The sequence below is a fragment of the Manihot esculenta genome, chromosome 4 (genome assembly GCF_001659605.2).
Source record: "Manihot esculenta cultivar AM560-2 chromosome 4, M.esculenta_v8, whole genome shotgun sequence".
In the NCBI taxonomy this organism is placed as follows: domain Eukaryota; kingdom Viridiplantae; phylum Streptophyta; class Magnoliopsida; order Malpighiales; family Euphorbiaceae; genus Manihot; species Manihot esculenta.
In genome coordinates this window covers 31538498-31599445 of record NC_035164.2, presented here as the reverse complement: position 1 = coordinate 31599445, position 60948 = coordinate 31538498, and the positions used below count along the sequence as shown (strand labels likewise).

The window sequence follows — 60948 nt, the reverse complement described above, 5'->3', positions numbered from 1 at the left end:
TCTAGTTGTGGGCTCTGTAACTTTTATGGTTACGTGATCTACTCTTGTGCCTTTAGGTATTCTTAATAAATTAAAGCTTTCAATAAATTTCAAAAAAAAAACTAAAAGAGAAACTTTAATTCATTTTGAAAATAAAAAAATTTAAATGAATTTTTATAAAATTATGTATAAATTTATTTTTTAAAAAAATAAAAATTTTATAAATTAAAAAAATTACAATTTAATTTATTATAAAAAATTTAATGAATAAGTATTTTGTAGGTTTTGTGGAATTTCATATTGATTGGTAATTTTGTGAAATTTCATAGTGCAACGTTGGTAAATCACCCTAAATAATAATAACAATAATGCAGTTGCTGGGCTAACAACAAAAGGAACAGGGAAGGGTGCAGAGTGAAAGAGGAACATAATCATAGGGAATTAGCTATGGAGGTGCTTGTGAAAGTGATAGTCAATTCCTCCTTCTACTGAGCAAAACCTCTTTAGATGATCTCGTTTTATGCCAATTTCTTTTCTTTACAAAACCCACCTTATTCCTTCCATTCGATACCATTCTTCTGCGCTCAACCAAATGATGTCCATGGCTATCTCCGCTCCGCACTTATCTCCCCCCACCCACATTTCCTCCATGGAAAACCCACCTGTCTCCCTCTTCCAAAGTTGCAAATCCATGGACCAACTCAAGCAAATCCATTCGCAAACTATCAAAACTGGCATCATATGCAACCCCATTATACAAAGTAAGATCATTGCCTCTTGCTGTACTCAAGAATTCGGGGATATGGATTATGCACGACGACTGTTTGATGCAATTCCTCAACCAACAGTCTTCCATTGGAATACAATGTTCAGAGGATATTCCCGGATTGCTTGTCCTAAACTAGGGGTTTCTATGTACTTACAAATGCTAAGTAGGGATTTTATGCCTGATTCTTACACTTTTCCATTTTTGATGAAAGGTTTTACGCGTGATATTGCACGCCAGTGTGGGAAAGAGCTGCATTGTCACGTAGTCAAATATGGTCTTCATTCCAACGTGTTTGTTCAAAATACGTTGATAAATATGTACTCTTTATGCGGTTTAATTGATATGGCTTGTGGAATTTTCGATATGAGTTGTAAGAGTAATGTGGTCATGTGGAATGCAATGATTTCTGGTTACAACCGAATAAAGCAATATGATAAAGCTAAGAGGCTTTTCTTTGAGATGGAGAAGAAAGAAATATTGCCATCTTCGGTTACTCTTGTTTCAGTATTATCAGCTTGCTCTAAGTTGAAGGATTTAGAATGTGGCAAACGGGTTCATAAGTATGTTTTAGACCACATTGTTGAGTCTAATTTGATCGTGGAAAATGCTTTAATTGACATGTATGTGGCATGTGGTGAAATGAAGGTTGCACTTGGGACTTTTGAGAGTATGAAGAAGAAGGATGTGATTTCTTGGACGGCTATTGTTGCTGGATTTGTGAATATAGGAGAACTTGATATAGCCAGAAAGTACTTTGATCAGATGCCTGAAAGAGACCATGTCTCATGGACTGCCATGATAGATGGTTACCTTCAAGGTAATTGCTTCAAAGAGGCTTTGGTTCTCTTCCGTCAAATGCAAATTTGGAATGTAAAACCAGATGAGTTCACCATGGTTAGCATACTTACAGCTTGTTCACAACTTGGGGCACTGGAGCTAGGAGAATGGGTAAAGGCTTACATTGACAAAAACAAGGTCAAGGATGACATCTATGTGGGGAATGCTTTGATAGACATGTACTTCAAATGTGGGAATGTTAGAAAAGCACAAACCTTGTTTAATGGCATGCCTCTGCGGGACAAATTTACATGGACAGCCATGATTGTTGGTCTTGCCATTAATGGATATGGGGAAGGCGCCCTTGATATGTTTGCCCAAATGCTGAAAGCTTCAGTAACTCCAGATGAAATAACTTACATTGGTGTTCTCTGTGCTTGTACTCACACTGGCATGGTAGATGAAGGAAGAAAATTTTTTGCTAGCATGACCATCCAACATGGAATTGAGCCAATCGTGGCTCACTATGGATGTTTAGTTGATCTCCTTGGCCGGGCTGGGCATCTACAAGAAGCTTATGAAGTAATAAAGAATATGCCCATGAAACCAAATTCAATTGTTTGGGGATCCCTTCTCAGCGCCTGTAGAATTCATAAAGATGCAGAAATGGCTGAAATGGCAGCTAAACAGATCCTTGAGTTAGAGCCAGCTAATGGAGCAGTTTATGTTATTCTATGTAATATATATGCAGCTTGCAATAAATGGGATAATTTGCGTGAATTGAGAAAAGAAATGATGGATAGAGGCATCAAGAAAATCCCTGGTTGCAGTTTGATAGAAATGAATGGTGTCGTCCATGAATTTGTTGCTGGGGACCAATCTCATCCTCAAACTAAGGACATATATCTGAAATTAGATGAAATAAGGAGTGACCTGAAATTTTCTGGGTATTCCCCTGATACTTCTGAGGTGTTTCTTGATATAGGGGAAGAAGATAAAGAGAGTGCACTTTACCAGCATAGTGAGAAGCTAGCTATAGCATTTGGGCTCATCAATTCAGGAAATGGATCCACAATCAGAATTGTGAAGAACCTTAGAATGTGTGTAGATTGTCATCGTATGGCAAAGTTGGTCTCAATGGTGTATGAAAGAGAGGTGATCGTCAGGGATCGAACTCGTTTCCATCATTTCAGGCACGGTTCATGTTCATGCAAAGACTATTGGTGAGAGTTGAATAAGTGGTGAATTGTAAATTTCTTAATCTAATTGTTCTTTATATTTGCCAAAACATGCAAGGAAGAGTTAGTGCCATACCTTGGGTGATTGTAGCCCTTAGATTGATAAATGTTTTAAGCTGCATAACATTTCTAACAATATTGTGTCTGACAGAAAGCCTTTACGAGTTTGTTTAGACACCATCATTCAAGGCTTTTGGGTACTAATTTGCATCTTAGTACTGCTTATCATCCTCGATCAGACGGTAAAACAGAGACAGAGAGATAGAATAGATGTTCGAATAATACCTGTGTATGACTTCAGTAACCTGACAAATGGTGCAAACGTTTGAGCTTAGCAGCGTGGTGGTATGATCCTAATTACCTTAGAAATATTAAAAAGTCCCTCTTTCGGGCTTTATATGGTTACACTCCATGGGGACAACTTTCATATAAGTAGCTAAGGTGGACGTTTTTTTGGTGGAGGACATAATGGGTGGATGTTTGAGAGAGCTATGATAGAAGAGAGCAAGGGTGACAAGATCATTTATGCTTAGCAACAGCCCAAATTGATGGAAGAATGATAAATGTAATGATGATGCTTAGTAACAGCCCAAATTCATGCTTAGTATGAATTTTTTTTCCCTTTTCTTTACAAGGTATATCTAATCTTCGTTGATTTTTATGATTTTATAAGTTTTTAGGTGTTTATTAAATTATGATTTTAATTTGAAAATTCAGTAAATTAATTTCAAATAATAAGGGGGTACTAAGAGATGCAAATATGTATTTAGCTATTTAAGATTCCTCTGTACATGTTTCCAATGATGCATTGTGATGTTATAAGCTTTAATGCGCAAAAAAATATACACATAGAACCAACAAAATGATTCACAAACTTATAGATTCACATAACTAGCCAATAGCCATCAAGGCCCCTAACCATTTACATAACTAATCTTCTACAAGGTGAAGCCTGTTTAATATCTCACCCAAACCTTGCAGAGTAACCTTGTAGCGATCCTGTGATTTCCTCCCTTCCTCTACAACTCTCACAATACATTTGTACAAATGGTCATACCTGTGAACTGGGTTATTAGTATCGATACCGCCAGAGCTGTGATCGACGGCATAGGATCTCTTCACATCTTTTCTCCATCTTGTAAGAATGTACTGAGGTGGAATCTCCTCCAAGCCGTTTTGGTTAAGGACACTTAAAGCATGCCTACATAAATATCCCTTAAAGTTGAACAAACCACAAACACAGAGAACATCCATTTCAGATGCATTATACATAACCTCAAAGTCTCTTGTCTCCTGCCTGTTGCCGTCAACTTCAACTTGTTCTTTGACTATGTATGTGATCAATGGCCCGTCAATAGTTACCTGTCTTGTGCTAAAACAAGCGTACATGCCCTCCACCTCCTTTCCAAACCTCTTTAATGTTTCATTTGTGTACAACTTTGAAAGTTGCAGCTCAAAATAACACCTAGATTTTAGCACTAAACTTGAATTCCTTGAATCCATATCAGCTAAGGCTTCAAGCTGAAGATTCATCTGTAGAGCTTGATCATACTTGGCCAAAAAATCTTTTAGAGGAGTATGCTTATCCAGATACCCTTCAAAAATTGAAGGCACCATCTCATTTTGCTGGAATGGCAACAAGCCTGCCAAAAATGTCTCCTTCACATAAGCAGGAACCCACCTTTTCCTATCTTCATATAAAGCTTGGATCCATTTATGATCCCTGATTCCATGATGTTGAACTTTCTCCTCCCAAGCGGCTTCAAATTCCTCAGGCCTCAGAAAATAGTAAACTATTCTAGTCAATGCTTCTTTAATTGCTTCATATTCAAGCAAACCTCCCAGATTCTCTGGAAATTTTTGCATGATACACGCCAAATGAAGGCAATGTGAAGCTCTAGGAAAAACATCAGCAACAGCAGTTTGCAAATTTCTGCACTGGTCAGTGATGACAGCTTGCGGAGGACGTCCTAACATACATGTAATCCAGGCTCTCAACAACCATATATATGATTCAGAAGTCTCACCTGCAAGCAAACCACAGCCCAGTAGTGTGGAATGCCCGTGGTGGTTTACTCCAATAAATGAAACCAGTGGCACTTCAAATTTGTCTCTCAAGCATGTAGTATCAATTGCAACAACGTCACCAAAATAACCATATGTAGCCCTTGACCTCGCATCAGCCCAGAATAAATTCCTCATACACCCTTTCTCATTGAGATCCACCACATAAAAGAAGTTGGGATCCATCAACTGCAAGCGACAAAATAAATCTTGAACTCCTCGTGCATCTCCTTCTCTAAGCTTCAACTGATTGGAATGGACAAAGTTTCTAAATCCACCTTCATCATCTACTACTCCATTTCCCTCAGAATCTATTATCACAGTGCGATACATCTTAATTTTCTGCACTTCATCAGGACTATCCAATTGCAACGTTCTTTTTGTTCCAGCACCTATGAGTTTATGTGATTTGTAGAATTTTCCACTTGCTGGGCTAATTAAGTGATTGTGCTCAAGCTCAACTTCAATAATTCTCCACCTTCTGTTTTCCATCAACCTGAATTTTATCATTGCTGGACAACCAGTTCTTGTTTCAGGTCTTGGCCGATTTGCTTCACTTTTCTTCTTGAAACCTGCACTACTGCAGCTAAGCTTTCCTCTGTATCTCTCTTTACTCTTTCTATACCACGTATTACTTACTCTAACCCCAAATCCCTGTTCTTTGGCAAAACAATTATAAAAGTAATACACATCCTCATAGGACTCAAATTCCATTCCAACAGCAGGAGGGATAGGATTTTCTCCCTGGATTGCACCTGTTTGACCAACATATTCCGCAATTCCACAATCTCCTTCAATCTCAAACTCATCAGCATCATCATCACCTATGGGCTCAGTGTTGAGAGACACTTCATCCATCTACAAAGCATGGGATTGAACAATTATAAATGGTATTAATGAAATTAGATATTCTAAAAAAGGGGGAAAAAAAACAAGAAATATAAAAATCATGAAAATGAGGAATGCAAGAAATGATTCATGATACCACACGACTACAATAGGAAATTTGCAAAGTAACAGTAATGAGAGTTGCTTCCAAGCAACTATCTTTAGAGGAATCCATGCTGCAAAAACTTTAACATTAGATGTACCACTTTGTTTTCCTTTCTTTTCTTTTTTTTCTCCAATCAAAGTCAAGAATGTCTCCTCTTCACACTGTTGAACCCACGACCTTGTCGGAAGGAAATGAAGTACATCTGAGCTACAATGTCTGAAAATCTATCTTCAGCGGAGAAAGGCAACTGTTTGACAACATATTAGCTGAACCCATCTATAAATTAAGTCCGATAACAGAGCACACAATGCGCTACGGCGACAGAGACTGGATACAATCTTACAAGGCTAGAATTTGGATGAGCTAAGTAGAAATGGGAGTTTGGTCTTCTCCATACTACGCTGCAAGAGCAATAAAATAGAAACATCCAATGGGATACAGACCTTTTCCAATTAAACCACAACCCATAATTTCAAACCTCGTGATTGAGATTCATACCGCATAATTAAGCACGGATAAGAAGAAGAAATCACAGTGAAATAAAAGAATCAGCAACAGTGAGGTAAGGATATACAAGTTTCCAATAGAAATAAGTGATTCACCTGGAAAATTATTAATATTAGGTAGAATCGATTGATTAAAGAAGCTGCTAATTTCCTTCCCAGAAAGCCAGAGAGTGAATCGGAGCTACCAATTCCATCAGACTTGAGAGCATGCTACTCTCGGCTCTCGGTGGACATTTTCTTGAAATTGTAATAAGCTCCACTAAGTCTTAGTTATTCTATATTGACCCATTTACCCCTACTGTCATATTTGGGTAATTTTCACCCCGTAAATATTCTATTATTTCACTTACTTCTCTTTTCTACTCTCTCATCTTTCTCCTCTACAATCCTCATATTTCTTTTTTATTTAATTATAAAGTAGTATTTTTCATTAAGATGGATATGTATTTTTATAAATTATAAATTTGATAAAATTGATATAAATGAAAATATATTAATAAAAAAATATTTTTATTTTATAATTTTATCTATTTAATTGAATAAAATAATTTATTAGTGAATGTGAGAAATTACGGTAAATTTTCATATAAATAAATTATTGAAAAGTAATTATAAATTTTTATCATGTTATTTTATTAATTGCAATTAGTTAATAAATTTATGATTACATAAAAATTAAAATTTGTTTATAAATTAATAAAATGAATTAAATTTTAGATATATAGTTGAAAATTTTTTTAATTATTTTTATGTAAGAAATATAAGATATTATTAATATTTGTAAAATATTTTTATTATTTATAATAATGTGATAAATAATAGGAAAATTTACAAATAAATTAGTTCAATTTTAGAAACTTTGGAAAGGCAAAAAATTTATATAGTGATAAATTTAAAAAATTTAGATATATAATTTTGTATGAATTTTTTCGTTGCTTTTATTTATAAAATATAATATATTATTAATTGTTATAATCTATTTTTATTATTTATAATTATATTCAAATATAATGATGATTGTAAAATTTTTATCAATATTAGTAAATTTTTAAATTTTTGTAAAAATGTGATAAATAATAGAATAATTTACAAATAAATACCTTAAATTTTAAAAATATAGATAGAAAAAAATTGTATAGCGATAAATTTAAAAAATTTGTATATACAATTTTATATGAATTTTTTTTGTCTATATTTAAAAAGTATAACAAATTAATTGTTATAAGGTATTTTTATTATTTATAATTATTTCAAATATAATTAGCATTGTAAAATGCTTGTCAAAAATTTTAAATGTGTTTGGTTGATAAATATCCTATTTTTAATTTTTTGAAAAGTTCAATTTTAAAGAAATTACTTTTTAAAAAGTGTAATTTAAACGTGTTTAATTGATAAATTAAATTTCAGAAAATAAAAGTATACTAATAAAAAATAACCTTACTATAAATTTATGTAAAGTATTTAAAATATAATACTCAATTTAATAGAGAAAATTACATTGTTAAATACTCAATTTTTGAGACTCACATGATAATTAATAAAAAATTAAAATTTTTTATGATAATAATAATAATAATTGTTACAAAACATATACATATACATATTTATATTTAATTTAATTAATTTATTTCTTAATTTAAATATATATATAACCTATACAAAATTATATAACAAAATTTTTTATACATTTTATCTATCAACAAATATAACCTTCAATATTTTATTAATTTTTATTTAAATATTTAACTATGAAAAGGGTAAAATGAAAATTATAAAAAATAACTTAAAATTACTACAAGAGAAATTTACGTAAAGTAAACTAACTTTCTGAGAAGTTATATACACAGAGCAACCAAACAAGATCACATATCAATACTTTCCATAAACTTAAACTTCTCTTACCAAATTACTCCCAACCAAACAAGATCACATATCATACTTTTCAGAAACTTGAACTCAACTTCCCTTACCAAATTACTCTTAACCAAACGAATTCTAAGTGCATATGGTGTTATGCATCTTAATATTTAGGAAATCAATCTTAATGTTACATATGGATATTATACATGTGAAATTTTTAATTCAGAATTTAGTATTAATTTAAAGAAAAAAAAACTAAAAATATATTATATTATAAAATATGCATTTAATTAACAGACTATCAATTCAATAACAAATGCATGCTACTAAATGTTAAACAATTCTAGTGATTTCACTTAATATTTTATACTGACATAAATTTTCCAAGTAGTTCACACATTTGTAATCTAACAATTTTCTTTGTTAACAACCGTAAATTTCATTTTGGCTTAAAAAAAGGGGATAAAAGATACAGCAATTATATTTACAATAAATCAGGCTCCTTTACACGGTAATATCTAATTTTGCTTTTCTTCTACCTCGTGAACTCTGTTCAGTGATTCTTCAAATGCTTGCAGTGCAACACCATAATGGTCAAGAGAAATCACCCCCTCCTCCACAACTTGCAGAGCACTTTTATGCAACTGATTAAACCACTGAACTCTATCAGTAGCATCAACTCTATTAGACCCATGATCTGGAATATATAAGCGCTTGTAATCTTTCTTCCACCGCGACAGTATATACTTGGAAGGTATCTCCTCTACTCCATTGAAGTTGAGCACACACAAGGCATGGCGGCATAAATAACCGTAGAAGTTGAAGCAGCTGCAAATGCATCGAACCTCTCCAGCACTTCTATTATACAGGACTTCATAATCTCTAATTTCCCTCCTATTTCCTTCACACATAACACGCTCCTTAACCAAAAATATTATTATTGGTCCATCAACATGTATCTGTGTTGTGCTAAAACAAGAATACATTTCTTCTACCTCAAATTGAAACTTCTTAAATATCTCCCTAGTGTACAGTTTTGATAGCTGCAACTCAAAAGAACATCTGGTCTTTAACATGGGGCCAGAGCTTCTAGACTCAATATCTGCATTAGTTTCTTCTTTATGCTTTTTTTGTAAGGCTAGTTCATACTTGTCAAGAAATTCCTTCAAAGGAGTTTGTTTGTGCACGTATCTATCAAAAAATGGGTTCAATGCCTCACCTGGGAGGGCAGCAGACATTCCAGCAAAGAATGTGTCTTTTAAATAAACAGGAGCCCATCGAACTCGATCTTCATACAGTGATCGAAGCCATTCATGATCAACAACTCCAAATCGCTGGACCATAAATCCCCAAGCTGCTTCAAATTCAATCACTTTCAAAGTCTCATAAACTGCTTTAATCAAGGCTTTTCTGATTGCGTCATAGTTGAGCAATCCTCCCAATTTTTCTGGAACTCTTCTCATGATGTGTGACAAACCAAAACAATGATGAGATCTTGGAAATGCTTCTGCAATTGCACCCTGCAAAACCTTACACCTGTCCGTAATAATTGTTTGAGGAGCACACCCTGATAGACATGTAAGCCATGTTTTGAACAACCAAATGTAAGACTCTGTTGTCTCACCTGCAAGTAAGCCACATCCCAGTAAAACAGAATGACCGTGGTGATTTATTCCAACAAATGCCACAAGTGGTATCTCATATTTGCTGGACAAATATGTGTTGTCAAAGTAAATGACATCATTGAAGTAGCCACATGCAGCCCTTGACCTAGCATCAATCCAGAACACATTTCTCAAATGCCCTTCATCATTAAGATCCATCAAATAAAAGAAGTTTGGATTAGTCAACTGCATACGACAAAGGTAGTTATAAATAGCCTGTGCATCACCCTTCTTAAGATTCAGTTGATTCGGAAGTTCATTCCTGATTTCTCTTGCATTTGGGCTTGAGTTCCCAGTACCCCCTGCATCTATTACAAGTGCTCGGTACAACTTAATGGTTCGCACTTCTGCATCTGAACTTGGCTGTGACTTCCTTTTGTTTCCAGTTCCCATCTTTTTAATTGATTTGTATATCTTAGCACCTAAAAGGTGGTTGTGTTCAAGTGTAACCTCCAGCACTCTCCACCTTTTGGAGTCCACCAACCTCATCCTTATCATTGCAGGACAACCAGTTCGTGTTTCCTTTCTTAAACGATTTACATCTTTAATTCTTTTGAAACCCTGGCTACTGCAGCAAAGCACTGCACCATACTTCTCTCTACTGTTCCGCTTGAACCAAGAATTCTTAACTCTAACACGAAAACCCACCTCCTTAGCATAGCAATTATAATAATTATAAGCATCATCATAAGACTCAAACTCCATTCCAACGGCAGGCGGAACAAATTCTTTCCTTTCTTCAGGCATGCCATTTTCACCATGCAACTCAGATATCTCACCATCCTTTACTTTCTGATGCTCAATCAACTCATTATCAGGTACCTGTTCAATGCCACGGGGGGCTTCTGCCATCTGTCAAACAAAATAAATCTTGCTATAAGATAAATAAGCTATACATCAACCATAATATCAAAGAAACAAAGAGGTGAAAACATTTAAATATAAACAAAATCCTGAAATACTATGCCACATCTAGCACAGCTGCTACAAGCACCTAACTGCCACCTACAATGAAGTACCTTTGTTTTAGTAGTATAAAAAGACTATTGTTGAACAATATACTTCCCCTTGATGAATATCATGATCATCATTACTACCAACTATAATCTTAATTCCATAACCATTATTGACTATCTATGGTTATTGAAATGAAAAGCTCAATAGAATGATGACGAGCCCCAAAAAAATGGTAGAAAGGAGTGGATAATTCATGTGCCATCTGCAAAGAAAATATAATATTACCTGTCTCTGAAACTCCTCAGCTCCCAATCCTGAGGGCCATGGAGATTTAAATCTTTAAAGAATCTCCCAAACTGGATCGCCTAAAATAGCAGTAATCAGCTCACTTCCATTCAACATAGAAAACGTTAACTAACAAGGAGAATGAGAGAGACAAGATATAAGTGAGGGAGTACCTCATAATGATTTAAAAAAAAAAAACAATAATAGCAATATGAACGATCCCACAAAAACCAAAAGGCTTCTGATGCATCTAAGATTTCACACTATTTTACAGAGTTTGCTAATAACCAACCCCAACAAACTTCAATGTAACAGAAAGCTGGACATCAAAGACCGTTAAATCACTTAACGCCTATCTTGTTTTGCTTATTTTGATCAGCAAAAAACACAGGGTCGCTCATTTCCAGGGATCAATTGGCGCAACACAAAGTCACCTCCCTCAGTTGAATGCCACTTATGAACCTATGATTCACAAGTGAATTGGAGAGGTAAACGCCTCACCTACTGCCCAGGAAGTGGCCAATTGCAAGGGTCATTGCCCCCTTCCTAAACTAAATTATTAATATTAAACAGAACATAACCTAATAACTAAAAATTAATAACTGAACTGTAACCTTGAAAATTGAAGAATGCTAAAATGGAGGATCTAAACCAAACCTAGCAACACGAGGACCAAAACCAAAATAAAAGACAACAAATCGATCAATCAGAGAGTCGTAAAAGCCCCAAAATCGAGAGAAAACTAGCAAATTACCAACAAACAAGCAAAGTTGTTCCATTTTCTCCATAGATAAACCGGAAATGATAAAAATTATCGATAACAAAATGTACCTGGATTAATAGTTCTTGGTGGACTAAATCAAACAAGCGACCAAGGAATCGCTGGCTAAAACAATCCAGAATTATACCTTTTTTGTTAATTTCCCAAAAATTACAAAAGGAAATTAGAATTTCTGCAAAGACAAAGGTAATGGGCTTGAGCTTAAAAGTTTCGAGCTTGCTGTTCAAATTTTGAGCTTCGAAATCAAAACCCTAATTGGACCTAAAAGTCAGGGCTAAGGCTATGAGACTCGGAGGAGATCTCCAGGCCTTATGGTGGGATTAGTATTCTGTACGAATTTTTTTCTGTATTTTTTTGAAAAAAGTAATTTATTTTTTTATTATTAGACTGTAATTTAAAAATAATATAATATTGTTAATAAAAGTTGTACAACATGGGCCTTGTTTTTATTGTTTTTTTTTTAATTAAAAAAGTTTTCGGCACACTATTTTTTTAAGTGTTTCTAAAATGTGTAAAATATTTATCCATATAATACAGGAGGCTATGTGGGAAAAATAAAAAGGGCAAAAACGTAAAACTGAATAAAAAGAGAGAACTGTATGGAATTGAGGTCCATCAAGGCTTATGCAGCTGACGACGAACCATGAGCCTTGGTTTGTGGGGAGCGTACATCGTTTGCCCGCCAAACTATTATTCGACTTGCACCGTTGAATTTATAGGGCACGCTGATTTTTTTTTTATTTAACCGCAGAAAAAGCACCCCAATGTTAAGAATAGAACGTGCACAACTCTTCCTTCCTCTAGCAACTAAATCGTGGAAAATAATTTATATTTAAAAAATATTTTTGTATAAAATAGTTTCATATAAAATATTTTTTAATAAAATAATTTATTTTTATTATTTAATTTTATTTATATAAAAAAATCTTAAAAACATCTTTAAATCTTAAAAAATTAACTTTTTTTTAGCATAGATATATTTTATTCGCTTACCTTGTTATTAGAGAAAAAAAATTTTAGCATGGATAAAACACATACATACATGTAACTAAAAATTTATACTAAAAAAGTAAAAATGAGTCTAAAAATCTACACTAAAAAAGTAAAAATAGTCATCGCTGGAAGAAATTTTCTATTTTCAAATTATGTCGTACCACTCCTACACAATCGAGAAACACGTCACCAAATAAATCATTGCCAATAGAGATGGCAGTAATGGACCCTACAACTACTCATCAAGCCATTTGAGACTAAATCTACTAGTCATCTTCTATCATTCTTTACATTAACATAGAGTATAGAATTTGTGACGTCTCTTTATATAACCAAAAAAATACAAATACATATAAAAATAAAAATATAACATACAAATAACAGCCTTATAATCTCTCAAGCAATAAGCCCAAGTAAAAATATATAACCACCAAAGAGCTACATTTACAATTAACCTAGCAATGGGTGGGGAAAAATCTATATCAGTTCAAAAGAGAGTTTTTAATTAGTTACTATACTAAAACATAAGAAATATTATTAGCTCAATGACTTGTTTAAACTTAATCTTTCTTTTATCCATTAAAAAATAATATTAAGTAATAATATTATGGTAAAATTTAAATGTTTATAATATATAAAAAAATATGATATAAGATTGTGACATGTGTATACGTGAATCAAAAATTTATTTATTTAGTTGGACCAGGTATTAAGAAGTTCAATCTATTTAATATAAAAAATCAGACCACCAACACTCTTGAGTTTATCTAAGTGCAGAACGGACAGACCGATCGACTTTCTAAAAAATTGAAGAGTACGAACAAACCGATATCTTCAAAAGTCTTTACTACAATAAGACTTTAAATGCCAATATGGCTGACTTTAGTAATCGGAATGAGTTCATTTCTATGTAGGTCGGATGAGTTCAACATGACCCGATGAAGTTAGAATAAAAATGTTGATTTCCTGTAAGCTGGTCACCTCTTAGTTCAGCACAAGAATCATAAGTGTGCATGTAGAGGGTACGAACTAGTTGATTTCATATTTATTACCTTATAATTATCATTAATGTACTGTCTGATATATCTGTATAAAAGTATATCTGTTCCATAGAGGTATTTATTTAAAAGTATTTATGCATCAGACTAATTTAAAAAAAAAAAATTTCTCTCGAAAGAGGAATCTATCTCTCTCTTTGACGGTCACACTGAGAGAATCCAAAACCACCGTTTTCTTATTTTCTCTGCTCTATTTTACTTCCTTTTAACTCCATGAAGTTTTTAAATCTGACTTGAACGTAGAAGGATCTCTACCGAAAACTTTTCCAGTGATCTCCCGACAATTTTTTTCATCTTACAAATCCCACTATTTTAAGTCAAATATAAAGAGATTTAACACCTCACCGAATCTCACGATTATCAAATGTGATTTTACTTTCTCTTAGATAATTCAATGCAGGATTAAAGTAATTATTTGAGATTTTTCTTTTTTACATACAAATATTGATATAAAAGTAATAGTATAAATTAAGATTACAATGGATTTTAAAAATATTTAATAAATAAGTTAAAGTTAAAACTGAGTATAATAGCATATTTAATTTAATAATTAATATAAAATTAAAATAAATTAATAAATAACGTGAGATGATCAAAAGAGAGAAAAACAAATAGCATGTTGTCTCCTAGTTGGGATGGCATGCGGCATCACTCCCTCGATCTGAGGATTAAGTCTCCATAATTCCCTTTTTCTTCGATAAATAAAATATAACAAAATAATAAAATAATAGGACACATCATATAAAATTATAAAAGCAGTTAATTTTTAATAAAATAAGAATAAAAGTAGTTATTAATTATCACTAACTTATTAGATTTTAAAAAATTTAATAATACAACAATTATATTTACAAGGCTGTATTATAGTTAATAAGTAAAATCTAATCTATATATATTTTTTTATATGTGTATATATATTTAATAAGTAAAATTATCATTTTAAAGCTACGTTTACTTCACGAAATGTTTTTAGTGAAATATTTTTTTTATATATTTTTTACGTTTATATCATTTAAAAATAATAAATAAAAAATATTTAAAAAATTAAATAATTTTTAAGACATTACTGAACCTTTTATATATAAATTTATTGACTCATCAAACTTTTTTATATCTAATTTTATCAATGTTGTTTGTTTTTTAATATTGCAACTAAATATTGGAAAATAATTTATTTTTCAAATAAATGGAGCATAAGTGTTTTTTATATTGTACACCCATCACTAGAGACGGATTCGATAATCTATTTGTAGTGAATATGATTTAAATGTTCAAGACATTACAGAAACAAGTAGCCAACAAGCCCGTCTAGCTCAGTTGGTAGAGCGCAAGGCTCTTAACCTTGTGGTCGTGGGTTCGAGCCCCACGGTGGGCGTCTGTTTTTTGTTTTTATAATATTCTTTATTAATTTTTTTCCTTTTTTTTCTTTTTTCCTGAGTCTTTCTCTTTTTTAATTTGTTTTCCTTTTTTTTTTTCGTCTTAAATGTTTTATGTTATATTCTTTTTTAATTTTTTTCTTTTTTCCTGAATCTTTCTCTTTTTTAATTTAAGGGCTGTTTTTATATTCTTTTTTAATTTTTTTCTTTTTTCCTGAGTGAACTCTTTTTTCATTTAAGGGCTTTTTAAAATTTTTTTTTAGTCTTTATGTTATATTCTTTTTTTAATTTTTTTCTTTTTTTCCCGAGTCTTTCTCTTTTTTAATTTAAGGCTTTTTTTTTCCTTTTTTTTTAGTCTTTCTCTTTTTTAATTTAAGGGATGGGAGAGTTTATTGTAATTTTAATGATAATAGAAATTGATTCATTATTTATTTACTTTGATTGAGGAGTACACATGAGTGAAAATTAAACCTTTTTGTAAATATGAACAGTTTGAATGATTTCATTAGGCATTCATCAAACCCAACTAAAATAAAATAATTTAATTATGAAAGTAATCCTTAGTTCTGCAGCCAAAGCTGCAAGTAAAAGAAATTGAAAGCTGCAAGTCCAGAGACAAACCAATATGGGATCACATAAGGAGGTGCAGATTCATCATGGACAACCTGAAAGATTTTGTTTGCAGACAAATATTATCCTTTGGTTTCTGTAGGAAAATGCCAAAGGAAAAGACAGATTTTTTTTTTTTTTTTAAAAGAGAGATATTAAATTAAAAGAAAAATAAATAATGGATCTTCTTCTGCTATACATGCATTGCAACAATCTGTAGTTCAACCTAATTTATTAATTTTTTCATAATATTTTATGATTTTTTTTAAAGAAGAGGCAGATAAAGAATTATTAAAATAAAGAGTACATAAACTAGAAGCTATAAATTTTATTATTAGTGTGAGAAATTATGGCAAAATTCGCAGCTGCAAATCTACAAAACCAGAAGAAAATATATAAATAAAGCATCATTGCTACATTGTAATTATATTATGAACTAATGAATTTCTAGATTAAAAACAGAAGTTTATCAGAATCCATAATTTCAAAATAAATATAAAAAAATGTTAATTATAACCCATAATTAACATGCGCATTTTCCGAGAAAATCTCTATTTTCTCTTAAACAGAGTTTAAAAAGCAAAATGTGCCTGAAATTGAAAGGAAAAAAGAAATATAAATCAGTATATAATTCAAGAGCTAAAACATGCAAGACTATGAACGAGAGAAGGAAAAAGATAGAGAGAGAGAGGGAGAGAGAGAGAACATCAAAGTCCTAAGTTGCCATGTTCTCCCACAGCTTTCTTGAACTTCTAAGAATGCCATGCACACAACAAGAAATAAGAAGCCAGCTAGAACAAGAAGAAGAAGAAGAAGTTCAAGAAAGCTGTGGAAAAGCATGACAGGACCTTTCCCCAATTTTCTGCTCTCTATTCTCACTCATGGGACACAACATAATTAAGCTCTCAAAGAGGGAAAGAAAGAGATATATAGAAGGAGAAAGGAAGAGAAGACAATGAGAATTAATTAGGACCACCCCTTGTGTGTGGAATGAGAGCAGGACCACTCATATAAAAAACCATGGGATTGATGTTGATAAGGATTGCCATTATGTTTGAGACTGAATTTTTGGAGGTAATATATTGTTTTTTGTTTAATAATTAATTTTTTTAGACTATGTTTGTGAATGAATTTTTAGAGACAAAATATAGTTTTTTTTTAAATAATCAAGATTATTTGAGAATATTGTTACCTAGAGTATTTATATATAATTAATTAAATATACAAAATATTTCTTTTATGGTAACATTTATAATTCTAGTTTCGGTTTAAAAATTCTCTATTTTGATTTTCCCTGCCTTGAATAAAGGTATTTCATTAACCATGCGCAAGCAAGAATCCGATGACAAAAGATTGGATAGATTGGGAGAGGAGACAAAGGAAAGGCCAAGTTTCAATTCCATCTAGAATGTTACCAAAGATTGCTATAATGTTCATAAATATATAGCTATCTATTTTTTATTAGTAAAAAATCTATTTTTTTCATATGTGAAGATTGTATTAAAATTTAAAAAAAATGACGATATAATTATCAAACTAATAATACCTAACAATCGACGTGGGATTCGACATACTCTTCACCGGATTTAACATGCTTTCATGTCCAGAATATTACTGATGTATGACATATTTATGAGAGATCTAATTGATACTATATTAAATTTGGATCAGATCTAACTCACACTATAAATTGCTAAGGGATTGGCTAGTTAAAAAGAGAAGTGTCTATAACTCATATAAGGGGCACGTTAATCCTACAATCGATGTAGAATTTAACGAATCAAATAATAACAAGTTTCAAAATCATAAAATCTAAGTTTCAAAATCATAAAATCTAAGGGGCCGAGAAGCACACACTCTAAACATTTTAAAACTATATACAAGCTTTATAATTTATGGCACGCCCTATATATATATATATATATATGAATATATTTCTTTAAAAATAAATTAACTTTTCATTTTGACTATAAAAATATTATATTAACTTTTTTAATGTACTCTAAATGAAAATGAAAAAAAAATTCAATATATAAAATTTTGTACCTACCATGTCGTGTGGTCATTAAAACTTGTTCCACGTTAAAGTACGTGTGGTAGGGGGGAACGTACTTGTAAAGAGCCACCGTCGGCCATGGGTGGTACTTGGAAATTATTTTTATATAATAATTTTCAAGATAATTATGTAAAAATAAATTTACAAAATAAATTTAATTAATAAATTAAATATTCATGTTAACATTGAAATATTTATTTATATTACATAAGTTTCATTTGAATATTTAATTTAATAATTAGTATATTATTTTTGCATGAATTTATATTATAATAATCATATTTTCTATAAAATAAATTACTTTAATAGTGAGAAAGAAACATAAATTTTTTATAAAGAGATTAAAAATTAAAATTAAAATATTAAATATAAAATCACGTAAAATTTAATTAATATATTTAAAATTAATGAAAAAAAATTATATTTTTAATTTTATTATAATTATATTTTATATTTTTAAATTAAAATTAATCTTTTAAAATTATTTTAATTATATTTATCGTTATTTATATTTTTTTAATAAAATTATTATATTATTTATTATGTCAATGTAATATAACTGTATCATATTAGTAAAATTTAAAATTAATTATTAAAAAAAATTTATATTTTATTTTGATTATAATTTCATTTTATATTTTTATTTTTTAATTAAAATTTATTTTTTTAATATTTGATAAAATATACTTAATAATTAATTAAAAATTTATAAAATTATTATATTATTCTTTTTACTATTAAAAATATTTAAAAATTATTATTATTATTATTTAATTTTATTTTAATTTTTATCAATAATTTTATAATAATAATATTTTTTAAAACTTATTTTAATTAAAATTATTATTAGCCAATTTTTTTTGAATCCGTTTAATATACACATTAAACTATTAAAAAATAATTTAAAATAATATTTAATATAATTCAATTTAAAAATATTAAAAATAATAAAATAATTTTTTAAAATATTTTTTAGAATTATTCTTTTAACTTTTAAATATAATATTAATTTATCATTTTTTTAAATTATACTAATATCTAAAAATATTTTAAAAATTAAAAGAAATAAATAATTATCAAAAAAATCTTACACTTTTAATTTTATTATGATTTACTTTAAATTTTTAAAATATTATTAATTTTATTTTAAAATTTATTAATGTAATATATTTTTGTAATATGAGTAATGTGATAATTTTGTTAATTTTTATTCATATAAATAATGATAAAATATAATTAAAATAATTTTAAAAAATTAAATTTTAATTAATAAAAAATAAAAAATATAATTATAATAAAATTAAAAATACAAAACTTTTTTTACCATTAATTCATACATTTATTATCAAATTGAAACTAAATATAACAATTTATTACCTATTCTATTTTTGTTAGTTATTAATTATTATTGATTTATTAAATTTTATTAAAATAATAATAAAAAAAAACTAATGAAAAGGAAAAGTAGGAACTAATTTCGGCCTGTGGGCCCGTGGTGTGCATGCCCCCGAAGACGGATAACGTAACGCCGACTCAATTCTAAATTTACAATAATTCATGGGTAGTTTGGTCATTTCAGCTAACCACGAGCACAATAAGAAGAGGTCTCCACCCCCAATGTATCTTCGCATAACCATTCAAAGCTCAGATCTCGACCTGATCCTAATCTCTTCCTCTCTTTCAAGGTAATTCTCTCTCTTTTAGCTTCTGACGTTCTGCCGATTTCGGTATTGAATTTGACTATTATTTATCATTGTCTAGATTTCTTATTGATATTGTGGTTAGCTGAGAACTTTTGATTCTGTAGTGGTTTGTGTTGTTCGTTGATTTTGATTTTTTGTAATTAATCATCCGAGTTGTGATTTTAGATCCTATTTGTTATATTATTCCTTTGTTCTTTTAGATCTGTGGATATTGGAAAGTGGTTTTCGATGCCGTAGGTTTTTTTACGTTGTTCGTTGATTTTTGTGTAATTGAGTTCTGATTTTAGATCCTATTTGCTGTATCTTTTAGATCTATGGATATTGCAAAAGGACTAAAATTTTAAAGATCATATATTTATATATGTATGTATGTATATGAGCTTTAGATTTATGCTTGTTTTTTACTTCATTGATTTGGTATGATGTGATCAAGCATATGGCCTATTCTCTATGGGTATGTTCTCTGTTTTATTTAGAATATCTCTAATATGAATAGATTGATCCTTGGTAATGGGTTGTTCAGAATCATAACCGATTTGGTAAACCTTTTTCCTTTGTTTTGTTTTGTTTTGTAGAAATTCAGTTTTTTTGGTTGATCTGCCAAAATTTAATAAGTAAATGTTTTTTAAGTCACTCTGTTTGGCTGTCAATGCTTTTAAACTGACGTTAATTTGATTTCTTTCTGGCTAACAGATGCAGATCTTCGTGAAAACCCTAACCGGAAAGACAATCACCCTGGAGGTGGAAAGCTCAGACACCATTGACAATGTTAAAGCTAAAATCCAGGACAAAGAGGGAATTCCACCTGACCAGCAGAGGTTGATCTTTGCTGGTAAGCAGCTTGAGGATGGCCGCACACTTGCAGACTACAATATCCAGAAAGAGTCCACCCTCCACCTGGTGCTCCGCCTTCGAGGTGGCATGCAGATATTTGTTAAGACCCTTACAGGGAAGACAATCACCTTGGAGGTTGAAAGTTCGGACACCATTGACAATGTCAAGGCCAAGATTCAGGACAAAGAAGGGATTCCTCCAGACCAGCAGAGGTTGATTTTTGCTGGTAAGCAGCTTGAGGATGGCCGCACTCTTGCAGACTACAACATCCAGAAGGAGTCCACCCTCCACCTGGTGCTCCGCCTTCGTGGTGGAATGCAGATTTTTGTGAAGACTCTTACAGGGAAGACCATTACTTTGGAGGTAGAGAGTTCGGACACGATTGACAATGTCAAGGCCAAAATTCAGGACAAGGAAGGGATCCCTCCAGATCAGCAGAGGTTGATCTTTGCTGGTAAGCAGCTTGAGGATGGCCGCACACTTGCAGACTACAATATCCAGAAAGAGTCCACCCTCCACTTGGTGCTCCGCCTTCGTGGTGGCATGCAGATATTTGTTAAGACCCTTACAGGGAAGACAATCACCTTGGAGGTTGAAAGTTCGGACACCATTGACAATGTCAAGGCCAAAATTCAGGACAAAGAAGGGATTCCTCCAGACCAGCAGAGGTTGATTTTTGCTGGTAAGCAGCTTGAGGATGGCCGCACTCTTGCAGACTACAACATCCAGAAGGAGTCCACCCTTCACCTGGTGCTCCGCCTCCGTGGTGGAATGCAGATATTTGTGAAGACTCTTACAGGGAAGACCATCACCTTGGAGGTTGAAAGTTCTGATACTATTGACAATGTCAAGGCCAAGATCCAGGACAAGGAGGGTATCCCACCAGATCAGCAGAGGTTGATTTTTGCAGGAAAGCAGCTTGAGGATGGCCGCACTCTTGCAGACTACAACATTCAGAAGGAGTCCACCCTTCACCTGGTGCTCCGCCTTCGTGGTGGAATGCAGATTTTTGTGAAGACTCTTACAGGGAAGACAATCACCTTGGAGGTTGAGAGCTCAGACACTATTGACAATGTCAAGGCCAAGATTCAGGACAAGGAAGGGATCCCTCCAGATCAGCAGAGGTTGATCTTTGCTGGTAAGCAGCTTGAGGATGGCCGCACACTTGCAGACTACAATATCCAGAAAGAGTCCACCCTCCACCTGGTGCTCCGCCTTCGTGGTGGCATGCAGATATTTGTTAAGACCCTTACAGGGAAGACAATCACCTTGGAGGTTGAAAGTTCGGACACCATTGACAATGTCAAGGCCAAGATTCAGGACAAAGAAGGGATTCCTCCAGACCAGCAGAGGTTGATTTTTGCTGGTAAGCAGCTTGAGGATGGCCGCACTCTTGCAGACTACAACATCCAGAAGGAGTCCACCCTTCACCTGGTGCTCCGCCTTCGTGGTGGAATGCAGATTTTTGTGAAGACTCTTACTGGGAAGACCATTACTTTGGAGGTAGAGAGTTCGGATACTATTGACAACGTGAAGGCTAAAATCCAGGACAAGGAAGGAATTCCACCAGATCAGCAGAGATTGATTTTCGCTGGAAAGCAGCTTGAGGATGGAAGGACCCTTGCTGATTACAATATCCAGAAGGAGTCTACCTTGCACCTTGTCCTCCGCCTTCGCGGTGGTTTCTGAGTTTTGGTTGTGTCTAGTATGTTCTTAATAGCTACTAGTAATGCCTTGCCTTAATGGCTTTAAATAAGTTTTTAAACCTCCAAGACTTGTTATTTTGGAATGGTTGCGAGTACTTTACTAAAGCTTTTGAAATGGCCGCTATAAGGTCATTGGTACTTTTACTTCAAGGGTTAATAAAGTTGGCTTGACTTGCCAATATAATATTCTGGAATTACGATTCATGCTTTGTGCTAATTGGGATGTAGAGAATTATGTTATGTTAAATTCTTCCCGTCTTCCGAGTATGTTCTTTGTCGTGTGTGAAAGCCAGTTATGTTGGTCACTGCAATTTTAACGACCAGAGTGTTAGCGAAAATGGGAAATTAGCATGTCGGCTGAGATTCGTTAGGCAAAAATTTAGTTGTTGTACGCTCTGCCTGTGGCTCACATGGGACTTCTGTTTTCAATTTCTACAACTTGCTGTTGGCGTTACCCTCCAGTTTTCAATATGGATCAAGGAACGCGTCATACAAGATTCCAGGATCGAATCCAGCCAATAAGAGAGCGCGTGGAGCCACGAAACCCATACTGAACCCAAATGCCTCCACTACAAAAGACATCCACAAAAAAGAGACATCTGAAAGGAGTGGTGTAGGCTGTTCAGTTAAAATATTATAACTCTCTTCACAGAAACAAACGCGCAAGCAGACCAAATGGCATGGGCTCTGCTCTCCCCTCTCCCACCTTCTCTAACAGCTTATGCCGCCAAAATGAAGAACACAAACTACAGAAGAAGAGCAACTACAATTATACTAAACACCACAAACAGTGAAGGCGGCAAAAACAAAGGTAAAGATGATGCCCCAGCATTTAATCCTTTTGGTTTTGTCACAGATAATCCTTCCAGCCGTAGTGCCATCCAGCTCCCTGAGAGCCCTGCGGAGGACGGCAATGTTGGCCAAATGCTTTATGTAAGTTTGTTTTGTTCTTGCATTCAGACAAACATTTGCTGTAGTTCTATTGCAGTATATTAAATGATTCTCTTTGGTTCTAGAGGATCGAGGACAAGGGAAAGGAATATGGTTCATATGTAAAATCCGGGAAGTTTACGTGGTTTGTTAGAGAAACTGGTAGAACTTATCTCCGTGGCAACATTAATCAGTTCATCCTTCTGGTAAATATTGACGTACTTTGTTTAACAAGTACCTTTTTTCTTGGGGATGCAGGATCACCTGAGAGCCAAAAGGGAACAATTGTCTTTCTACATGGTGCTCCTACTCAATCTTATAGCTATCGAGTTGTCATGTCACAGGTTGGTTTACCCGGTTTCCGATTCTGCTTTCTATTTTTTTCTCTTGGGTTTAATTTTGAATGTTATGATCTAATATTCTAACTAAAGTCTTATGTCATTCCTTACGGCAAATCAAGTTGTATGCTTTGTACAACTTCTTGCATCACAACTTTAGATTACCATATACCTGCTTCCGAGCTTCAACTTTCAGCTCATTATGTAAAATTTCTTATTTATTAAACTTATTAAAAAAATGTTTAAAGCTTATTTAATTGTTCATCATCATTCATCCATGCACTTTAAGGAATGTTCTGTCCTTAGTAATATATGATCAATACTGATCTTATTAAGATTTTCATTCTATTACCTTGAGAATCAGTTGGCAAGAAAGATCTACGAAAATGAATGTCTTTCAATATCAATAATATGTAGAACAGACCAATCAGGGGCCCTTTTGATCATCTTATGCAAATTGTAACTTCACCTGCTCTATCCGTCTTCTAAAAATCAATTCTGCTATTATTTGTGATTATTTTATATCTTTTTGCCTGTTTCTTGCATAGATGTCAGATTATGGGTTCCACTGCTTTGCACCTGACTGGATAGGGTTTGGTTTCAGTGACAAGCCACAGCCAGGATATGGTTTTGATTATACAGGTTTTAATTTGGTGTTAATATCATTTTAATGAAAATTAACATTTTATTTCGCAGTGTGTCTCACATCTCCCAATTTCTACTGCGCAGAGAAGGAGTTCCACGAGGCACTTGATGCATTACTTGAAGTTCTGGACATTAAATCTCCATTCTTTCTTGTTGTTCAGGTTCAGAAGAAGCTTCTGAATACAAGCTATTCATTTTCAGTTGTGGCAAAATATTATGCTGGGCATCTATACATTTATAAAACATCCTGAATCTGCATATACTGGTTCAGTAATTTTATCAATTCTTTAAAAGCATTATTCAACTAAAGGTATGCACCTAATTTGCATTTCTTACATTCTTCCCAAAAGGGTTTTCTTGTAGGTTCATATGGATTGACATGGGCCCTGAAAAACAAGAGCAAGATATCAAGGATTGCAATTTTGAATAGTCCACTGACAGTTTCATCTCCCGTCCCTCGGCTATTTCAACAGCTAAGGTTCTGTGATTATTCTGTTGATAAAACTGCTCATAATATGTTGCATTGTGAGGATCATATCTTGCAAGCCTTGCGTAGTTTGATGCTCACTTCGTAGTCTCTTTTGAGAATATCCAGCCTTTTTTTTTCCTTAAATTATTTTCTTCTTATTTCTATTCATTTATCATGCAGAATTCCTTTCTATGGAGAATTTACCTCCCAAAATGCTATTATGGCTGAACGCTTTATTGAAGCAGGTAGCCCGTATGTATCCAAACTGTAACCAACTTCAAATTGATCCTCTGGTTTTTAGTAGAACAATCTGTTTCCATCATACAAGGTTTAATGGAGTTTCAGAAGATGTTTCTATCAAGTTCTGTTTTTCTTCAATCTTTGATCGCTGTTCCCAGCATGATATCCTTAATATGCTGTTGGAGGAATGACTTGAACAATGCAATTGTTTAACAGCTATAGATTAATCCAAGCTGCTGATTATTTAGTATCTGTGTAGATTGAGATTTGCAAGTTGTTCTGATAACTTCTTGCTCGTGTTGTTCTTTTACAATGTAAGAATTACTTTTGCAGTTATGTCCTGAAGACAGAAAAGGCTGACGTTTACCGGTTACCATATTTGGCAAGCAGTGGACCAGGATTTGGTTTGTATCTTGATTTTGCTTTTCATTGAGCTGAAAGCTTATGCACACACACATATATGCCACGTGGCAGTGTTGTAAAATGCATCTATGTTGCACTTTTTTTTCATAAGATCAACATTAGTTGCTTGTACATAATTCAAGATTGTTTTTTCAGCTCTCCTCGAGGCTGCAAGAAAGATTAATTTCAGAGATATTTCAAGCCAAATAGCCGATGGCTTTGCAACTGAAAGGTAGAATGTTTTTAGTCTGTCCGTTACATGATTTTGAACAATATTTGCTGAATTTCTTTATACACTTGATAGAGAAAAGCTGATTTTTCACTATTCACTTTCTTAACTTCGCATTATAAATTCTTCAGATGGGATAAACCAATACTTCTTGCTTGGGGAATAGTAGACAAATATTTGCCTCAATCTGTTGCAGAAGAGTTTCAGAAACGAAATCCTGATATTGTTAAGCTGAAGTTGATAGAAGGTGCTGGCCATATGCCACAGGAAGACTGGTAATTGTTCTACATGCCCTATTTTCATTCCCCATTTCTTTTTCCTTTCTTTTTGGGACAAAGTAGGTTTCGACTAGCACTCGAGACCTCACAATTCTGGAAATATCTCCATTGCCAATGAACTAATGCCCATTTGTTGTTTTCCTTTCCTTTTTTTTTTTCCTTTTTTTTCTTAACTGACTTGATAGGCCTGAGAAAGTTGTGGATGCTCTGAGATTATTCTTTTAAATTCAGCACATGAATTAACAATGTGATTATGTAGCTGCGCAACCGTTAATTTTCAGTTGCAGTTCTATTTGGCTGAGGTGAGAAACTTTAGCTGCTTATTTTGGGAAAATCTTTCAATAGCCAAATAATATCTTACATGTCCCCCTTGGTTTTCAAAAATCTCGTACAGATCATACACAAGGAGACTCTGAGCAGCAATCCGACCACAGCAAAGATGACCATGAAAATCGAGAGAAATTGAGAGAAAATACCTTAATTACATTTTCTTTTTCTTTGAGAATGCATGTGAGTGGGGTTATGATCAAACTTGCTTGTATTTCATGCATAAGCTAAGGCCAGTAGTAGAAATAAAATAATAATAATCTGATGCTCACGTCCATGCTTTTTCTGATGATCAAAACTAAAGCTTTTAGTTATGAAGTCAAATATATGTAAGTAATGAAAATTATTTCTTTCAAGTCTACGGGGAAAAGGAACTATTATCATCACTTGTGCACTTCCGGCGATGGTCTTGCTCATGCATACTCCTCCTAAATTGAATTTCAAAATCGAATAAAATTACAATTAACTTTAAAAATTTAAACAATTATATTAAATAGCCATAATATGCAAAATTTTGGCTTTTTGATGACAGGTCTGTAACTGTACTGCAACTATTTTGGACATCTGAGAGACAGCAGAAATACCCTAGGTCTCAAAATTCAGTACTCGAGTAAATTGCAACTGAAGAGAGGCAGATACAGAAGCCCTAAACTCTACTAGACTAGTTACCAGATGCTGCAGCTGCATTTGTATTTTGGGATCACTAGCCGACACTAACATATTGGAACTGGCATGATTGCCGAGTAGTTTTATAAATCATTGATTTCACCTGTTCTGTAATTAATGGCACAGCCATGAACCCCGCTGAAATTAAATTTAACTGGGATACTTCTGGCTTGCGGCTTTCGCATGATGTTTTAGATTGAACTACTAATTTATATCGCTGAAACATCCTTCAGGAAAGTACTATTCTTCCAAGTATCACATGAGTAGACTAAACATTTGCAGAAGATGTTGCTGTGGACAGAAGGGCAGTGTTTTAAAACAAAATTGGGTCAAAGTAACTAACTACCATTAAACGATACTTGAATAGGTCTGGACACAACCACCTTTCTGCGTAAATGAGGGCTGCGTTTGACACGGCAGTTTACTTCACTTTCTTCTTTGGCTTTCTACTGTTATTGGTAGCCTTCTTGTTGGATTCCCTTTTTGCTTTAGCCTGTTTATCACTGGTTGCTCGGCGTGGTTTCTGCTTTCCATCTTTTCCATCATCACCATTATCATCAGCAGCAGCATTGTCATTTTCATGACTTGCCTTGGACTTCTGTTTAGTTGGAGGCTTCTTGACATGTACTCTGGACTTTAATTCTCTCTTTGATTTAGCCTTTCTAGTTGCTTCCTCTTCCTCTTCCTCTTCCTCTTCCTCACTTCCTGCTTCATTGGCATCATCTTCCACTTCATCTTCGTCATCATCCTCGCCTTTTTTTCCATTTGGAGTTTTTCTTTGCAGTGCTCCTGCTGCTTTCACAGCTTGCCCTCCACTCAGCTTCTGCAACTCTGGTACATAAGCTGTTGTCTAAAACCAGAAGTACAAGCCCATAAAGTAAACTACTATTATCTTCATTTTTATTTAAAACCATGTATATACTTCAACAACTGAGAAATAAGCAAAAAAGCAACCAACTATTATATAGCTACTAAGTACTTATCGAGATGTGAAAAGATAGCAAAGACTACTGAAATCGATAGAGCAACAACAATGATCCGATAAGCTCTTTGTTAAAATAACATACCCTACCACCAGCAGCGATAAAATCAATCTTCTTCCCTGCCATAACCAAAAAAACTTATCAATATCTGTACAAGATTGAATCAACAGTTTTCAAGAAACAAAAACTCTAAGAATCGAGTTAAGATACAAATTCAAATAACAATTACATCCTTATCGCATTCTTAAAACAAAATGATAAGTATCAATATGCATAGAGAGGAAGAGGTAATGTGAGATATTATGTATGTCAGGAGCCAAACCATCAACAAAAGCCTCAACTTCTATTCATTTTTCAATGACCTGTAAGAACAATTCTTCATCAAGATGATCTCTCACATCAAAAGTATCTTACCATTAACTGTTCCAGGCTTTTTGCCCCATCGAAAATGAAACAGCCATTCAAGAGGAAAGTGGCTGCATTCAGCATCAACTTGAACCGCATATTGAATAACCTACAGATATGTTTCTTCTATTCTTCAAGAAAATTGCATGCTTCACAGAAAAAAAATTTTACAACTGCCAATAAGACTCTTCATAGGAACCAGAGTACTTTGCTCCTACCTCCTTGATGCACTTGTGTAATGTTACACAGCTTTCTTTAGACAAGCTGCAAGCAGTTTGCAGTGGATGAATTCTGGCCTGTAACAGAGCAGAAGCACATACTGTCCAACTTTCAGTATTTGACTTGGGCAATAGCAATGATATGAAAAAGACAATTCATAAGATGATATTGTTATGTGAAAAATAGTATACCTCAAGAAACAATTATGGCAAAACCTTGAACCCCATCTAGTTGTGGCCTATGGCAGCCAGATTCTCTATTATATAAATATTATAGGCAACGTCACGATGATGCTTCTTTTCATCGAGAATTTTAGCCTAACTTACTTTCCATATTATTTTGGTCAAGCAACTCCTTGTTAGCACATCCCCTATTACCTTTTGGTGACCAAACCAAGCCACCCTAGACAATACTTTTGTCTATTTTAGTAGCTCCACCTTTTAAACTCATATTATTTCAACTACATTTGGTACAGGACTAGTCCATTTCACATATTTCATTCCGTTTGCACAAACTTGCTAACATATTATATCTTCTGAGTCCTGCGATTATTATGCCTTAGAAACTCTTAAAGTCACATACAGTAAAAAGAAACCATTTTACCTTGACCTGAAATTAAGAATTAAAAGTTAAAAGAAACAGAATAAGGAGTTGTTCGAGGCTAGGGTTTCACCAACAACAAGTTACATAAAACATGCCTTGATGTACTTAAATTCAAAGCTCTAATATTGATGGAATCATTGAGTGCTAAAATCTGTCTACAGCTTTAATCAAACATAAGATTGTCATTGGCGTAAAAGTGCACTAACTTGGTATAGCACTTCATCTGCAATCCAGTTTCCAATGCCAGAAATAAAACTCTGCAAAGATGAACACAGGTTACTATCACGTCCCATATCGACGGTTTAAGGAAAAATGAAATTGTATATAATAGCTAGCACAAGTCTACTAAATAACTTTGGGTTAATCATTTTAGACAAGTGAAAAATGGTCAAAAGATATTTTGGGCCGAGCTGTTATAATTAGTATAAAATTGTGCAGCCTAGTAGGGCTGTGAGGAAAGGGCCACACGTGCGGAATGAGGTGGAGCTGCCCGAAACACTAGCAAACCATATTAACTGAGGGTCTAGTCCTAGCGTAGCAATTGAGTGTGAAGCACAACCTTTGCGAAATTGATCGGGGAGAATTATCACGTCCCACACCGACAGTTTACGGAAAAATGGAATTATATATAATAGTTAGTATGAAATTACAAAATAATTGGAAATAACCATTTTGGACTAAGTGAAAAATGGATCCAAAAGTTTTTTAGATCAGTTTGGACCAGGCTGTTACAGATTCAGTCAGTATTCAACGTTACAATTAAAGCTTTGAAACCTTGTGAGCACGCTGATCTATATGGCTTTGTACTATGGAGACCTGAAACAGCAATCTATTGTTCTTGAACTGAAATATTTTTGTCCCAAACTAACACTTGGCACTTCAGGGTCCTATAAAACTGTAAATAGGTTCAAGCTGCAATACAAATGTGGTTACAACTTCTTTATCTAGATTATTGCTGCTTAAATGCCATGATATCTAGTATACTCGATTCATACCCATATTCAGCCATAATATTTTCAAAAAGAAAAGGGATTCTTAACTATGCATTTTAAAATTTTGATGTAAGGTGACTCCTTAATCTTTGTTATAGCTGCCTTGTTCACTTGTACCTTCATGTTGTATGTTATCTTGTAAATGGTAAAAAAAAGAAAAGCTTAGTTTCTAACCTGATCAAGTAACAGAGCCTTTATTCCCATTTTTTTCTTGTGTAAGGATTCATAAAATTCATCAAATTTCATTGGCTCCAATAGTGCATCAGGGCCGAGCTCAGAAATTGGAGGCACAGAACCTGGCTGCATCCAGAAAACAAAATAAATAAAAGTAAAGTGATGAATAGCCAATAAGATGCCTACCAAGTTAGTTAAGCACAGAAACTTTTATCTAGCAAATGGTAAATTACATCTTTGAGCAAGCGGACTTTAGCAAATCTCCTCTTATCAGTGAAAGAAAGCTCCAGTCCATCATCTAACTGCAAGTGTATTCCACATTGATTAACTGGCAAAATAGGGGCTAAACAATTTGAAACAATAAGTGCATGCTCACTCATCCCTACAGATTTATGGTCGCTCAGGCAGAATGTAAAATTAAAAACAGTAATATGATTTGCAATAATGCATATTGTACATTATACTGTTCCTTTATGCTATGCATAAGAGAAGTTTTACGCTTGATTTTTCTTTCTTCTTTTTTTTTTCCCTATAAAATATCATTTTTATAAGATCTCCAAAAGAACATGGTTACCTTGAAAAATATAACTCCGTAAAAGGTATCCTTTATACCTTATTTAGTTTCTAAGCATTTAATCAAAATATAACACCCCCAAATTCAATTGAAACCAAACACAAGAAGCTCAAGAAGCTCACAACAAAAACATGCAAGCGCAAGTACAATCTCGAAGAGCAATACTTACCACATACAGGTAATACATTATCTGAAAAAGGCATGGGTAAAAACTTAAAATATTTTAGTCCATGAATATGTGCTAATTCTTACTTCAATAAATAGCTTTGAATATTTGGATGGCCACTCATCAGAGTCATTTATGGCAGACCTGTAAACAACACTCCACTGTGATTAACGTTTAAGATCATTCTGCAAGTGGAAATCAGTATAATAAAAACTGATATCTCATCTGAAGAGAGATGCATCAAGTCGCGAAAAGTTCACCAATACCCTGATCTTCCATTCCGTTAGATACATTGTCATCATATAACTTATTACAGTCACAACCTGATTGACAAGTTAATTAAAATATAGTCGCACAATGAATGAGACAGTCTCATTCATCTAATAATATCTTATTAATGACCCAAGATATTTTGATATGATATAATACTCGATTTTTATAGTATCTTAACAATGATGAAATTTAAGAAGAAAACCAAATTGAATTTTACTCCTTATCTTTTAGCGAGTAGAAGTAGTGTTCTTTATTATTTGTTTAGTACTACAGGCTCCATTTTCAGTGTCCTTCATAGAAAATCATCAAGAAAAAAAAAACAAATAAATAAATAATTTTTTTCAGTTTTTCCAGGGACTTGTTTATGATTTCTTTAACAATCAAACCTTCTCTTTTGGGCTACAGTTTCCTATTTCTAGAAGCAACTTAAACATGATATCAAATGGAAAAATCGATGGAATCACCAGTATGCTACTAAAAATTTCAGTTACTGGCATCTTTGCAAAGAAAAGTCGTTGTTACATAATTCTTCAGCATATAATTCATTTTGCATGCAAAACAAGCATACTGCAAGGATCTGCACTCTAGGGCAGAGCAGAACATGACTTACCTCTTATATTTGGTAACAGCAACTCCCTTGATATATATAGCACCAGCCATCCCTGAAAGTTAAATTTTAATTTATGCACAATGAGGCTACCAAAAATGCCTTTCCTCAATCATATAAGTCGCTCAAAACAAGAGCAGATAAAAGCTCTGAACTTTGGATTTTTGTTTTTAGGTAGCTTACAAATGTTTTTAAAGACAGATTTTATAACACATTTCCAATACGGCTCTCAGTTCATCCATTTACAATCACTGAACAACAAACACAGCCTCCTCCTGTCCAATTACTCCATTTGCATGTTGCAACAAAATAGAAGCTTCAAAACACAGCATTCTAAAAAGTAAAGCCTACATGATCTCCTTATTTTTTCTTTCGCTCAGGGACAACACAAATTCTAATTCAGTATTATATGTTCTAGAGATTTGACAGCATACCGAACTGGAACGAAGGGAAGGGAGGGGAATCAAGCTGGAGCCAGAGGTTCTTGCCCTTGCGAAGAGCAGAAATTACGGTTTTTCCCACAAGAGAAGACTCGAAATCCGAGGAAGAGACCCCGTCGATGACTTTAGGGTCATTAGCTATGATAGCTTTCTTGATCCTCTTGCCTAAGCAGTGCTCTTCTACGGCCCTTCTCGCCGCCTCCACCTCCGGTAGCTCCGGCATTGTCTGTAGGTTCGTTTCCGGTACTGTAAGCGGAAGACTGAAGCTTGGGCGTAGAGAGAGAAAGTAGGAGCACTGTGGCAAATTCTTCCTATATCTAATTATTACTATCTAAAAATTTTGAATTCTATCCAACTTTATATATTATAATTAATTATTTATATAAAAAGTATTTTTAATGACAACTAAATTAAAAAAATTATAGATTTTTTAATTAATTATTTTATATAAATGGCATAATAATAGGAACTCATCACATAAAATTTAAATAAAAATTTTTCCTAAATTTGAATTCCTTTTAAATTTTATTCAAATTCATATTAATAAAATTCAATTGGCTTGAGTATTTGTAAGTATTTAATCGGTTGTCATCTTTTCTTATCTATATATAAATATAGAGTTTTGGTATTTATATATATTGGTTAAATTATTTTTAATAAGAAATTCTATTGATGGATTGAATTATAAATTATAATATAATTTAAGTTTTTAAATAGCTTGTATTAAGAAAGTATTTTTTGAAAAAAAATATTTTATTGTGAAAAATATTTTTAAATGAGATAAAATATTTTTTATTATTTAATTTTAATTTAAAAAATAAAATTTATTAATAAATTTACATATAAATTTTTTAGTAAAAATTTTAAAGTGTGAAAAATTGTTTATTTTTTAATTGACTAGAAAATTATTTTTTTTTGAAACAATAGAAAAATATTTTTTAATTATTTTTTAAAAAAATATTTGTAAATGAAACAAACGGAGAATTATAAATAAAAAGTTTATTTTTTATTTTATTAAAATAATAAGACAAAGTTAATTTAAATATAATTAAAATTAATTTAAAAATTATTGTAATTATAACAAATTTAAAAGTTGAGAATTTTTTATTCAAAATTTAAAATTTAAATTATAAGTGAAAATTTAGGCCAATTACTAATAATATTTAAACTTTGTATACTTTATATAAAATCTAAAAATACTATAAAATTTTTGTAAATGTGATTTATCAAATATCGAAACTTCAAATTTAAATAATTAAAACTTAATTAATTAGACTTATTTACTTATGTTAGCATTAATTAACTACAAGTGACCTTTTGAGTAAACCACTAATTCATGATTGAATCACTGACCCATCGACTCAGTTCTGATACCGGTTTAACCTTGGGACCGATTTAACTCACTGATTCAGAAAGTCGTCTGGGATGATAGGCACGACATCTCGATTCCACTCGGAATTAAAAGAAGAAAATCTATCAGAATTTAATTAATAAGAAAAATAAATCTAGCTACTCAAATTGCCAGTATTTTGTAGCCTCTGAATCTGAATCTCGACAGAGCACAGTGAATTAAAGGTAAGATGAACTATTCAAAGTGTCAGCATTTTGCAGCCTCAAGGTAAGAGGAATTGAACTCCCATCCTCCCTACTAGAATCTACCTGAAAAGTTGGAAGCTTGATATTTTAGCTTTATGCAACAAAAATTTTACCATTTTTCAATAGAATAATATATATTAAAGCATCTTCCATGAAACGGGAGGATATTGTGTTGGCAGCTGAGATATTTGCTGCAATAAATTTTTTTAATTAAATAATATTTGGTGAAAAAATTAAATAAAAAAGAATTTGAGTGTGAGGCGAGTATTGTAGTCGTTCTTAAATATGGATTGTTGATTTTGTAAAGATTTCTATTTTCCCTATAAAAAGTAAGATATTGTGGAATAAAAATATAAGAAGAGAAGTGAGAGAGAAGTATACTTTCTGTAGAAGAATTATGCAAAAATAAAGAAAAGAAAATTCATTGTATTGCTCTGTTCTCTTAATTAAAATTTTGATATTTATTTTCTCTTTACCTTTTTCTCTCCTTTATTATGATATTTTGAATCTGGCATTTAATCTTTAATTTTATTGTTGGACATTTAATATTTTCATACAGAATGACGATATTCTGTTTTTTGCGATTCTGTTTTTTTGAATTCTTTCTGTTTAATTTTAGATATCTATTTTCTATTTTTTTTATCTAATTTCAGTTTTAAACATCTATTTTCTATTTTCTATTTTACCTCAAATGGTATCATAGCTTTTTTTTTTAATTTTCCAACATATTGAATGCAATTCCAACATATTGAATGCAAAGGGAATGGGGAAAAAGATATTCTCCCACTGGACTGGACATGAATGACAAAGCAGAGAGTGTCTTTTCAGCTAGGTTGACTCTCTATCAACAGTGCAAACAACAAAGTCAAAGAGAAGAATAAAAAGGTCAACGCACTATATTCATCATTCACCATATATAGTTGAGGGAGATATTATCAGAAGATTACACCAATGCCCTTTAACGACTTGGCAATGGGAAAAAAATAATAATCAGAATTCTTGAATTGAGTTTTCATACAAACAAACTATGTTTCTCATTTGAGCAGTTAAGGTTTGTAGAGTACCGCAAATCTGTGCTGCTCCAGGCCAACTTGTATCATATGAGAGAAAAGTATACACCTGATTTCTAAATTCGATCCAGCTGCAGCCTGGTTGCTTTCCTGCACTAATATCTTTCATGGATGACCTTACTTCTTGTACTTCACTCCATCTACCCGCCTCCGCATGCATGTTTGATAACAGCACATAATTGGATGTCTTGTCAGGTTCAAATTCCAAAAGCTTCTGAGCAGCTAATTTTCCAAGTTCCAAATTCCTGTGTGTCCGGCAAGCAGAAAGTAATGCACCCCATACACCGGCATTTGCCTTGGTTTTCATTCCCTTTATAATTTCAAAAGCTTCATCTAACCTCCCCACCCGCCCAAGCAAATCAACAACACAAGCATAATGCTCAGCTAATAATTCCATTCCATAAACCTCAGTCATGCCTTTGAATAATTCTAATCCCTGGTCAGTGAAACCAGCATGACTACATGCAGATAAAATACTAATGAAAGTGACTTGATCAGGGACTACTCCTTCTAATGCCATCTCCTGAAAGAGTTGAAGTGCCTCTTTTCCACATCCATTTAATGCGTACCCGCCAATCAAAGAATTCCAAGAAACAATATCAGCATGATCAATTCCTTTAAACAGAAGCTCAGCTTCAGGGATTCTTCCACATTTACAATACATGGTGATCAAAGCATTGCAAATAAACAAATCATTTGGAAAACCACTCTTAACAACAAGATGGTGAAGCTGCCTGCCAACTTGCAAAGCAGCAATAATAGCACATGAACTTAGTCCACAAGCAAAAGCTGATTGATCAGGTTTGTTTCCATCATGCACCATCAACATAAACCATTTTAGTGCATCCAAATACAGACCATTTAACGTGAAACCAGAAATTAATGAATTCCAGGAAACTAAATTCTTCTCTCCCATCTCTTCAAAGATCTCTAGAGCTCTGTCCATTCGGCCCATTTGAGCATAAGCAGTAATCATAATATTCCATGACACTGTGTCCTTCATGACCATTTTTCTGGATAAATGGACAGCTTCATCCATTCTTCTACACTGTGTATAGCCTGCAATCATGGTGTTCCAAGAAACCACATCACGGGTGTCTATTTCATTGAAAATTTGCCTTGCCTCATCCATTTTATTATATTGTACATAACCAGATATCATTGCTGTTTGGGCAGCAACGTTCTTATATGGCATTTTTTCTAATATCTTCCTTGCTTCGTCAAGTTTACCAACACGAACATGCCCGTTAATCATTATAGTCCATGATACAGGATCCCTCTCCGGCATCTCTTCAAACAAATTGCTAGCCTCATCAATTTGGCAGCTCTGAACATAAGCTGAAATCATTGCGTTCCAAGAAACCACATTTCTAGTTGGCATTTGATCAAAGAGTTTCCTAGCCTCCAAAATCTTTCCATTTTTTGCAAATCCAGACAACATTGTTACCCAAGATACAACATTCGGTTCCGGAATTTTTTTAAAATACTCCCAAGCAAAATCCAAATCACCTTGTTCAACAAACCCATCTATCATCAAATTCCATGAAACTACATCTCGCTCAAGCATTTCATCAAAAAACTGCAAAGCTAAACGCATTTCTCCATTCTGGATATGACCTTTTAGCATCGAATTCCAGGAAACTAAATCCTTATTCGGCATTTCATCAAACAAACTTTTGGCCTCATCATATCTGCCTTCCTTGGCATAACCAGCAATCATTGCATTCCAACAAGCTGCTTCTTTCTTATAATTACAAGGAAGCGAATCAAGCAGTTGCTTAGCCTTTTCAAGCTTCCCATTACGAGTATAACAAGTAATAATCAAAGTCCATGAGAAAAGGTCCCTTTCAGGCATTTTAACAAACAAATCATAGGCTTCGTCAACCTTATTATTGTGCAAGTAACCCGAGATCATAGTATTCCAAGACACCAAGTTTTTGCGAGGCATTTTATCGAATATAGTGCGTGCATCTGTAACCCTGCCATTTTTGGCGTAGGCCGTGATCATGGAATTATATGTAACAGTGTTCTTCTGGGACATCCGCGAGAAAATTTTGATGGCATCTTCAATCCTACCAGATTTTCCCAATTGGGAAATTCTCAAATTTTGATTGAAAATCCTTCTTTTCATGGTAAGTCTGGCTCAGGCCTTGATGGATGCTTGGCAAACCTTAGAAAGATGGCTGATCCTTAGGTTACATTCCTAGCTGACTTAATTTTGTTGTATGGCGATTGACAAAGTACGGACCAATTTTAGATATTAATATTATTTTAGATTTTAAAATATTAATAGTGATTACCCCGATCTCATAATTTTAATTAATTTTTTATAATTTTAAAATTATTATTATATTTTTTATTTTTATTATAATTTTATTTAATATTATTTTATTTTTAATAAAAATTTCAAAATATCTCTTATAAAAAAAATCTGTTTTAATATGTATAAAAACATAAAATATATAAAAATTATAAAATAATAATAATAATAAATAAAATTTTAAATTATTTTAAATTTAATTGAACACTTCGACAATTAAATCAAGTTAAATAATTTTTTTAAAATGGGATAAATAAGATTTTCAATTAAGGATAAACAAAAAGATGTATATGGACTATACTATATCGGGCTTTCAATTTAAATCCATTTAAAGCAAACTCCAACGACAAAAAAATTAGGAAATATTTTTATAAAATATTTTTTTTAAATAAAAAAAGTTTAAAATTTTGATTATTTCATATACAGAAAATAGTTTTTATATTTTTTAATATTTGAAATATTTAAAAAATTTTAATTAATAAAAAATATTTTACTGATTAAATAAAAAATTAAATTATTTTAAAAATAATAATTTATATTAAAAAAATATTTTTCTTTTTAAAATTTGTTTGTGAAAAATAATTTATAAAAATATTTTTTTAACGATATAACTTATTTTTTATCATTTAATTTTAATTTAAAAAATAAATATATTAATAAATTTATCTATAAAATACTTAGCATCTGTTTGATTTATGTCTTGAAACATACGAAAAAATTAATTAATAAAAATAATTTTTCTAATTAAAAAAATAAATTATTTTTAAAAAATAACTTTTTATTCAAAAGAAAAAGATATTTTTTATATTATTTTATTAGAACTTCATTTATTTTCTATAAAAAATATTTTTTATAAAAAATATTAACAAAAAAATTATTTTTATTATTTAATTTGAATTTAAAAATAAAATATATTATTAAATTTATATATAAGAGTTTTAATAAAATTATTAAAATGTAAAAAAATAACTTAATTTTTTGTTTGATTTAAAAAATACTTTAAATTGATTAATTTTCTTAAATATTATAAATATCGAAAAATATAAAAAATATTTTTTTAAAAATAAATAGAGACTAAAATTTCTATATATAAATTTACTAATATATTTTATTTTTAAATTAAAATTAAATAATAAAAAGTAAATTATATGATTGAAAAATATTTTAAAAAATATTATTTATAGAAAATACTTTTTAAATATAAATTATTTTATAGAAATATTTTTTATATTAAAAAGCAAGTTGTTTTTTAAATAATAAAATTACAATTTCAATGTAAAATATTTTAAAAAGCATAATATATAGATTATGTTTGTAATTTCAAAAACTTTTCTCCACCCTTTCCTCCTTATTCGATCTTAAATAATTTTACTATTTAAAACACAACTTTCATCATGGAGACTGAAATGATTTTATTTCATTTTAATCTTAATTTGATTTTAAATTAATTTGATTTTTTAATTAAAATAACTTGCCCATCATATATCTGATTTACTTTTATTTTTAGTTTTTGGTTCAGCCATGAGTGGCTGAAACCTTTATTTCTAGTTGAAAATTGATTGAAACTTAAATTGTTTTATGGATTATGAGATTTGAACATAAGTTGTTTGTCTTTGGTTTATTCAATATTCATACAATTTCATGCTTGATTCTATTATTGCTGTAATATCCGGCTAGATTCTGGTATCGAAATTCCTACCGTCCGGTAGAATCTCGGATGTCGGAAACTTCTAAAAGGGTAAAATCATGTTTTTATAAAATATTTTAATGTATTTAATGATTTTAAGTAAGAAAGGAACTGAGTTTTGAATGAAATAGGACCAATGAGTCATTTCCAGATTCGGCCGCCGAAAATTTCTACGCATCTACTTCTTTCAACAAGTTTTTTAAAAATAAAAATTATAATTTTTACTATTTTTTATAATAAATATTTTTTAGAGTGTGAATTAATAAATAACCACAGCGGCTTGATTCGGCAATCGTTTTTATTATTTTCAAATAAAAATTATTAGCAGTAATTTATTATTTTAGAACTTTAAATAAAAATTTAAAGTAAAAGTATAAATTTTTGTATATTTGAGTAGTTTTTGTAACAAAGTAATGATTCTTTTGTTTTGAATAAAATGAACATACAAGTCAAGATATTAGCATTTTCAGAATTAAAAATGAAATAAAAAATAAAAATTAATATTATATTAAAATTTTAACTAATAATTTTTTTTTTTTAAAAAGTTGTCATATGAAAAGTAAAGTTAAAGTTTTTTAACTAATAAAATAAAAAATATTTTTCACAATTAAACATGGGTTCCAAGAATTTTCATTTAAAGCATTTTCCTTCATTTTCTTGATGCGGTAGTTGTAGTTGCAAAGAAAACATGAACAGCTCCGAATTGAATTCATACATAATTATAATATTAAGATTAATTTATTGAATAAATATTCGAAATAAAATATTTATCTTCAAATAAAATAAATTATATTCTTAAAAGCAGTTGTATCAAAGTATAATAGAGGCATATGCCTGTTTCAAAAATTAATAAATATAAATATAAAATTTATTGTATTAAAAAAACATATCATTAGTTTTATTAGAGGTGAGCATTCGGTCGGTTCAAAATCGAATCGAACCGAATAAACTGAAAATTGAAATTTTAGTTTTTATGAAAATCAAACCGAATCGATTTTGGTCAGAAACCAAATCGAATCGAATCGGTCTGATTCAGTTTGATTCAGTTCGATTTAATCGGTTTCAATTTTTAATAATTTTTTTATTTTTTACACTTTATTTTTAATATTTTAAAATTTAATTAAAATATTTTAATTTTAATATGATTTAATTTTTTTATATTATTGAAAAAATATATTATTATCACTAATCGGTTTGGTTCGGTTTTTTCTGATCAAAACCGAATCGAATCGAAATAATCGAAATTTCTGAAATTAAAACCGAATTGAACCGAAATATATAAAAAATTGAATTAAAATTTTAAATCAATTTGATTCGATCAATTTTTTTTATTTAAATCGAATACTGCACGCCCCTAAGTTTTAGCATGTATAAGATTTTTCAGAGCATTCTGACATGATATTATCAAATGAATTAAACTTTAATATGTATAAATTAATTGAGGTTTTTATCAAACTCTTTTAACGAGGTAGAATAGAGATTTTCTTTTTACATCGATGATATTATACATAATTATTTTTATTAAAGGGATGATTCCGTTAAAAATTAAGTGGAGTAGATAAATTAAAAATTAAAATTTTAATATTTATTAAAATTTAAATTAAATTAAATTAGTCTGATTCAATTAAATTTTAATAAATTTTTTATTTTTTATATTTTATTTTTAATATTTTAAAATTTAATTAAAATATTTCAATATTAATTATAATATAATCTCTTCATATTATAAAAAAATAATATACTGTTCATATTATTTAATTTTTTTTAAAGATCGAATAAAAATTATTAAAATTTTTTAAAATTAAAAATTAAATTAAATTAAATTAAAATAAATTTTTGAATCAATTAATTTTTTTATTTTAAATCGAATACTGTTTCACCAACTTTAATATAGGTGAATTTGAAGCGGTAATCACACATTTTCATGCCAACAATGAAAATTTTGAGTTTTTGATGTTTGGATCATTTTGTAAATCTAAAATTATGTGAAAAAAATAATATAAAATTTAATAATAACTAAAATTAAAGAGACATGAAAAACTAGTGATACATAAATTACATTAGACAAAAATAAATATACATCCAAGTCAATAGATTTAAAATTTATAAAGAAATGAAATTATTTATACTTATACATATATATAAAAAAGAAAATTATTATTTATTCTTTATAAAATAAAAAATTTCATTAGTTATTTTTTTAATTTTAAAAAATATATTAAAATATTATTATTATTTTTAAAATTTACTAGTTAATTCGTCTCTTAAATTTATTCGTTACTATTTAATTTTTATAATTTTAAAAAATTTATTAATTAATTTCTTAAATTTTTAAAAAATTATATTAATTAACCGCTTCATCTTAATATGTTAGATATTTTTATAATAGTTAATAATTAAAATTAATAAAAAAATTAATTAATAAACTTTTTAATTAAAAAAAATGTCAAAACACTATTTAGATAAACTTTTTATATTCATTTTGATAATAATCAATTAATTTTGTTGCTTTAATTTTAATTACATTATATATGTCCTAAATTATTTAAGAAGTAATTAAAAAGATTTGAGGGAAAAGTTAAAATTTATTATAGCTATGAAATAATTTTACAAAATCTTGGAGGGGCCAATAGTAGATTTAAAGGACCAATTAATGATAAAAAATAAATTTTATTATACCTAATTAAAAAAAAAAAAGCTTGGGGTCTATGGCTTCCCCTCCGCCTCGGGGTGCCATATGGACCAATTAAAATATTAAATATGGACCAATTAAAATATTAAATATTATTTTTAAAATTATTATCGAACAGAATTACAATTTCTAATAACCAATAAAAAATCAATATTTTTAATAATTAACTTACCGCAGCAGATTCTTTCATCAACTTCATCAAGCTCTTCTCTCTCAGACTGCCAAATTAGCATTCCAATTTAATCACAAAGTCACAACTTTCGGTAGCCGAAACCAACGGCACGGCAGGCACCAACATGTGATAAAACAAGACTGCTCGGCTAGGCTAGATATGGAGATCCAACTAGAAACCCACCAGCATTTGCCACTTGTCAGCCCTAGACGGTAACCTTGGGTGGTCCCACCAGTTTTGTCATTGTCCTAAGAGTGGGGCATGGTGTCCCCACTCCCTGGTCTTTTGTGGGTTATAAGACACAGGGCCACTAAGTAGCTCTCAATCTAGAGAAGACAAAGGGTAAGGCAATCTGAGGTTTTAGCAAGAAGGAGAGGCCACAATTTATTACAAATCTGCAAACAGAGCTAAAACCCTTATCCTATCTATCTCATTGCTTCCTTTTTACAAAAACTTTTCTTACATTTCTTTCCTTCTTTTGCTAGCTTTTCTCTTTCTAAATCCTTCTTCCTTCCTGAGTGCAATTTCTTGCTACTACAAATGGTTTTTTAAAAGGGTATTTGAAATTAATTAGTCCAGATTATATATTTATATAAATAGTTAAGAAAAGAAACAAGAAGAAAGAAATGGCTCCAAGGTCTGGGAGAGGCAAGTCAAATAAAGCTAAGGCAGAGAAGAAAAAGAAAGAGGAGAAAGGTAATAATAATTTTCAGATTCAAAAATTCAATTTACTGTATTTTAATTCTTTTTTTTTTCTTTAGTAAAAAAAAAATTCCTTCACTGTTATGTCATATGTGTGTGTTTGCAGTGGTAGCTCCCAGCCTGCTTGACATCATTGTGATTACTCCATATGATACTCAAGTTGTTCTGAAGGTGAAGAGTACTTAATTCTTGGCCCAGAAAATTACTTAATATTAATAAATTAAAGTCCATTGGTCAAATTTACAGTAATTGATTTTGAAGAGATTTAAACTCGAAATGTACTAATAAGTGTTGGCTAACCTGTTGAATTTCTTTCTGCAGGGTATCTCCACTGATAGAATACTTGATGTGAAAAAGCTATTAGCTATGAATGTAGAAACATGCCACCTTACAAACTATTCTTTATCTCATGAGGTGACTATAGCATCATCATTTCACCATCTTTAACTTTGTTTTTCCTTATATATATTTTTATATATATAAAATAAAATATGTGTTTTTTTTATAAAAAAAATTTAGTGTGCTTATGAGTTTAATTATCTTAATTAATATATTCCAGGTCAAAGGGCATAGATTGAATGATAGAGTAGAAATAGCTACCTTGAAGCCCTGTTTGCTGAGAATGGTTGAAGGTAGGTGACCATATTTTTTATTTTTATTTTTTTAATAATTCATTAGTTTATTCATTTTTATGTGTAATAAAATTTTGACTGAAAAATTTAGGCTAATTAATATAGTAGGAAATTAAATATAAAAATATAATGTGCAAAAAATTCATGGTCTGTAACTGAACTGAAAGTCCCCCCGCCGCCGCCTCAGATTCGGGGGACCTTATGCATTCCACGTGAGGGAAGCAAGTCCCATGCGATAGAATTTCTAACAAAAATCAATTAAAGATTTTTCAATTTTTTATTTCCATTATTATTATAGAAAACGACATGTCGTTTCGCTTGTCGCTATTGGCATACTGTTTGTGCTCGTTTTTAGATACGCTTGGATCTCGTTTGCTTGCGTTGCATATTTGCAGAAATAAAGTAATAAAAAAGGGGAAAATTCATAATATCGTCTCCACAATACCCAACAATTGTTAGTTTTTTACATCTTTGCCACTGACCGTTGAACAGAGGACTACACGGAGGAAGCTCAAGCCGTTGCTCACGTCCGGAGGCTTCTGGACATCGTGGCCTGCACCACCAGGTTCACCAGGTCTAAGCGATCATCGCAATTAACGCCGACATCAGAATCCAAATCCAAAAAGGTTAACACCAGTCATACTGGCAATGGTTTCCACTCCTCAACATCGCCGACTGGGGTGGCGTCTGTTGCATTGGCGGGACAGGAGAATATGGACATGGCGGAGATTCAACCAACTCCAAAGCTCTCGGATTTCTATGAATTCTTCTCCTTCTCTCACCTCTCTCCTCCCATACTCAGTAAGTGTTGTTTTCTGTATTTCAATTGTTTCGCATACTTTTCTGTTTGGCTCTGGGAAAAAGAAAGATGAGGAGGGTGAGCATTCGGTCGGTTCGGTTCAAAACCGAACCAAACCGAATAAACCGAAAACCGAAATTTTAGTGTTTATGAAAACCGAACCGAACCGATTTTGGTCAGAAACCGAACCGAACCGAACCGGTCTGATTCGGTTCGGTTCGGTTCGGTTTGATCGATTTCGATTTTTAATAAATTTTTTATTTTTTACACTTTATTTTTAATATTTTAAAATTTAATTAAAATATTTTAATCTTAATATGATTTAATTTATCTATAATATTGAAAAAATATATTATTATCACTAATCGGTTCGATTCGGTTTTTTCGGTTTTTTTCTGATCAAAACCGAACCGAACTAAAATAACCGAAATTTCTAAAATTAAAAACCAAACCGAACCGAACCGAAATATATAAAAAATCAAACTAAATTTTTAAATCAATTCAGTTCAGTCGATTTTTTTAATTTGAACCGAATACTGCGCACCATAGATGAGGTGAGTTGTAATGTTTGGTTAATTTACTTGAGAATTATAATTTTTGAAATAAAGGAGACATGATAAGTAATATTGAGGAGTTCCTTCGGAAAAAAGAAAAATAGAGCTCAGTGTTTTACCCCTTCCTTTTGAACTCAGAAGTTCTGTTTTTAACTTCCTAATTTTTCTATATGCAGATTTGAGGAGGTGTCACAGGAAGGATCAAGAGCAGAGTCGCCAAGGTGACTATTTTGAAATCCAGGTACACGAATTTTCTTGCACTTCACATCCACATTGTATCTTGTTCATGAGCCAAAGTTCATGGTGAAGTAGAAATAGAAAAATAACAGCCTCAAAAACCTTCTCTGGAATCTGGATTTTGTTCTTCCTCTAGCAACTGAGTTTACTGAAGCTGCAATTTGACTAATTGCATGCAGATTAAAATCTGCAACGGGAAACTAATAAATGTGGTGGCATCAGCCAAGGGGTTTTATACTGTGGGAAAACAATTTTTTCAGAGTCTCTCCCTGGTGGATCTTTTGCAAAACCTGAGCCGAGCTTTTGCCAATGTGGGTACTTCATGTTGCAAGGGACTTTATCCCCAAGTTCTTCGTAAAATCAACAGCTTCATTTTTCCGTTTTTGTAACTAATAGACATACGTGATGCAGGCATATGATTCCCTTATGAAAGCTTTTGTAGAACATAATAAGGTAACCTTTTGACACACGATAGTGTGTTGATTTCCACAGATGTGATTATTTTCATGGCAAAATGTCTGATATCCAATTGACTTTATCCTTCCAGTTTGGTAATCTTCCCTATGGATTTCGTGCAAATACATGGCTTGTTCCTCCACCGCTAGCAGAGTCTCCATCAGACTTCCCGTCGCTGCCTGCAGAAGATGAGAGTTGGGGTGGCAATGGTGGAGGGCAAGGAAGAAATGGTCAATATGATCTTCGACCATGGGCGACAGACTTTGCATTATTGGCTAGCCTACCATGCAAGACTGAGGAGGAGAGAGTGACACGAGACCGAAAGGCTTTTTTGCTTCATAGCCAATTTGTTGATGTTGCAATTTTCAAAGCTGCTGGATCAATACGTCGCCTCATTGATTCCAATAGACATGCAAAAGCAACAGTAAATTGTACTTCAGGTGCAATATTGTTTGAAAATCGTGTGGGGGACTTATCCATTTCTGTAAAACGTGATGTGGCTGATGCAAGCTTGAAGTCTAGGGAAAAAGTTGATGGCCATCTGTTATCTGGTATCTCTGCTAAGGAAGTTGTTCAAAGGAATTTGCTTAAAGGTGTAACTGCAGATGAGAGTGTAGTTGTTCATGTGAGTACATTTTTCCTTCTCTTAATTGTTTTACAAGTTCCTACTTGCTTGCACAAATGCAAGTGCATGCTTGAAACATGCCCACGGAGGACAATAAATAAATAATTTAAAGCAGATGTGCATCTACAGGAAAGCCATCCCTTTGTCGACAAACAGTACTTGTGATGCTTTGTGTTCTTTTGAATAGGTTCCCTTTTTCTCATCTGTCTCCAGCTAGTGACCTATATCACTTGAGCAATGTGCAATCTATCTCATTCTTCCTTCCTTCCTTCCCACCTTTCTTGCTTACTCATTCAGTAATTCTGACTACACTATATAAGTATACAAATACCACATAAATTTATATATGTTGTGTAGTTAGATTTTTATTTGTGCCTTTCAGGTACTGAAACTTATGAACCTAATTGTGTAGATGCATAAGACATTCTTATTGTCTTAAGAAATAAAACTATCTAAATCAAGTCCATTTCCTTCTTAAGGGAAAACACAAGAATAAATTTAGCAGAGAAACGCCTGAACTCTTCAGTATTACAATTGCCAATCCCATCTTGTCAGTCAACAGTTTTAAGAAACTGTTTTCTATGAATCACATTGCATAATCATTTTTACTGCAAAAACCCACATCCTCTCTGTTCTTCACCTCCTTTTAGTGCATCCAAACTGAAACTCAACAACCCCCTCTCTGGTGCAGCCTATTAATGTTTCTTGCACATGGCCAAATCATCTCAATTGGGTGAAATTTGAAGATCTTTCATAATGGTAGAGATGATAACTTTTTATATATATATTTTTATACATTTCAAAATTTTTATAAGCAAAGAGTATTGAAATGTATCATAAATTTTCACAGGATACTTCTTCATTGGGTATTGTCATTGTGAGACATTGTGGGTACACTGCAACAGTAAGAGTTGTTGGTGATGTGAAGAAGAGAAATTGCAGGGCTCATCCTCAAGATATTGAAATCAATGATCAACCAGATGGAGGGTCTAATGCTCTTAACATTAATAGGTCTGACCCATGGTTCTTTCTCTATTAGAAAGTGGAACAAACCTGCCATAGCACATAGACAGGATTTTGTATGCTAGGAAATTATGCAAAAGGAATTAATAGTTAGTGATGCCTCCAGTTCAAGTGGCATAAGGATAGAGTGGTTACAGGGCAGATCCAATACCAATCACAAAAATAAGAAAAATTGTGAATGAATAATAAGGTATAGAAACTTAGACTATGGTTCTTACAGATGTGAGCCTTGTTTGTATTCAGCATATCCAAGGTCATATGAAGAAGGCTGTTGCTGTCCATTCTCCTGGAAAAAAGATGACTAAAAGCTTCTTTGTGGGGCCCTCAGAAAAATGAAAACACATTCTGGTTCTATGGTTTAGGATCCGTGTTACCTTAATGTGATGGAATGTGATGAATCACTTGTCAGCTATAGGGGGGATTTTATATCATCGCGCACTGTCAGCTTATTTTGCTGGTCTAATTTGATGTTCAGACCAATGAAAGATGGGGGGTAATATAACACATTGCCCTAAACAGGAAATGTTAAGCAAATATGTTGACTTAATGTTTCTACGGAGCCAATAGAATAGGATAGGTCGAAAACCTTTTTTATTGCCATATTGAGAGTGTAAGTTGTTTACACAATTTACTCTTGTTGAAAGCATTTGATTTAGTAACTCATTATGGACTTATGGGGTTTTTATTATATTTTTTTTTGCAGCTTAAGGGTTCTGCTTCACAAGCCTTGCATCGAGGAATCATCTGGAGGTCAGTCATCTCACAGTTCCTTGGATAATTCAGAAGCGTCTATGCGTCTTGTTCGACAAGTAATTAAAGAGAGTTTGACCAAATTGGAAGAGATGCCAATTGCTTCTGAAAGGTCCATCAGATGGGAATTGGGTGCATGTTGGTTGCAACATCTGCAAAAGCAGGAATCTCCAACAGATACTGATTCTAAACACTCAGAGGAGGATACTGAGACTGAACATGCTGTGAAAGGTCTTGGAAAGGAATTTAAGTTTTTGAAGAAGAGGGATAAAAAAGAGAGTGTGAATAGCACCAGTGAGAAGGGAGAAAATAAAACTGGTCCTTGCAGACTAAATGTGGGAACTAATGAAGGACAGCATAGCAATGGGGATTCCTACAGTGAGAATGAATTGAAGGAATTGATTTCTGAAGAAGCATTCTTGCGACTGAAAGAAACTGGAACTGGCCTTCATTTAAAGGTTTTTGACACTCTTTTTCTTGCGTTTTCTTTGCTCATTTCTATCATTGTAGTTCTTCTTTTGGGACCAACACTTTTTTGGCTTATCTTTTAGATTGACTCTTATCGGTTTACTTTTCTTGCACCAGTTGGTGGATGAGCTTATCCAAATGGCATATAGATATTATGATGAAATTGCTTTGCCAAAGCTGGTAATGTTTTGTTTATATACTGAATTTTGCTAGTCCAATAAGTTTTACATAATTTTGAGTATGGTTTATGATCTAGATCTCATGCGTCATTAGGTAACAGACTTTGGCTCACTTGAACTTTCCCCTGTTGATGGCCGTACACTGACTGACTTCATGCATTTAAGGGGACTACAGATGCACTCTCTGGGACGAGTGGTAGGCATTCTCTTTCTGTGTTGTTAATTCATTTTAAGCAAACCATCCGACTCAGATCATACAGGATATAAATATTTTTTAGGAGGTGTGGTGCTTGATAAAAATATGGGTAATAATCTTTAACTATTGCCAATTTGCAATCCTCTGACCTCGTCCATTTGTTGTTGTAAAATGCTTTTGGAAAAGAGTATTTCATAGAAAACTTTTTGTACTTTCACATGCTTTGAGTAAAATATTGTAATTTCATTTGTTCTGGTCTTCTTGTAAGCAGGTTGAATTGGCAGATAAGCTTCCTCATATACAATCACTTTGCATCCATGAGATGGTTACTAGAGCTTTCAAGCACATTGTGAAAGTAGTTATTGCATCTGTGGAGAATTTAGCAGACCTATCCACAGCTGTAGCTTCATCCCTAAATTTCTTATTTGGATCATATGGCATAGAAGATAATAACCAAAATATGAAGGATGACTATGTTCTCAAATTGCGTTGGTTACGGACATTTCTTTCTAGAAGATTTGGTTGGTCTTTGAAAGATGAATTTTTGCATTTGAGAAAGTTAACAATTCTCCGAGGACTTTGCCATAAGGTATTCCTCTTTTTTAAACTATTTTTGATTGCTGAATATATTTGAAATGTGGGTTTTTACTAATGAGTATTTTACCAGGTTGGGTTGGAATTGGTTCCAAGAGATTATGATATGGAATGCCCAAACCCTTTCAGGAAATTTGACATTATTAGCATTGTTCCTGTGTGTAAGGTTCGAGTTTGTCCTCTGTCAATCTGAAAATATTGTTATTTATGTGCTGTTAGTAAATTCAATATGAATGAGATTTTTATGTTGTGGTATACAGCATGTGGGATGCTCTTCAGTTGATGGACGAAATTTATTGGAGTCATCCAAGATTGCTCTTGATAAAGGAAAGCTGGAGGATGCTGTTAATTATGGAACAAAGGTGTTAACTCATTCAATGGATGCATAAATGCTACATTAATTCCTTTGCTCTAAATTATACACCTATTGTTCTCATAATATATATGCTTTTGTTGAAGGCACTAGCAAAGATGATAGCTGTAAGTGGCCCGTATCATCGAACTACTTCAAGTGCTTATAGTCTTCTAGCTGTAGTTCTCTACCACACTGGAGATTTTAATCAGGTAATGAGAACCTCTGCGATGCACCTGCTTTAGTTTTCTAGCAAAGGGACTTCTATTTATCGTTAGAATAATAATTGGTAGGATTGGTAAACTGAAAATTTCAAGTTTTTAATATCCTTTCATTATAGAATGGCTATTCGAGAATTGGTAATGATGCTTAGAATTCACTTCAGTGTGTTAGTTTCTTATCAATATATGGTAAGTATTTTGCATGCCTAAGCAATGGTGCAATTCAGAACGAAACATCAAATATTAATTCTGTGAATAATGGTAAGCTTTAACTACATTTATTGATGGGTTTCCACCATTTTGGTTTTCTTTTTGGCATCTCCGTGACCTAATTAGGATATAACTGCTTGTTAATTTATTTTATTTCTTCTACTTGTTAGGCAACTATATATCAGCAAAAGGCTTTGGATATTAATGAGAGAGAACTTGGGCTTGACCATCCGGATACAATGAAAAGCTATGGAGATCTTTCTGTGTTTTACTATCGTCTGCAACATATTGAGTTGGCTTTGAAGTAAGTAACCTGCTGAACTTTTTCTTTGGGAGGTGACTGCTAAAAATTTCCTGATTTTTGTCCCAATATACATTTTCATCCCTCAACTCTACATGTTAGTCCTTGATGTATAAGAATCGATTTTTTTTTAATTAGAATTTAGTTCCAGTCATTTTAAATTTGATGAGAATTTAGACCCTGAAAGTTTGAATTATTGCGCACTTTAGCCACTGAATTGTTATATTATAAAACACTCTTCTGCAAAATCTTCCATATTTTACTTAAGGTATCATAAGAACTAAAGCAACTGATTTTCCAATGTTAAGGGAAAAGCTTATGTTTAGCCAAAACTTAAGCAGTCTTCTTATGTTTACCAAAATATAAGAGGTCTCCTGTAATTTACCTTTTTTTATTTGGAATTATCTGCGCACATTTTATTACTTAATTAACAAGTATATGGTTAATGATTCCAAAGAAAGAGAAGTTCTTCAAATGAACTCTACCATTGAATCTGTTTCTTCAAACTTATGTTGTAATTATTAATTACCATGAGAACTGTTTTTCTGACTAATGCAACACTTTAACTGAACATGCTATCTGTTCCTCCTTTATTCTTTTAATCAAGTTCCTCAAAAATTTGTGTTTTTTGTTTTTCCACTTTATTGGCTCCCTTATTGGCCTTAGCTTTTATTGACAGATATGTGAACCGAGCTTTGTTCCTTCTTCATTTTACCTGTGGACTGTCTCATCCTAATACTGCTGCAACATACATCAATGTGGCAATGATGGAAGAGGGAACGGGAAATGTTCATGTAGCTCTTAGATTTCTGCATGAAGCTCTAAAGTGCAACCAGAGATTATTAGGCGTTGATCACATACAGGTCTCCCTCTCGCTCTCTTTTGCTTTCTCTGAGTCTTACAAAAATTTTTAGCAAGTCGCTGACATGCTAACATTCTCTTAACCTAAACATTTTTTTAATTAAGGACAAGAAACAAAGGCTTAATTTTGTTTATTTGTTTGCTTTTTTCTCACAGACAGCTGCAAGCTACCATGCAATAGCCATAGCTCTGTCATTGATGGAAGCATATTCCCTTAGTGTTCAGCATGAGCAAACTACTCTAAAGATACTTCAAGCAAAACTTGGACCAGAGGATCTTCGTACACAGGTAACCAGAAAATGCATGGTCATGCTCTCTGTTGACTTGTGAATCAGCTTCTAGCTTTGGTTTCCAAATGTCTAGAGTTGCTAAGTTCACGACATTCACCATCTCTGTGGATTGTCCAGTCCCTTCACTGTTTTCCTTGCCCAACTCTAAAGGGGCTGGGCAACATAGTTAATGGTTGTACATGGCCCTTTTGTTTCTGCTCAGGATATTCTGTTATTGCTGATCTGTTGGAGAAAGTGGTATCTATATGGATTGAGGTGTTGCGTTTTCTAATGCAGGATGCTGCTGCATGGCTTGAATATTTTGAATCAAAGGCTCTAGAACAGCAAGAAGCTGCACGAAATGGAACTCCAAAACCAGATGCTTCCATTGCAAGCAAAGGTCACCTTAGGTATTGATATAGTATTCTCCATATTACTTGTTTTTAGATCTGCAACTATAGCTTAGGGTACCAACACCTGTGACCCTTTATTGCAGTGTATCAGATCTCTTGGATTACATCAGTCCTGATCAAGATTCTAAAGGAAGTGATGCACAGAAGAAACAGCGACGCGTGAAGGTAGTATATATATCTTTTTTCACCAAATCATTTAATTGCAGCTTGGTCCATTACATAGTTTCTTGTTCAGTCGTCTTATCATTGAATTTGATGTTAAAAGCTGTTGGTCTGTTGCTAACCTTTTCCCCCTGACTACTTTCATATCCCCACTGATAGAATGAATTGTCAGATAGTCAAAAGAGGTTTGTTAAGTTCAGTGTTTGCATCATGACATCTGTCCAATTAGCATTCAAACAATTTGTTTCCTTAAACACAAGAGTACATCAGTTGACCTTGCATTGCCCATCTTGAGGGGGAAAAAAGAATGCATTGAGTTAAAGCTCTGTCAACTGGAGTTCCCTATAAACTGGAAATTAGGACAGTTGCTTTCACTCAGCACGAACTTGCACCTTACATTCCTCTAGAATGTTATAGGAGCAGGGTCAGTGCTATTCACTGAATTTAGCACCTACTTAGCTCTCTGAAGTCTTAACTTTGATCTAATAGATCTACTCATTAAAGAAAACAAAATAGCAACTAATATTCCTATTAAAATTGACAGGTACTGCAGGTTAGTGATAAAGCCCCTCAAGGCCATCAAGATGAAATAGTTGAAGATGCCATGCTCCATGAAAGATTGGAAAATGCAGTATCACTGGCCAGTGGCAACACAGAAGATGCGAATGTGGACATGGTTCAATGTGAAGAATCAGAAGGAAAAGATGATGTTGCTATGTGCAGGCCCACAGTTGCAGTTGAAGTTGCTGAAGAAACTGTATCAGATGAAGGATGGCAAGAAGCCAATCCGAAAGGGAGATTGGGGAATTCTGGTGGCAAGAAATCTGGTCGTAGACGACCAACTCTTTCAAAGCTATATATAAATCGTTCTGAATATGCAAATTTTAGAGAAAGCAGCTACAGGAGGGAAATCATTTCCTCAGATAAAAAAGCAATTCCCAGGACCATTACCATTACAGCTGACTTGCAAGCACTAAAGCAATCAAAAACACATGGGATGAGTGTAATGGAGGAATCGTTGAAACTGCAGGCAAAATCTTGTGTACCTAAAATGTCATTTTCTCCAGCAAACCTGTCTGCTATGGCTTCTAAATCTGTATCTTACAAAGAAGTGGCTGTTGCACCGCCTGGTACTGTTCTGAAGCCATCACTGGAACCAGTAGATGAATCAAATGAGAAAAATCCCCAAACACAAACATGCAGCGTCCCACATGAGACATCAATGGGGGAGGAAAACAACAATGCCTCTGTTGTTAGTGCACCAGATGATCGTGAAACAGATGAAATTCATGATAGTGGAGTTGAGTCGGAAAAATCTGGATCTGAACTTGTTGAGGCTCCTAATCAGGAAAAGTCAGATGAAACAAATGGAAGTAAGCTTTCAGCTGCAGCTGAACCATTCAATCCGGGAGCACTCTCTATAGTTCACCAATTAAATTCATTTGCCATGACAAGCATTTATGACGTAACAGCTAGTCAAACCATGCTTGCAGAGCCTGTGGCGCCTCCACTTGCTGCTAGAGTTCCTTGTGGACCTAGATCACCGCTGTACTATAGAAATACAAGATCGTATCACATGAAACAAGGTTTGCTGAGACAGCAAACTCCCATGACCATGCCTGCTAGGAGCATGAATCCACATGCACCTGAGTTCATACCCAGGAAATCTTGGACAACAAATCCTATAAATAAAGAATCAAGTGATCCAAATGAGTTGAACTCTTCCCTGGAAAAAAGCAAGGAAGAAGAGGAGATATTAGATAAGGAATCCAGCAATGCTGTCAGAGATGGTAGTCCAAGAAACACGAGCTCCGAGTCTGAGAAGGCAGAACTTGCTAGGCAGATACTTCTTAGCTTTATTGTCAATTCAGTTCAGCATAATGTTGATGCTGGAAGTGAGCCCATAGCCATTGAGAAGAAGTTGGAAAGTTCTGAAAGTTCTTCAGATGCTATTGCAAATGACAGTGCAATTATAAAAATTCTCCATGGAAACGAAGGAAAGACAGAACAGGTTAGTCAATCGAGTGAAAATGAGCAGTCTAAAACGACAGATGTAAATAAAAAGAAAAATGATGATGGCGAAGGATTTGTTGTTGTAACAAAGAGGAGAAGAAACAAGAAGTTCACAAATGGGGTAACTGAGTTGTACAATCAACAATCAATCTGTGCTTCTGTTCGTTGAACATTGAGAGGAAAAATCATACATGGAAAGAAAAAAATCACTGGAAAAGGTGATGTTGTGCTTTTCTTGTATTCCTGATAGAGCTCTTTGCATATAATAATGATAGAAAAACTACGTAGAAGTGAAGTTTTTATCATAATCTATGTTTAATTGTATTCATTTACATTACAACTCAGAGCATTCTAATGAGTTCTCACCCAGTAATTTAATTGGATTTATCATGATAAATTGTCAATAATTAAATTAAAAATAAATGGAATAACAATATATATATATCATAACTGGTAACAGCTGCAAGAAAGAGAAAAACTATGGCACTAGGAATTTTTATTTTCTAGATTAAAAACAGATTATACATTTGGATTAACCTAGTTTTTGGTAGATCTGCTTTCAATTGGAATTCAAACTTGGAGCTTATATATCTGGATTTCAATACATTAGTAAGCTACATTTCATCTAGGGTGCAGCACTCCATCGCTTCGCCTAGCAGCACGACACTTGTATTGCTCTCCCACAATCCCATTTTTACGGTTTTAGGCTGCTCCCATTTCGCTCGCCGCCACTATGGGAATTATTTTTGCTTTCTTTTCCTCTTGTTACTAAGATGTTTCAATTTGCCAGATAACTTACCTACCTACCGGCAAAGAAAATACTTTTCTGATTAAAATAAAAATTAAGGACGGCCAGCACTATGCTATTAAATCTATCTTTCATAAAAGTACATAAGAATATTACTACAACAATCATCACAAGACAAATTAAGACTCGAATAACCCATTAAAACGACCAATCGTACTTCTATTACCCATCAAACAGCCAATGTTTCTTGGAACGTGAGACGCTCACAGTTCATTACTAACTGTTGTCTTCTTCATATTGTCTAAACTAAACTAAAAACTACATATGTGAAACAAATTTTTCTGGAAAGCTTCGCCATTCCTTGTAACTAGTTCGAAACTTATACGGATTTCTCAATAGGGTGGTCGAGTATTTGCCACATAATACTAATTAAAGTTTGAATCTTGACAATCTCTTCTTTTCAAAAATTTCCTATGTGCAAAAAAAAAAAAAAAAGAACCTGCTGATATAAACAGTTCTTACTTTACATTCCATAAGCTGCCAATCTCTTCAAACTAAATGAGATCGTGTGATATCAGTTTGCATTCCCCTTCTCTTATCATATACCTTCAAGTGATTCTCTTACTTTCTTTCAACTTAGAGTGGTGGAAGCAAGCTAATGCTTCAGGAAATGAGACTGATAAACTTGCTTTGCTCAAGTTCAAAGAAGCAATAAGTGCTGGTGATCCAAATCAACTCTTGGATTCATGGAATGACTCTCTCCCATTTTGCAATTGGTTTGGAATCACATGCAGTCGCCGGCATCAGAGAGTCAAATCCTTGGATTTGGAAGGGCAGAATTTATTTGGAACAATCTCACCTTATATTGGCAACCTGAGTTTTCTTCGAGTCATCAACCTCCAAAACAACAGTTTCCATGGTGAAATTCCACAAGAAGTTGGCAGGTTATTTCGCCTGGAAGAATTGTTTCTCAACAACAATACTTTGGCAGGCGAAATTCCAATCAACTTAACTCGATGTTCCAAGCTCATGTTTCTTGATTTGGGTTGGAATTATCATATATCAGGAAAAATCCCAGCTGAACTTGGTTCTTTAACTAAGCTTCAGAATCTTAGTCTTGTTGCAAACAACCTGATTGGAGAAATCCCAGCTTCCTTGGGCAACCTTTCATCGCTCACTTTCTTTCGTCTATCGTCTAACAGATTGTTGGGAAATATTCCTGACGATTTGGGCAAATTAACAAGCTTAACAGTTTTTGCTGTTTCAGCAAATCAACTATCTGGCACAATTCCTCTGCCCCTCTTCAATATCTCCTCCATCAGAATCTTTTCTGTCACACAAAATCAACTCCATGGGAATCTGCCAGAAAACTTGGGCATCAGTCTCCCAAATCTCATATTTTTCTCAGTTGGGAACAATAATTTCTCTGGGACAATTCCAAATTCTCTATTCAATGCTTCTCATCTGGAAATAGTTAATCTTGGTTGGAGTAAATTTGTTGGACAAGTTCCAATGAATTTAGGAAATCTTAAAAACCTCTGGTGGCTAAGACTTCATGGAAATGCTCTGGGAAGTAATTCAACCAATGACTTAGCTTTTCTAGACTCTTTGACAAACTGTACCAAGATGAAAATCTTGGATTTGGGTAGAAACAATTTTGGAGGTGTTTTACCAAATTCTGTAGCAAATTTGTCAACCGAATTTGATCTGTTCTATATTGGGGAGAATCAAATCACAGGCACCATTCCTGCAGGGTTAGAGAATCTCATCAAGTTAACTGGAATAGCCCTGCATAATAATCTTCTTTCAGGCTTCTTCCCCAATTACTTTGGGAAGTTTCAGAAACTACAACTTTTGAGTTTAGGTGGAAATAGGTTGTCCGGAGAAATTCCATCCTCCATCGGAAATCTTACACATTTGCTTGAACTCTACTTCCTAGACAACAATTTTCAGGGAAGCATTCCTTCAAGCATTGGAAATTGCCAAAATTTGTATATCTTAGACATTTCACAGAACCATCTGAATGGAGTTATACCCCCTGAGATTTTACTTGTTCGTTCCTTCACACAATTACTGAATTTATCTCAAAACTCTTTAACTGGAGTCCTGCCTTTTGAAGTAGGGAAGCTATCAAATATAGGAGCACTAGATTTCTCAGAAAACAATCTTTCAGGCCAAATTCCTGCAACAATTGGAGATTGCTTGAGCTTGGAATTCCTTTATCTGCAAGGGAATTCATTTCAAGGGACCATCCCTCCATCTTTAGCTTCCCTGAGAGGCCTTCAATATTTAGATCTTTCACGAAACAAGTTGACAGGGCGAATTCCGAAAGATCTACAGGACATTCCATATTTACTTTTCCTGAATCTTTCTTTCAATGATCTTGAGGGAGAAGTACCAACTGGAGGAGTTTTCAGAAATGCAAGTGCTGTATCATTAATTGGTAATGATAAGCTTTGCGGCGGTGTCTCAGAACTCAATCTACCAAAATGCCCGAACAAGAGAGGAGGGTTGTTTTTTCATAAGCTGGAAATTATACTAACTGTAATGGCTGTGTGTATCTTATTGACATTAGCCTTTCTTCTTGTTTATTGGAAAAGAAATCCAAAGCAGAAGTCATCTTCTTCATCCTCAATGATGAAGCAATTTCTTAAGGTATCTTATGGAGATATTTGTCGTGCAACGAATGGATTCTCTCCAGAAAATTTGATCGGATCTGGCAGCTTCGGCTCTGTGTATAAAGGATTTCTAGATCAAGTTGAAAGACCAGTAGCGGTTAAAGTTCTCAAGCTTGAACATAAGGGTGCTTCCAAGAGCTTTATTTCTGAATGCATTGTGTTGAGGAATATCAGACACCGAAATCTTGTGAAGATGTTGACATGTTGCTCAAGCATGGATTACAAACTTAATGATTTCAAAGCTCTAATCCTTGAATTCATGGGAAATGGGAGCTTGGAGAAGTGGTTGCATCCTGAAATAGAAGGCAAAAATCAATCATGGAATTTAAACTTGCTTCAGAGATTAAATGTTGCCGTCGATGTGGCCTCGGCCTTGCAATATCTTCATGAGCAATGTGAAAATCCAATTATTCATTGTGACCTGAAACCCAGCAATGTTCTTTTCGACGACGACATGGTTGCTCATGTATCTGATTTTGGTCTTGCAAGACTCGTTTCAACAAGCAAATCTTCATCTCAAAGCTTGTCTACGACAACTGGAATAAAAGGAACAATCGGTTATGCTCCTCCGGGTACTAACCTGATCCGACTTCTTTCTTTTTGTGGTATCCATCCCACGTAAGCGGGATAAAGAAAATTTAAAACAAGTGGATTGAAAAGTTATTTGCATTAGTTTGAGCCGGGTAATTGATATCAAAGCCACTCTGGTTAGAATGATGACTAAATGATGACTCTATGAATTGCAGAATATGGAATCGGTTGTCCAGCATCCAGAGAGGGGGATGTGTATAGCTTTGGAATCCTTGTATTAGAGATGTTCACAGGAAGAAGACCAACTGATGAAATATTCAAAGATGGCTTAAATCTTCACAGCTTTGTGAAGACAGCATTGCCAGAAAGCCTTATGCAGATTATTGACCCTAACCTCATCACAGCAGAAACACAAGAAACAAATTCTGGAAGAACAGCAACAGAAGAAGAAAGAGAATTGTCTAACCTGAGCAAGATGAGTGCAAAAGCACGAAGTTGTGTAGTTTCAGTGCTTGAAATTGGTATTGGCTGTTCAGCAGAATCACCCAAAGGACGAATGAGTATGGAGGATGTTAGCAGACAACTGCATTTGATCAGAAAAACTTTTCTTGGAATCTAATTCCACAATGATAGAACAGGTGAACAATTTTTTCCTTGTTATCTAGATCCATGAAAACATTTCGTTTTGATAGTTCAAGGACTTTTCATGGCTGATTCTGTCTCTTTCCTTTTGGGTTTTCAGTGCTCTTTCATTTGTTAAATCTTTTATTCCAAATAAAGAATTAGTGTTGATCATCATGCAACTTCCATTAATTCTCAAAGATAGATATAAAAAATAAAATAAGGAAAAATCAAAGAGCTTTATAACTTAGTTTCTATGAATGTATAGCCAAAATCAAGATCAGCATGGAGAGTTCGGTTGCCCTTTTCTTCTTGTCATAAAATATAATATTTTTGTATTTAAATATAAAAAATAAATTTAAAATTAAAGAATAATAATAATATGAAAAATAATTATTAGAAATGACGACAGGAATTCAAGACGAGAAAAGAAAGGCAGCCATTGATCCAATCCAAGTACGTGATGTAACCGAAATAGGATGAGAACAAATTGTGATCCTAAAATTATATGCCTTAAAATTATTAACTAAATTAAATGATAATTTAATAAATAATATATAAAAGTAAAATTTTTATGAGTAATTTTTTAAAAAATTATTATTTTTTAAATAAAAATTAAAAATTTAAAAATTTACTCAGATATATTCACCATCCAATTAAATTTATTAATGCAATTATTATTTTTTTAGATGAAAATTATATTTTTTTAGATGAAAATTGAGTATTTAAAATAATAGAATTTAAGATCTCGTAGATTTATTTAGATGTACATATTATTCATTTAAATTTATTAGTATAATTATTATTAAATTATTTTTTTATTTTTTTATTAATTGATTATTTTATATATTATTGTTTCTTGCATACCAAGAATATGATTCAAATTTTCCACTTGCCTTGTGAATTAAAAAAAAAATCTAAAGAAATAACTATGGCATTTATTAATTTTTAATTTATTTATCTCCAATAAAAATATTTATAATGTAAAATCGTTCTTGTAAGAAGCTAAAATTCTAAATTATTTGGTTAGGTATTTATATTGAAAGTTATATATATATATATTGATAATTTAATTAATAATTTATTAAACTTATTTTCGTATACACTCGAGTCGTTGCTTATTGTTATCTGCTCTTCCAATAATAATAAGCAAGGACGAATCCTAGCCGTTGCTGCGTCAGAAAAAGACGCCGCTTGCTTCCTGCATCTTACTGTCCTCGTTAAAATCAAAGGGTACCACTGTTTGACAGTCCACGACTTATTTCCCGTGTAAAAAGGAACCGTTATAATTTGTAACTCAAAAAAAAAAAAAAAAAAATCTTTCTATGTAAATAATTTTTTTAAAAATAAAATTACTTATTATATTAATAAAATTTCATTAAAAAAATATCATTCCAAACAGAAAAATAATTATATTTAATAAATTTTTTAATCAAAATATAAACAGTTAAAATAGTATTATGATAAATTTATCTAACAAAAATATCAGTTTTAAAATTTAATAAAAATTTACAATCATTCAAAATCAAAATTTTATATAAGATAATTTGATAAAAATACTCTCATTCTTTCTCGTCTCTTAAGTATAAATTATTAAACTCTCTCAAATAAAACCATGAAAAAGGGCTTTTACAAGATAAAACTCAAATAAAATTCTAAGACTGATATCGTTGTTGCGATTCCGGAAATCCGTAAACCTCTATTAAACATTACCTTTCGAAACAATTAAATTAATAAAATTAAAAAAAAAGTCAACTACAAAAACAGATACATGATTCTTCCACATTAACAAAAAGATCTCTTCCAAAATAAAATGAATTGTATTGTATGTGAGAAATTTCTGCACCATATAAAAATTATAATTAACGATCGAAATATTTCTGAAATTCTTAATAGAGACAACATCATTTTCTTTTTTATCCATAATTAATTATTGTGAAATGAAAAAAAAAATTAAGTTTAAAGAAAATGAAAAAGCAAGAGTATTGAGTTATAAAAGAACTAATAAGAAAAATTTGCATCGAACTTGTATTGCGTTGGATATACTAAATATTTGTAGTTGTTTATTGTTAATTTAATAATAATTCTAATTTTGGAGATACTTTTATCATCCTCCATTCATTTTTATTTAATTTAAATATATTTTTATTAAATTTTAATATATTAAATAGAAATGAAATATAAATTGAATGATTTTTTTTTAAAAAAAAGAAACAACAAGAACTATTGCGAATGAACTACAATTAGATCATTTCACTGATGTAAAATAAAATAGAATTAAATCTAATTAATTTTTTTATATTTTTTGATCCGAGTTAAATAAATTTAATTAATTTTTTTAAATGAGTCTCTAAATTTTATCTTTAAAGCTAAATAAGTTTAAATTTAGTAAAATATTATTTTTAATAATAAATTATTATTTAATAATAAGAAAATCTATTTTTATAATTTTAAAATTATTTGCTATTTTCATGTATTTTTTAATTTTTATATTAATTAAAATATTAAATTTTTTATATAAAAATTATAAAAATAATATTTTATTAATATTATATTACATCATCATTTATTTACTTTATATAAAATTAAAATATTTATTTAAAAAATAAATAAAATACACTTTAATTTTTAAATTTTAATATAAATA

General features: G+C 32.3%; 9 protein-coding genes and 1 non-coding gene across 16 annotated transcripts; 6 read left to right on the top strand and 4 right to left on the bottom strand.

Moving 5' to 3' along the window:
* The first annotated feature begins 310 nt into the window (after positions 1-310).
* On the top strand, positions 311-3397 carry LOC110612659 (putative pentatricopeptide repeat-containing protein At3g15930). Its single transcript, XM_043955991.1, has one exon. It carries the CDS (start codon positions 500-502, stop codon positions 2750-2752), a length of 2253 nt encoding a protein of 750 aa, XP_043811926.1. The 5' UTR covers positions 311-499; the 3' UTR covers positions 2753-3397.
* Positions 3398-3606: 209 nt separating this feature from the next.
* LOC110613788 (protein FAR1-RELATED SEQUENCE 6) lies at positions 3607-6577 on the bottom strand. Of its 2 annotated transcripts, XM_043955992.1 has the most exons (3): positions 6424-6563; positions 5919-6222; positions 3607-5685 (listed from the first exon to the last, which is right to left on the bottom strand). In XM_043955992.1, exon 3 carries the CDS (start codon positions 5683-5685, stop codon positions 3694-3696), a length of 1992 nt encoding a protein of 663 aa, XP_043811927.1. In that variant the 5' UTR covers positions 5919-6222; positions 6424-6563; the 3' UTR covers positions 3607-3693. The 2 variants fall into 2 exon arrangements, with proteins under 2 accessions (XP_043811927.1, XP_021610788.1); XM_021755096.2 differs by lacking the exon at positions 5919-6222 and having other exon boundaries at positions 6424-6577.
* A 2029-nt stretch (positions 6578-8606) lies between these two features.
* Positions 8607-12177, bottom strand: LOC110613948 (protein FAR1-RELATED SEQUENCE 6). 4 transcript variants are annotated; one of them, XM_021755379.2, is made up of 3 exons: positions 11925-12177; positions 11094-11222; positions 8607-10703 (listed from the first exon to the last, which is right to left on the bottom strand). In XM_021755379.2, exon 3 carries the CDS (start codon positions 10701-10703, stop codon positions 8706-8708), a length of 1998 nt encoding a protein of 665 aa, XP_021611071.1. In that variant the 5' UTR covers positions 11094-11222; positions 11925-12177; the 3' UTR covers positions 8607-8705. The 4 variants fall into 4 exon arrangements, with proteins under 4 accessions (XP_021611071.1, XP_021611070.1, XP_021611074.1 ...); XM_021755378.2 differs by having other exon boundaries at positions 11094-11173; XM_021755382.2 differs by having other exon boundaries at positions 11094-11164.
* A 3050-nt stretch (positions 12178-15227) lies between these two features.
* TRNAK-CUU lies at positions 15228-15300 on the top strand. The gene has a single exon. It is a non-coding gene; the product is annotated as a tRNA-Lys (tRNA).
* Positions 15301-19505: 4205 nt separating this feature from the next.
* Positions 19506-22406, top strand: LOC110613784 (polyubiquitin). The gene is made up of 2 exons (XM_021755090.2): positions 19506-19651; positions 20363-22406. The coding sequence occupies exon 2, from the start codon at positions 20363-20365 to the stop codon at positions 22190-22192; it is 1830 nt and encodes a 609-aa protein (XP_021610782.2). The 5' UTR covers positions 19506-19651; the 3' UTR covers positions 22193-22406.
* A 146-nt stretch (positions 22407-22552) lies between these two features.
* LOC110613786 (cis-3-alkyl-4-alkyloxetan-2-one decarboxylase) lies at positions 22553-26922 on the top strand. Of its 2 annotated transcripts, XM_021755092.2 has the most exons (13): positions 22553-23142; positions 23226-23301; positions 23398-23483; positions 24026-24119; positions 24207-24283; positions 24473-24600; positions 24772-24843; positions 25165-25235; positions 25390-25465; positions 25594-25737; positions 25926-26042; positions 26135-26250; positions 26600-26922. In XM_021755092.2, exons 1-11 carry the CDS (start codon positions 22885-22887, stop codon positions 25963-25965), a joined length of 1122 nt encoding a protein of 373 aa, XP_021610784.1. In that variant the 5' UTR covers positions 22553-22884; the 3' UTR covers positions 25966-26042; positions 26135-26250; positions 26600-26922. The 2 variants fall into 2 exon arrangements, with proteins under 2 accessions (XP_021610784.1, XP_021610783.1); XM_021755091.2 differs by lacking the exon at positions 26600-26922 and having other exon boundaries at positions 26135-26338.
* On the bottom strand, positions 26906-32496 carry LOC110613783 (formamidopyrimidine-DNA glycosylase). 2 transcript variants are annotated; one of them, XM_021755088.2, is made up of 10 exons: positions 32164-32496; positions 31733-31784; positions 30936-30993; positions 30343-30411; positions 30110-30235; positions 29150-29200; positions 28340-28417; positions 28131-28230; positions 27801-27835; positions 26906-27583 (listed from the first exon to the last, which is right to left on the bottom strand). In XM_021755088.2, exons 1-10 carry the CDS (start codon positions 32390-32392, stop codon positions 27155-27157), a joined length of 1227 nt encoding a protein of 408 aa, XP_021610780.1. In that variant the 5' UTR covers positions 32393-32496; the 3' UTR covers positions 26906-27154. The 2 variants fall into 2 exon arrangements, with proteins under 2 accessions (XP_021610780.1, XP_021610781.1); XM_021755089.2 differs by having other exon boundaries at positions 26906-27556.
* Positions 32497-34640: 2144 nt separating this feature from the next.
* On the bottom strand, positions 34641-37115 carry LOC110613190 (pentatricopeptide repeat-containing protein At4g02750). The gene has a single exon (XM_021754205.2). The coding sequence runs from the start codon at positions 36964-36966 to the stop codon at positions 34756-34758; it is 2211 nt and encodes a 736-aa protein (XP_021609897.1). The 5' UTR covers positions 36967-37115; the 3' UTR covers positions 34641-34755.
* A 4919-nt stretch (positions 37116-42034) lies between these two features.
* Positions 42035-54055, top strand: LOC110613163 (protein TSS). Its single transcript, XM_021754167.2, has 23 exons — positions 42035-42402; positions 42515-42579; positions 42730-42822; positions 42968-43040; positions 43533-43841; positions 44570-44634; positions 44810-44941; positions 45042-45083; positions 45178-45711; positions 46562-46722; positions 47438-47942; positions 48070-48132; positions 48226-48327; positions 48599-48916; positions 48995-49087; positions 49182-49283; positions 49381-49485; positions 49875-50008; positions 50685-50868; positions 51023-51154; positions 51433-51545; positions 51632-51713; positions 52255-54055. The coding sequence occupies exons 1-23, from the start codon at positions 42333-42335 to the stop codon at positions 53890-53892; spliced, it is 5115 nt and encodes a 1704-aa protein (XP_021609859.1). The 5' UTR covers positions 42035-42332; the 3' UTR covers positions 53893-54055.
* Positions 54056-54199: 144 nt separating this feature from the next.
* Positions 54200-58417, top strand: LOC110612658 (probable LRR receptor-like serine/threonine-protein kinase At3g47570). Its single transcript, XM_043956279.1, has 2 exons — positions 54200-57721; positions 57896-58417. Exons 1-2 carry the CDS (start codon positions 55030-55032, stop codon positions 58297-58299), a joined length of 3096 nt encoding a protein of 1031 aa, XP_043812214.1. The 5' UTR covers positions 54200-55029; the 3' UTR covers positions 58300-58417.
* Positions 58418-60948: the final 2531 nt, after the last annotated feature.

Excerpts from the sequence above, each read along its gene's own strand:
- LOC110613190 (XM_021754205.2), bottom strand. The coding sequence starts at position 36,966 with ATGAAAAGAAGGATTTTCAATCAAAATTTGAGAATTTCCCAATTGGGA.
- LOC110613163 (XM_021754167.2), top strand. The coding sequence starts at position 42,333 with ATGGCTCCAAGGTCTGGGAGAGGCAAGTCAAATAAAGCTAAGGCAGAG. Across the intron at positions 42,403-42,514 it reads GAAAAAGAAAGAGGAGAAAG|TGGTAGCTCCCAGCCTGCTT; the intron begins GTAATAATAATT and ends GTGTGTTTGCAG. Across the intron at positions 48,133-48,225 it reads AAATTGCTTTGCCAAAGCTG|GTAACAGACTTTGGCTCACT; the intron begins GTAATGTTTTGT and ends ATGCGTCATTAG.
- LOC110613786 (XM_021755092.2), top strand. The coding sequence starts at position 22,885 with ATGGCATGGGCTCTGCTCTCCCCTCTCCCACCTTCTCTAACAGCTTAT. Across the intron at positions 25,236-25,389 it reads AAGCAGTGGACCAGGATTTG|CTCTCCTCGAGGCTGCAAGA; the intron begins GTTTGTATCTTG and ends TTGTTTTTTCAG. Across the intron at positions 25,466-25,593 it reads GATGGCTTTGCAACTGAAAG|ATGGGATAAACCAATACTTC; the intron begins GTAGAATGTTTT and ends TAAATTCTTCAG.
- LOC110613948 (XM_021755379.2), bottom strand. The coding sequence starts at position 10,703 with ATGGCAGAAGCCCCCCGTGGCATTGAACAGGTACCTGATAATGAGTTG.
- LOC110612658 (XM_043956279.1), top strand. The coding sequence starts at position 55,030 with ATGAGATCGTGTGATATCAGTTTGCATTCCCCTTCTCTTATCATATAC. Across the intron at positions 57,722-57,895 it reads AATCGGTTATGCTCCTCCGG|AATATGGAATCGGTTGTCCA; the intron begins GTACTAACCTGA and ends TATGAATTGCAG.
- LOC110612659 (XM_043955991.1), top strand. The coding sequence starts at position 500 with ATGCCAATTTCTTTTCTTTACAAAACCCACCTTATTCCTTCCATTCGA.
- LOC110613784 (XM_021755090.2), top strand. The coding sequence starts at position 20,363 with ATGCAGATCTTCGTGAAAACCCTAACCGGAAAGACAATCACCCTGGAG.
- LOC110613783 (XM_021755088.2), bottom strand. The coding sequence starts at position 32,392 with ATGCCGGAGCTACCGGAGGTGGAGGCGGCGAGAAGGGCCGTAGAAGAG. Across the intron at positions 30,994-31,732 it reads GCTGTTACCAAATATAAGAG|GTCTGCCATAAATGACTCTG; the intron begins GTAAGTCATGTT and ends TGTTGTTTACAG. Across the intron at positions 27,836-28,130 it reads AAAGCCTGGAACAGTTAATG|GGAAGAAGATTGATTTTATC; the intron begins GTAAGATACTTT and ends TGGTTATGGCAG.
- LOC110613788 (XM_021755096.2), bottom strand. The coding sequence starts at position 5,685 with ATGGATGAAGTGTCTCTCAACACTGAGCCCATAGGTGATGATGATGCT.